Source organism: Quercus robur, chromosome 3 (assembly GCF_932294415.1).
Source record: "Quercus robur chromosome 3, dhQueRobu3.1, whole genome shotgun sequence".
NCBI lineage: Eukaryota > Viridiplantae > Streptophyta > Magnoliopsida > Fagales > Fagaceae > Quercus > Quercus robur.
The window spans coordinates 8235166-8296113 of NC_065536.1; the positions used below are offsets into that span (position 1 = coordinate 8235166).

General features: G+C 34.9%; 7 protein-coding genes and 1 non-coding gene across 10 annotated transcripts in view; 2 read left to right on the forward strand and 6 right to left on the reverse strand.

The window, feature by feature from the left end:
• The window catches only part of LOC126716929 (serine/arginine-rich splicing factor SR30-like), a 6748-nt gene extending 3675 nt beyond the window's left edge, over window positions 1-3073 (forward strand). The window contains exons 9-15 of one of the 3 annotated variants that reach the window (XR_007652339.1): window positions 2-58; window positions 139-269; window positions 370-423; window positions 1337-1431; window positions 1528-2019; window positions 2145-2213; window positions 2801-2917. Coding sequence is in view for 1 of the 3 variants with exons in the window: in XM_050417982.1 (XP_050273939.1) it covers window positions 2-58; window positions 139-269; window positions 370-423; window positions 1986-2019; window positions 2145-2213; window positions 2801-2848 (393 nt within the window). In the remaining 2 variants the exon portion in view is untranslated. Of the gene's footprint in view, window position 1; window positions 59-138; window positions 270-369; window positions 424-1336; window positions 1432-1527; window positions 2020-2144; window positions 2214-2800 lie in introns of all 3 variants that reach the window. The other 2 variants (XR_007652340.1, XM_050417982.1) reach the window with 2 other exon arrangements.
• Window positions 3074-14695: 11622 nt separating this feature from the next.
• On the reverse strand, window positions 14696-15061 carry LOC126719191 (uncharacterized). Its single transcript, XM_050421772.1, has one exon. The coding sequence runs from the start codon at window positions 15059-15061 to the stop codon at window positions 14696-14698; it is 366 nt and encodes a 121-aa protein (XP_050277729.1).
• Window positions 15062-18498: 3437 nt separating this feature from the next.
• LOC126716933 (E3 ubiquitin-protein ligase RFI2) lies at window positions 18499-29848 on the reverse strand. The gene is made up of 6 exons (XM_050417985.1): window positions 29199-29848; window positions 24425-24597; window positions 21062-21120; window positions 20396-20421; window positions 19924-20308; window positions 18499-19546 (listed from the first exon to the last, which is right to left on the reverse strand). The coding sequence occupies exons 1-6, from the start codon at window positions 29383-29385 to the stop codon at window positions 19060-19062; spliced, it is 1317 nt and encodes a 438-aa protein (XP_050273942.1). The 5' UTR covers window positions 29386-29848; the 3' UTR covers window positions 18499-19059.
• A 5002-nt stretch (window positions 29849-34850) lies between these two features.
• LOC126716934 (translationally-controlled tumor protein homolog) lies at window positions 34851-37471 on the forward strand. The gene is made up of 5 exons (XM_050417986.1): window positions 34851-35018; window positions 36357-36430; window positions 36641-36769; window positions 36857-37014; window positions 37124-37471. The coding sequence occupies exons 1-5, from the start codon at window positions 34991-34993 to the stop codon at window positions 37239-37241; spliced, it is 507 nt and encodes a 168-aa protein (XP_050273943.1). The 5' UTR covers window positions 34851-34990; the 3' UTR covers window positions 37242-37471.
• A 3867-nt stretch (window positions 37472-41338) lies between these two features.
• On the reverse strand, window positions 41339-46715 carry LOC126716936 (26S proteasome regulatory subunit 6A homolog). The gene is made up of 10 exons (XM_050417987.1): window positions 46476-46715; window positions 46049-46165; window positions 44301-44408; window positions 43697-43888; window positions 43393-43584; window positions 42634-42752; window positions 42395-42482; window positions 42034-42153; window positions 41801-41941; window positions 41339-41688 (listed from the first exon to the last, which is right to left on the reverse strand). The coding sequence occupies exons 1-10, from the start codon at window positions 46590-46592 to the stop codon at window positions 41611-41613; spliced, it is 1272 nt and encodes a 423-aa protein (XP_050273944.1). The 5' UTR covers window positions 46593-46715; the 3' UTR covers window positions 41339-41610.
• A 1430-nt stretch (window positions 46716-48145) lies between these two features.
• On the reverse strand, window positions 48146-54695 carry LOC126716937 (uncharacterized). Its single transcript, XM_050417988.1, has 13 exons — window positions 54432-54695; window positions 52657-52794; window positions 52482-52563; window positions 51798-51874; window positions 51607-51722; window positions 51409-51517; window positions 50910-51026; window positions 50700-50791; window positions 50065-50131; window positions 49900-49981; window positions 49735-49826; window positions 49372-49515; window positions 48146-48560 (listed from the first exon to the last, which is right to left on the reverse strand). The coding sequence occupies exons 1-13, from the start codon at window positions 54573-54575 to the stop codon at window positions 48414-48416; spliced, it is 1407 nt and encodes a 468-aa protein (XP_050273945.1). The 5' UTR covers window positions 54576-54695; the 3' UTR covers window positions 48146-48413.
• A 2480-nt stretch (window positions 54696-57175) lies between these two features.
• Window positions 57176-60737, reverse strand: LOC126716938 (probable U6 snRNA-associated Sm-like protein LSm4). The gene is made up of 8 exons (XM_050417989.1): window positions 60590-60737; window positions 60331-60370; window positions 60173-60214; window positions 59654-59752; window positions 59460-59537; window positions 58498-58537; window positions 57980-58147; window positions 57176-57541 (listed from the first exon to the last, which is right to left on the reverse strand). Exons 2-8 carry the CDS (start codon window positions 60331-60333, stop codon window positions 57522-57524), a joined length of 450 nt encoding a protein of 149 aa, XP_050273946.1. The 5' UTR covers window positions 60334-60370; window positions 60590-60737; the 3' UTR covers window positions 57176-57521.
• On the reverse strand, window positions 59148-59340 carry LOC126720126 (small nucleolar RNA snoR127). Its single transcript, XR_007653280.1, has one exon. It is a non-coding gene; the product is annotated as a small nucleolar RNA snoR127 (small nucleolar RNA).
• Window positions 60738-60948: the final 211 nt, after the last annotated feature.

The following is a 60948-nucleotide window of genomic DNA, read 5'->3' on the forward strand; positions in this document are numbered from 1 at the left end:
GATCAAAAAACTTGATGATTCTGAATTTCGGAATGCTTTTTCTCGGTCTTACGTACGGGTATGTCACAATGTCTTGATGTGCTGAATTCTGGGTTTCTTTATTCATTTTGCTTTTACTTATCTACTTGCTTTGTCTAGGTGAGAGAGTATGATTCGAGGCGGAGTTACTCTAGAAGTCGCAGCCGTGATTCAAGACGGAGCTACTCTAGAAGTCCTTACATGTCGAGAAGCCCTAGTCGCAGCCGTAGCTATAGTGGCAGGAGTGGGAGGTTAGCTTTTAACTTTTGTTTTGTTAAGTAAAATTGGTTTTTTAGTAAAATAGTTTTTGTGAAGTAAGATTTGAAATGAGATTTTATATGTTGTTTGCAGCATATCTCCAAAGAGAAAATATTCACGTCGATCTCCATCAGTCTCTGGTTCAAGGTCTGTTTTGTTTCTCTGTCTTCCCCATCAGGGCTTTCTTGGGGTTGCACTCCAATTTCAATTTATCTAATAAAATGATTCTTGATTTACATGCCTAAGGCTTATGCACAGGAATTCAATTTAAGTCCTTATTGCTTCTAAAAATTAATTATTTATGTGATGTTTTCTGGTTTTCGTGTGGGGTTACTTCTTAATCTCGACTCATATAGGTCTTAGTGAAACTGATTGGGGTTGGCTAGATATATTTCTTAGGCAGGCTCATCCTTTTTCCTTCAAATTTTGGTGGTAATTCCTCTGTAAACCTCGTAACTCTCTCTGGGATTTGAGTTGGATGATTTTTCAGACATCCATAGTTATTTACCAATGAATGTTCATCTAGCTGATCTAAAAGCAAAGGCTTATGTGGTAATGGATAACAATAAGCATTGGTGAATTGCTCAATCTTTGGGGAATTTGTGTTCTTCATAGAGTGGTTCTATGGTTAGCAAGCTCTTTTCTAGTTCCCTTGCACTCCCCCCCCCCCCCCCCCCCCCCTTTTTAATTTTTTTTCTCCTTGCTACTTTTTTTTATGCAGCAAGGGTCCTTCCTCCTTAAGTTTTTATTTTTCATTTAGTGAACATAGAACAAGAATATGAGCATCATACTGGCAATCTTTTTTTGGTATCACAAAATCAGAGTCAGTAATATCTTTCATGGGTCATTCAAATTTTGATGATATTTTTGACTTTCTTTTCAACGTTTTTGTAAAAGCTTTCTTCCCGAGACAATGTAACAACCTTCAGAGCTTCCATGAACTTTTTCTACACAAATTCTTTTTTATTTTTCAAAGAGGAAGTGGTTTCTTAAGAAGAGGTTTACAAAATTGGTCAGTCATCATACTTTGTTTATGAGGGTTGCCTTGTGTGTTTGCTAGATCTGGATCTTTGCGGCGACCTGGGGACTGCATGTTAGGAACTTGATGTTGATGGCATGTGGTACTCAACGCCTGCAACTCTTTTGGTTGCTGAGGTAATACCGTTTTGTTGATGAGCACCTCTGGAAAAACCTCAATGCTAAAATAATAATACTAATATATTATATGCATGGTCTGCCAATGGGTGCTAGACTGGATCATTGTTGACAAATTGGTTGCGCTTTAAAAGCTGGATTACCTGTGAACTGAGTGCTATTGGTACACTCAACAATTTTGTGGTGTAGACAATTCAAAACCTCCTCAACATTATTATAACTTGCGGTCAGGATTCTGGGGTGGATATCGTTCTCCTTCCAACTAGGGTTTCCATGATGGTGCTGTATTTGTTTTTTCTTTCTTTTATTGGTCCATTTAAGTTCTCATGTGCTGCTGGATAAAGATGATTTACTAAGAGGATTTGATCATGAGAAAATTGGGTTGAGTTCTTTTAATATTAGTTGCTGCTAAAGATTTGTGGTATATTCCATCTCTTCTATTTCATCCTTTGATTATGGTAAACCTAAATGGAACCGGGATTGAGGCTCTGGGATCAAGGTTTTGCAAAATTGTTGTTGATATTAAATTGGGTGGTTTGTGAACTTTTGTGCAGATCTCGATCAAGATCCAGATCTCCAGTTAATTCTGTAAGTAACATCTTAAGGCTTTTATCTTTAGTTTTTAAGAAGAGCAACCAAACATGAATTGATGCCATTATTCACTCCTGGTTTTTTTTTTTTTTTTTTTTTTTCACTGATTTGCCACGATGCAGCATCGTCGTCGTGAAAGTCGCAGTCCCAGCAGGAGCGTTAGAAGTATATCACGATCCCGTTCGGCTTCTGTATGATTTTTCTCCTTAGTTTTGCTATTTGCTAATATTTTTTTCTACTAAAAAAAAAAAAAAAAGTAGCTAATATTATTTTGTACTAAGGGTAAAACTTAGATACAAATTCCTTAGGTGCTGCTGTATATTAAGTTCCCCAAATTAAATTTGATCATGTTTTCATTGGCTAATATGTCACATGATTGAATTTTATTGTCCTTAGGAAAGTTAACATCAGGGGTGAAAAGCCCCTGGATTACCCAGTAATGAGTATAAACTGCTTAGCCCGTTAGGGGTGAAAAGTCCCTTGATTACCCGGTAACTGGTTCTGGCGTGTGGGGTTAGTTGCCCGGAGGAGTTTGATTAACAGTAAGGATTGTTGTACAGTATGCTCTGCGACGTGCAACTAATCTGAGTGAACATCATTGCACTGTATTGTTTATTGAAGCCATGTGTTTGAATTTAATTGAAACTTAGGAACAATACCACTAGGGAATAGCACCTAAGTTTAGACCTTGCCCTTGCATTGGTTACTTGTCTTTCATTTTCCCTTTCTGCCCTGTTTTCACTAGAGTTTTTATTGGTTTTATGACTTTGGTTCACAGGTGAGATCTGATCGAAGCCGATCTATTGACTCCAGGGATCGTGATTGAGCGCAAATTTTTAGTAGTTCTACTCTCAGCATGTTCATGTCGGGGACATTAGGACACCTAACTATATAAGTATATGTAGTTAGCTACATAACATTTGGATCTGGATATTATTGGACGGTCTTGTAGTCTTGTAGTGCATGTTATGTTTCTTAAGTGAATAATCAACACAACTAAGAACAAAAATTTTCTACCAAAATCTAATGGTACTGCTGGATCAATTTCTTATTTTGTTGCGTTGTGGTTTGATGTTACTGGTTGTTAACCCATTCATCCTGAGATTTTGTCACACGAGACATCCAAATTGAAATCCGTAATTTTAAAATTTTTTAGCTGAGATTTGCCCGACCCACCATTTGAACGTGGTTGGCCGAGTGGGTCGGGTTGGGTTCTCAGGCTCTAAGCACTCCTCATTTTAGGCTGAAATTCGAATTGCATGCACGAGTGGTCTATTTGGTGTTATTAGTGAGTCATCACCCGGCTGCTAAACCCACCAAAAAAAGCTTGATCCACAAAATGCTTTGATAAAGTTTTTGGGTGGTTCTACTATAGAGTTCTTAATGAATGGATTCTATTTTATCATGTTATTAACATTTAAATAAATATTTTGATTATTTAACTTCAGTTTATGAGCTTTATAATTAGGATTAGTTTGTAACCCTTGCATAAATACGATTCATTGAAGAGTAATGATAAATCTGTAGTTAATCATCTTCATATAAAGCAAATTTTACAAAAAAGACTTGCAAATACTATTACTATATAATCATCTATAATAACATATTGATACATGCTTGAGTGCTCTTAGTTCTTTAGTCACTGAAGTCAGAGTGCAGAGGCTACTTTTGAATAAGATGTTACAAAAAATTATTTTATGGGGCAAGCCTGATTTTGAGTAAGAATAAGAGACCTGAATCGAATAATGACTATACTAAAAAGACTATACTAAAACTTAGTGATAAAGAGCAAAAGACTATACAAAAAATAGTGATAAAGAGCAATTATTATGGAGTACATCCTATAGGTTTTCATTATACTAAAAATTAGCTCATGTTTTCACATATTGATAAAGAGCAATTATTATAGATTCAAATCTTATTGTGTCGATACCAAAAAAAAAAAAAAAAAAAAAAAGCAAATTACTTATCATGCACCACTCCATTTTAGGAAGAATTTAATTACTAGTCAATTATTGGCTTTAACGATTTTGCATTGTTTTATAAATTGAACAAAATAGAGAACGAAGAAAAATGAAAAAGTGACTGCAGTTTTTTTTTTCTCCAATGAGGTGTGACAAGTCATCAAATCGATGACAATATTCATGGCTTGAGTTGGTGCTTGCTCTTTTGTTTTATTTTGAGATATGTAAGAATAAAGTCATGATTTAAAGGTCAATTGATACAATATTCATGGCTTTAGTTGGCTCAATTAGCTCAATTCTAGCACAATGTGCGATACAATTTATTATTAATTTTCTCAAATATTTCAATAAGTTTATCAAGAATCTTGTAACTTAATTGGTTGGTATCTTAATTTCCAATAGAGACATTCATAATTTAGATCCCCCACTTATTGATGTATAAAAAAAAAAAAATTGATTAAATCTTTTGGTAAGAAATTGTAACCTTTAGTTATTTTGTAGACAAAATAGAAATCACACTATATATATGTGTGTGTGTGTGTGTGTGTTCACAAATTGAAAATTGCATGATATAGTGGTTAATATAGATAAACATGTTTCATGCCTACTAAAAAAATGCATATATCCTTTAATTATTATTTTTTACATTCTTAGTGGTGTGTTATTAAATTTTTCCCCTTTTTGTTGGACATTGCTTCAATTGTTGCATGATATAGTGTTTCAATTGTTTCTCACATTAAAAAAAAAAATTGTTTCTCATATAAATCTTAGAAAAATTATATTAAAATTTTGCTATGTTATAACAAAATAAATATATTTATTCTATTACACTCACACACACACATATTGTTGGGAAATTGCCTAAAATTCCAATTGTGACTTGGAAAGTCAATTAGGTTTCCTAGTTGAAGAAAGAAAAATTAATTTGGGTTACTTTGTTATAGAAGGAAAGGCTATTCCTTGGTGTGGAAGGAAGTCTATTCCTTGTTAAAGAGGTAATGTATTTCTATTCCAAGAGGAAATAGACTCTTTGTTAAAGAGGTAATATATTCCTAGTCCAAGAGGGAATAGCAAAAAGGTCTTATAAATAGATAATGTTACAAAGAATTTGATGGCTTTGGCCCAAGAGTCCCCCCTATGGGGAGAGGGAAAATAAAAGGAGGAACATAAAAGGAAGGAGAGAGTAAGGTATGTAGGGAATTAACCTGAATTTCCAACCTGTGAGAAACAAAAAAAAAAAATAGAGAAAGCACATGCCAAAAAAAAACAATCACATGCATAAGACAATATTTACGTGGTTCGGCAATTTGCCTACGTTCACGGAGTTGTAGGGATTTCACTATTATTAGGAAAAAGTACAAAGTGCGGTTACAATTTTTCTTTCACTCAAGAAACACGACAACAACAAACCCTAAGCACATAATTGCATTTTATACACAAAACGGGCCAAAAAAATTTTTCCCCAGGGCAACGCCCCCGGACCCCCAGGAGGCTTGTTCATAAGCGCTCTAGCTCCATGGACTAAGTCTTAGAAAATCTTCTATTAAAAAACCACGCAATATTATTTGGGTCGGGTCAGATCGTCAAACCGATTCAAATAAAACTAGGCTCCACAAAACCCAACAAATCTCCCACTTGGAGACTAGTTCAATCACCAACATCAAACCGCAATCCTCCAAAAACAATCCCTCATCCCTGCAACTCATCCTCTTGTCCTTAAGCTAGAAGACCAACTGAAACTGCACGCAGCTTCAGCTTCTCAATAGTGACACCCTTAGTCAACATGTCTGCGGGGTTTTTAGATCCACAAATCTTTTTAAGTATTACCAGCTTATCTTCAACAAGGTAATAAATAAAAGTGGTATTTTGTCTGTATATGTTTCGACTTTAAATAAAAAACCGAATTTTTGGCAAGAAAGATTGCACTCTAACTGTCACTGTGTAGAATGCGCATCTCCTGCTTCTTACCCAGTTCATCTAAGAAACCATGTAACCAAATCATCTCTTTTCTAGATTCAATTGCTACAACATACTCAGCTTCTGTAGTAGACAAAGTAACAATTTTTTGTAGATTTGAAGCCCATGATATAGCTATACCACCCAAAGTAAAAACAAACCCAGTAGTACTCTTTTTACTATCAATATCACCAGCAAAATCAGCATCTACATAACTGCCTCCTAATGCTGCTTTCTAGGCCTACTAATGAATCTGCTCACAACTCCCACTGCATGCGCAATGTCTGGCCTTGTACACACCATAGCATACATCAAGCTGCCAATAGTTGAGGCATAGAGCACCTTACTCATATGGTCCCTTTCTTCTTCTGTCTTCGGTGAGTGTTCTTTGCTTAGTTTGAAAAGACTACTCAAGAGTGTGCTAACTGGTTTAACTTCATTCATGTTGAACCTGCTGAGAACTTTTTTCACATACTTTGACTGTGAAAGCTTCAATGTACCATTAACCTTATTTCTAATGATTCTCATACCAAGGATTTGTTTTGCAGCTCCCAAATCCTTCATTGCAAACTGGTTGGACAATTATTTCTTCAAATTATTAATCTTCTCAATGCTAGACCCTGCAATAAGCATATCATCCATATACAACAGTAATATGATGTAAGAATTGTCAAAAGACTTAACATAGCAATAGTGATCAGCTTCACATATCTTGAACCCAATTCTATGCATAAAACTGTCAAATTTCTTGTACCACTGTCTAGGAGTTTGTTTTAGGCCATACAAGCTCTTTCTCAGTTTGTAGACTAGATTCTCTTGTCCTTGAACAATGAACCCTTCTGGCTGAATCATGTAAAGGTCTTCCTCCAAGTCACCATGAAGGAATGCTGTCTTCACATCTAACTGCTCAAGATGTAAGTTTTTTGCAACTACCATTCCCAGTACCAGCCTGATTGTTGACATCTTCATAACTGGAGAAAATATCTCTATGTAGTCAATGCCCTCCTTTTGCTGGAACCCTTTAACAACTAATGTGGCCTTGTAACATTTGCTATCATCATGCTCATTCTTTATTCTGTATACCCACTTGTTGTGCAAAGCCTTCTTTCTTACTGGCAATTCAGTTAGTTCTCATGTCTGATTCCCCAACAAGGAATCCATCTCTTCCTTCATGGTTAACTCCCACTTGCTTGAATTCTCATCTTGCAAGGCTTCATCATTACACTCTGGCTCACCACCATTAGTCAACAGGAGATAATTTAGAGCGGGTGAATAATGTTGTGGAGGTCTAATGTTCCTAGAAGATCTGTGGACTTCAGCTACAAGTGTACTTAAATCTACCTGTGAATTTATATTCTTCTTATCTTCTTTACCCATTTTCTAGACGGTACTTTCAGTCAATTCATCTTAGTTGACAAACTCAGATTTCTTTTGATCTATCTCTGTAACATCTGACACTACAGTTGACCTGTCCTTATACATAACATGTTCATTAAATATCACATTTCTACTTCTAATGATTTTCTTGTTTTGTTCATCCCAAAACCTATAGCCAAATTTCTTATCACCATAACCAATAAAAAAACATATTTTAGACTTTGCATCAAGTTTACTATGAGCATCAGAATCAATATGAACATAAGAAACACAACCAAAAACTTTTTAATGTGAAAACTTTACCCCTTTACCACTCCAAACTTCCTCAGGAAGTCTAAACTCCATGGGAACTGATGGTCCTCGGTTTATCAGGTAAGATGTAGTGCTAACAGCATCAGCCCAGAAAGTTTTTGGTAGTCCAGCATGCAACCTCATACTCCTAGCACGCTCATTGAGAGTTTTGTTTATGCGCTCAGCCACACCATTCTACTGTGGTGTCCTAGGAATGATCTTCTCCATCCTAATTCCCTGTGTAGCACAATACTCACTGAACCCTTTATCTGTGTACTCTCCTCCATTATCTGACCTCAAACATTTTACTTTCAACCTGTTTCTGTCTCAACCATGACCTTCCACTTCTTAAAATTTTCAAATATATCAGATTTATTTTTTTAAAAATAAACTCATACCTTTCTGCTTGAGTCATCAATAAAAGTGATGTAGTACCTTGGACTTCTAAGGGATGCAATCGGAGAAGGCCCCCACAAATTAGTGTGTACTAATTCCAATTTTTTAGCTTTCGGTGTCCTGTCAGTTTTCAAGAAGCTCACATTTTTATGCTTTCCTAAGATGCAACTTTCACACATGTCAAAATCAATAGACTTCAATTCTGGTAGTTTTCCTTTTGACAATAGCATCTTCATCCCTTTCTCACTCATGTGACAAAGTCTGCGGTGCCATAGGCTTATGTCAGTACTAGCATCAGCAACTACAATTGTGTCTCTTGGACTTGAGGTCATATATAGAGTACCGGTCTTCTTTCCACGAGCCAATACTCTGGCTCCCTTTGTAACCTTCCAAGTACCACCAACAAATAGTATTGCATGCCCTTCATCATTAAGTTGTCCAACAGAAATCAGATTCCTTCTCAAGTCAGGAATATGTCAAACCTTCTCTAGTAACCAAACAGATCCATTGGGTAACAATATCCGGATGTCTCCCATACCTACAATATCCAAGGCCGAACCATCAGCCAAATACACCTTATCAAAATCACCTGCAACATAATTCTGTATGATTTCTCGGTGTGGAGTGGTATGAAACGAAACTCTTGAGTCCAAAACCCAATCATCAAGTGGACTGTCTACTGCAAGAAGTAATGCATCCTGTACCTCTTTTGTTACAACATTAGCGAAGTCATCTTCATTCTTCTTCTTAGGACTTTTGCATTGCCTCCTAAAGTGACTTGTTTTCCCACAATTCCAGCATTGTACTTGTTGACCTGATCTAGATTTACTTCTGTTCTGATTAGAATTTCTGAATTTTGATCTGCCTCGATTTGAATTTCTGTCATTACCTCTGCCTCTTGTCTCAAGGTTTAGGGCAAAACCAAATCCTGAGGTTTCATCCGCATCTCTTTTGCGAATCTCCTCAGTTAGAATTAAATCTCATATATCATTGTACTTGAGCTTTTTCTTTCCTGTAGAATTGCTTACTACCATTCTCATTACCTTATAACTGTTTGGCAAAGAAGCCAAAACGATCAATGCATGGATCTCATCATCAAAATCAATTTCTACAGACGACAATTGATTTGTGATAGTGTTAAATTCGTTCAGATGTTGTGCTACTGATGCATTCTCTGCCATCTTCAAATTAAACAGTTTCTTCATCAGATGCACCTTGTTGTTTGCTAACGGCTTTTCATACATACCAGACAAAGCCTTCATCAGATTTGCTGTAGTCTTTTCCTTTACAACATTGTGTGCAACAGACCTAGACAGAGTTAACCTAATAACTCCCAGAACCTGTTTGTCAAGAAGCGCCCATTCCTTAGCCTTCATAGTCTCATATTTTGTCCCCAAAAAAGGTAGATGCAATTTCCTCCCATAGAGATAATCTTCAATCTACATCTTCCAATACGCGAAGTCTGTGCCATCAAACTTTTCTATTCCAGACGCCTTTCCTGCTTCCTCTACCATTGCTCCCACTCAAACCTAACCCTAGGCTCTAATACCAGTTGTAGGGAATTAACCCGAATTCCCAACCTGTGAGAAACAAAAAAAAAAAAAAAAAATAGAGAAAACACACACCAAAGAAAACCATCACACGCATAAGACAATATTTACGTGGTTCGGCAATTTGCCTACGTCCACGAAGGTGCAGGGATTTCACTATTATCAGGGAAAAGTACAAAGTGCAGCTACAATTTTTCTTTCACTCAAGAAACACGACAACAACAAACCCTAATCACACAATTGCATTTTATACACAAAACGGGCCAAAATTTTTTTTCCCGGGGGCAATGGCCCCGAACCCCCAAAAGGCTTGTCCATGAGCACTTCTGCTTGGGCCTACCGACCCAAGCTTTTGCTCCATGGACTAAGCCTCAAAAAATCTCCCATGAAAAACCACGCAACATTATTTGAATCGGGTCTGGTCATCAAACCGGTTCAAACAAAATTAAGCTCCACAAAGCCCAACAAGGTATTATTGCTTTCAAGAAGATAGCCAAGGAGGAGAGAGCAAAGGGTTGCCGCCTTCAAGAAAATAGCCAAAGAGGAGAGAGCAAAGTATTGTCGCCTTTGAGAAAGATAATTTGTGTGTGTGAGAGTAAAGAAAAATAAGAGAGATTTTTTTTCTTTAGCCGTGAGACATACACAAGAATTATTGTAATTGATTTGATAATAGTGAATTATTGCTGATAATATTATTGTTATTTTTGATTATTAATAATCCAAAATAATCCAAAATTCTTGTGTGTGATTGTTATTTTGGATTATTAATATTGCTGATAATATTATTTGGGACCTAATACATATATAGTTTGAAGGACAAAGATTTATTGGAGTGAATTCACAAATATTTAATTTTTTATGGTTTTTGTGTCAATTGTTGTCAAAGCAACTAAATATAAGTAAGAATGTTATATTCTAAATTTATTATTATCATTCCAATTAAAAATTATTTCTTATATAGAGTTTTATAAAAATAATCATATAAATTCATTTGATATAAATAATTAATGCACAACTATAGATAATTAATATATGTATTTACTCTATTGGCTAATTTAATGAACTAATACATTGATATAAATGCAAACTTTGTTGATTTATAACCCCTAAATAAAGAAAACTTCAAAGAATGCGCAACATGACACAATCTCATACTCTTTAATATGAGGTCTTTGCTTTTATATATATGTGGGGCTAGTGAATTCGCGGCCCAGTCCCACTCTACTTGGGGGCCCAAGGCTTAGGGCCCAAGCCGAGGAGAGCCATTGCCGAGGACGACCCATTGCTCGGCACCTCACGAAATGCCTGAAGAAAAGGGGAAACTAAGTTCAGGGGCAGGGTAAGGGAAAAAGCTACCAACATCATAATACCAAGCCCTGTATCTGACAAGTCCATACTTTAAACCATACCCTTTAACTTTCTCAACGACCCCAAACCATACTGGGTATGGGTTGACAGGACAGGTCCGCACCCCAGAAAAGGAAACTTACACGTGGACTCTAAAGAGGAAAACAAACATGAGAATAAAAGGGAGGGGGACAGCGTCCGAGGGGGGGATCCTGGAACCCTCACGAATGGAGGGCCTAGCTAGTCAAGCCAGACCCGCCCGTACAAGAATTTCCATAGACGCCACGATCAAACCGTTCACCTGTGCCCAAGGTCATGCCTTTCAAGCCCACTCTCTACAAATCATATTGTTGGGGCCCTTTGCATGTGAGCCCAACGTCAATCTTGGGCCTTTAAACAAATCGTGCCCTTATAATTGGCGTCGTCTGTGGGAAAGGCTTGCGCATTGGCGCAGGTGGCGGTGGAGTTGAGCCTCTGTCAAGCAAATGTCTGTGAAGGTTCCTACATTTCCAGCGACGTCTGTGAAGTTTCCTCCATTTCCAGCGACGTGCTGTTGTTGCTCCGACATAGATTTCCACTAGGGGCTACGCCTCGCAGTGCCAATGGCATGGGCAGTTCTAGGGGTTTCAAACATCAAGCTAGCTCCCCCCACCTTTTTCGAGGAGCTAACCTTCGGAAAATAAATAAATAAATGAACGACTACAAGTTTTGGGCAGAACCAAGGCCTTGCATGGTCCTCGGACTCAAGCTTATGGGGAAACCAACTACTTACAAGAAAAAAAAATACAAGTTTTGGACAGAACCAAGGCCTTGCATGGTCCTCGGACTCAAGCCTCTGGGGAAACCAACTACTTACAAGAAAAAATACAAGTTTTGGACAGAACCAAGGCCTTGCATGGTCCTCGGACTCAAGCCTCTAGGGAAACCAACTACTTACAAGAAAAAAAATACAAGTTTTGGACAGAACCAAGGCCTTGCATGGTCCTCGGACTCAAGCTTCTGGGGAAACCAACTACTTACAAGAAAAAATACAAGTTTTGGACAGAACCAAGGCCTTGCATGGTCCTCGGACTCAAGCCTCTGGGGAAACCAACTACTTACAAGAAAAAATACAAGTTTTGGACAGAACCAAGGCCTTGCATGGTCCTCGGACTCAAGCCTATGGGGAAACCAACTACTCAAAAGAAAAATCACAAGTTTTGGACAGAACCAAGGCCTTGCATGGTCCTCGGACTCAAGCCTATGGGGAAACCAAGTACTCAAAAGAAAAATCACAAGTTTTGGGCAGAACCAAGACCTTGCATGGTCCTCGGACTCAAGTCTATGGGGAAGCCAGGTACTTAAAAGAAAAACTACATTACATGGACCTTAGAATCTATCCGAGGAGAACTCTCCATTAACAATTGGGTTAATTCCTAAACTGCATGGATTCTCAAGTCTGCTCTCGGATCCTCAGTACCAAAGGGATTGATGTAATATAGAGCAGTATGTTACCAAAAACACAATCGGAGTCCCTTACTGCTCGGTTACCCCCTCGGATGAATTATTTAGAGTTTATCGTTCTCGGACGGTCTCCTTGCACTTATTACATAATATTCAGCTGTTATCTCAGTTAGTTTTCTAAGTTTAATTTACTGTGAATTATCGTTATTATGCCTGGTAATGTCGGTAAATTAGAATTAGTTGGATTATGTTTCAAGGTTTCCTGCTCTAAGTATCATTGAAGAAAAACACACATGGAGCACACCCATTCACAAAGTAGTGTTGCAAAAAAGAAAAATATTCAAAACAAGTAAATAAATTCCCCTTTTATTAAAACAAAGAAATAGTACAGCGTACAATGAAAAGCTGGAATCAGCTTATATTAAAGCTAACTACATAATCGAAAAGAAAGATACAAGAGAATAAGATAAAGCCGAGGAGGTAGTACAGAGGAGAGGTTGGCTGCTGCTTCAAGACTTTGTTCAAGGAAAACCATTCATCAACACTTTTACATGCCCATAACTCAGGCAGCAAAAGAACCCAACGTGGGGCCTGCACCATTGAAGAAAAGGTGTAGAGAGCCCAGCTTCAGGCTAGCGCAGCTGAAGAAAAGGTGTAGGGAACCCAACTTGAGGCCCACACCGTTGAAGAAAAGGTGCCGGGAACCGGAAGTTGAGGAGCCTACACAAAACTTTGCCTGCGACAAGGCAGACGGCGCTGATGGTGGAAAACTTTACTTCTGATGCACCAAGAATCTGGTGCGACCAGTACCTGCTTCGGATTTTGACTAAAAGAAGGAGAAACACCATTTCCCCCTTTGTCAAGACGGAGTATTTTCTTGAATCTGTGCCTCCCTTGCCCAGACCACGCTACCTTGAGTCTCGGAAGGACCCGGCGCCTCTGTGGCGGAGGGAGTTCCTTCACCCCAACCCGCGCCTCAAACATATTATACTAAGGGTGGATAACACCGGGTATGGAAGCTGTGATTATGGCTGAAGGATTATGGTTTGGGAGGAAACTGAAGGATTTGTGTGTAAGTGGAGCAACCTCCTATCCTATTTATTTAAAAGACAAGGAGGTGGCATTTAATTCACGCAGAGTTCCAAGGAACGCTACAGACAAAATGGTTTCGGCTCAATTCCCAACGCCACCTGCAACCATAAGATTAAAGGATTCTCGTGAAGGCGCATCTCGAACACTGGAACATCAAAGGGCACCGCGTGACTAAAGACTAAAGTAATGCCTCTTAATCCAGTGCATCTCTTATGCAAATGGAAAAGCCCAAACACCAAAAAGTACATAATCTGAGTTAGTTGTGATGTGGGCCCAGCATTATCAAAATCCTCATCCCCAACTAAAAGTCGGGCAGCAGGATTTTGAGGGGCTATTGTGGGGCTAGTGAATTCGCGGCCCAGTCCCACTCTACATGGGGGCCCAGAGCTTAGGGCCCAAGCCAAGGAGAGCCATTGCCGAGGACGACCCCTTGCTCGGCACCTCACGAAATGCCTGAAGAAAAGGGGAAACTAAGTTCAGGGGCAGGGTAAGGGAAAAAGCTACCAACATCATAATACCAAGCCCTGTATCTAACAAGTCCATACTTTAAACCATACCCTTTAACTTTCCCAACGACCCCAAACCATACTGGGTATGGGTTGACAGGGCAGGTCTGCACCCCAGAAAAGGGAAACTTACACGTGGACTCTAAAGAGGAAAATAAACATGAGTATAAAAGGGAGGGGGACAGCGTCCGAGGGGGGGATCCTGGAACCCTCACGAATGGAGGGCCTAGCTAGTCAAGCCAGACCCGCCCGTACAAGAATTTCCATAGACGCCATGATCAAACCGTTCACCTGTGCCCAAGGTCATGCCTTTCAAGCCCACTCTCTACAAATCATATTGTTGGGGCCCTTTGCATGTGAGCCCAACGTCAATCTTGGGCCTTTAAACAAATCGTGCCCTTACAATATATATATATATATATATATATTGATATTGATTAGTAAAGTTTATTGTTTTTGAATGAAGGACCTAAGTTCTAATCCCACTTACATAAAAACTAGGCAAAAATGCAAAACTGACTCTCTAACTTTTACCGTTTTTCATTTCAGTCCTCTAACTTTCAGTTTTGTCAATTCAGTCCTCTAACTTTCAATTTTTGTCAATACATGGCTCTGTTACAACTCAATTAGTGGCTGCCGTTAGAACTCCTAAAATGACACCGTTTTGTATATATATATATATATATATATATTTTTTTTTTTTTAAAAATTCGGAATTAAAGGAAAATAAGAAAAATCTAGGAAAAAAAAATCAAAAAACATAAGGTGGAACGACGACGCCGTTCCCCTCCCCTTGAAACAAAAATGGCATCGAACAATCGGTGACATCGTCGCCGTGTAATCCTCTATCGCTCATCTTCATGACAATCCCGAAGGGCTTGAACGGTAATTTGGCCAGAACCTTGCCGTCAAACAAGGAGTTGAGGAGCCCAAAAACGATGAAGAGAACAAGTGCAACCACCGCATTGGACTTGAACTTGAAGAGAGAAAGGTCGCGGCTGGATTCCTTGAGACTCGTCTCGACGCGATCGATCTTCTTGTTCTTGGATTTCTTGTTGCTGATTTTGAATTTTGCGACGGAGGAGGAGGACGAGGAATTTGGGGTTTCGGTTTTCATGGTCTCGAGTTTTTTGGCAACTTTGTCGATTGAAGAGCGGAGGGATTTGTAGGAGTTGGTGTGGTAGATTGAGGAGCCCGGAAATGTTTCTTTGTTTTGTTTTGATTCAGGGGAAAAACGTTCCCCTTAATTTTATTTTATTTATTTATTTTTTCAGATTTTTCTTATTTTCTTTTAATTATGAATTTATAAAAAAAAAAAATGCAAAACGGCGTTGTTTTAGGAGTTCTAATGGCAGCCACTAACTAAGTTGTAACGGAATCCTGTATTGACAAAAATTAAAAGTTAGAGGACTGAATTGACAAAATTGAAAGTTAAAGGACTGAAATGAAAAATGGTGAAAGTTAGAGGGTCAGTTTTGCATTTTTGCCTAAACACTAATTGGTGTTTTTGTTTGATGATAAACAATAATCAAGGTATAAATAAATAAAAAAGATCGTTACAAAATGTGAAATCATCTTACCTTTTTTGTAATCCCCAAGAAGTTATGTATAGTAGAAAGTATGAATGAGAAAAGTTAACGTAGGCTCTAAGGGCATTACTTTAAGAAACATTTTTTAGAATTTTTTATGAAAAAAGAAAAAAAAAATTGATGTTTTTAACAGCTTATTATATTCCCATGAAAATGGTATTAAATTTTTTTTGAAATAATCCTTTAATAAATAACCTAAGGGCATCCATTAACCGGACCCGATAGGAATTTATCTACCAAGAAAAATCATGCAAATATTACACATTAACTTTATAACAAGTAATTTATTGTTTAAGATGAATGAGCATATTTTATTTCAAACAAAAAAACATGTACAATGAATAGCAAAACACAGTTATGAGTTATGTGGAGCTAGCAAAAAACAGCTCAACCTCTACAACACGGCAAATTACCCAGCATTACAACTAATTCAAGAAGAATTCAGCACAGAATATGAAAAGCCCCAGTCAAGCTACACAACACACTGTTTCTGATAGAGTTGGAAAAACCTCCTCTGGCTTCCACTTACTTTTAACCTCCCTGTTTCCAATTGACAATCTTTGCATCTTGCATCCTACATTTTTTTTTCCCTTTAATTTTCTATTATAAATTAATGTGTTAGCTTTTCCATTTTTTTAATGAATCATGACATTCTCTCTCTCTCAAAAAAAAAAAAAAAAACAAAAAAAAGGTTGGTAGGACATTGGAAGTGAAGCTGCAATTGCTGAAGTTGAAGTTGTTGAACCTGAGGAAGCTCTAGTGGGATGTGTTGATGAATCGAGTCAAAAAGTGGTTGAACTTGTAGAGGATAGCAGTCATAAACAAACTACTGAAACTTCTGTAGAAGCTGCACTGATCAACCTTAGGATTCAAAGGCATATGTGGGTTTATATAGGAGAAGTTATATGGACCTATGGTGTTTATATAGTGGGTTGCTGTGGCACCCATTTGATGACATAGTAGGTAATGCAAACAGTGAATGTGATTGATACGATTATTTATTTATTTAAATCCTAATACCTAAACTCAATCCCAAACTTACCCGGCGGTCTCAAACTAGTGAGCCTATGAATACCCCAAGCCCTCATGGTAAGGAGAGGTACCACTTCGCCCAACATGAGTGGTTATGAGTTAATTATGTCTTCTCATAAAGTACTTCGTGGAAATTACAAAAAGAAATGTATTTTTTTAACATTAGACCTACTTCATTTTTCTGTCATGTTGATAAAGCATAATTTGTTAAATTATCATATTGATTTCACTTTAGTTTGGAGTATGCCTTCTTAAATTTTTTAATTTTATTTTTTAAGTACCATATCACCTGATATCATTCAAAAATCAAACTTTAACTAATGCCTGAAAGCGTGGGTCATGCAAGACACACTTGAAAGCAATTTTTTAGAAGCATGGCCTTAGGAGTGGGTATCTAATTAAGTTAATCTAGAACAATAACAAAGAAAAAAAATTATTTTGATGTAGATTTAGCTAAAGGAAAACATGGGTTATTTTGTGTTTGTGACATGCGTTGTGTTTTGATAAATTAGAAGGTGTTAGGCCTGAGTTCTTTTTTTTTTGGTAGTCAAAGTCTAGTACTCACGCCAATGGATTCGTTGGTTATTACCGTTTCATATTCTCCTAAGAAAAAACATAATATAATGAGTGATAAAAATAATGAATTAATGAAAATAATAATTTTCTCATGTATAAATAATATAAAGCTATGAAATAAGTGAAAGAAGATGTATTAGGCTATAAGGTATATGAAAGTGAGATAAAGAAATATGTTTTAGCAAGGCTAAACAAACATATTTATCTAGATTAAATGAAAATAAATTTGCCAATATCCAAGTAAATATACTCAACATTAAATTTATGATAATGATATGGCGAGCAATGTCATAAGAAGATGCGTAACAAGTTTATAAAGATCAAATAAATGAGAAAAAGATTATCCCATGTGTAGGTAATTTAAACCAAAGGCATATACAAAGAAATGTGAAGAAATATGTTGGGCTATTATAAGCAAGGCCGAACGAGTATACTTGACTATATTAACAAATATATTAAGTATGAAAACCCACAATACCCAAATCCTACCCAACCCTGTGATGGCTCTAAAAAGCAACTCAACCCGAAGGATGGATTTGGGTCGGACTATCGAGTTGTGGCCATTTTATGAGGTTTAATCATTCAACTTTTCAAATTCATTATTCGATAATTGATTACAATTTAAACATTTGTGAATGATTTTCCAACTTTATTAAAACTAAAATTTAAAATAACAAAACATCTCAAACAAACAAATTTATACATTTCCAGCAAATATATATATTCAAATTATTAATAACATAGGTGGGTTCAGGTTATTTGGATTAAAAATTTACCAATCCAAACTCAATCTACCTACCCAGACCTTCATAAAAAATTTTAGAGTCAACCAAACTCATCACTCCATGAAAAATCAATCCGAAGTGTCAAGTCAGGTAGAGCTAGGTCAGATTTGTGTCTTTGTGACTTGAATGCACACCCTTAACTCTTAGACCCATTGCTTTAAGATGTGATTGATATCACACTATTAGGTTTTGGTCATGAATAATTGAGGCAATTGTCATGAATCAAGTATGGGACACATGCCATTCTATGAATTTGTCAAAGCCAGTTTTTAAATCACAAGCACAAGTCTGACAAATCCCATGCATGGAGCCCAAAGACCAATATGATAAATCCCCTAATTCTCTGGGTATAAAATTCAATAACAAAAACCAGTAAAAATTGGCAGGGAGGGCTCCCCCTACTCTGTTGAAGAAAAAAAAAATTTTCACAGTCCTCGCACAACTTTGTGGGCAGAATCTGTGACAAAATTCCAATTCTTTTTTTGTAGACAAGCCCAAATAAGGGGTCTTAAAAATCCGGGAACAATAAGCAGGTGGTAGATGTGCCCATAACATTCTACTCTTTAGCATACTAACGTAAAAGCTCATTTTATAAGACCAACACCAATACAAAGTTGGGCCAATTAATGGATATCCCATATATTGTTTGAGCACAAACTGATTTTTATACACGTTTCCTTTGCTCATAAAAATCCACAAGTGTTTGCAAAGGAGAGAAGGGAATGTTTTTGGACATAAATAGACAGACCCACTAAACAGTAACCCTGAAAAGCAGTTGGTCCAATATACCATGGGGCTTCTCAAGAGTCTAAGATTGTGGGTCACTCAAGTTGATATGAAAATGGCAGGACTACTGCCCAAATCCTATTGTTTCCACCTAGCATGTGATCTTATTTTATATCCTCAAAAGGCAAAGAAACTAGAGGAAGCCAAAGTCCATCACACCACCATGTGGCCGGCCAAAAAGCACCTTTTGGGTGGCCACTCCACAGTTTTTTTTTTTTTTTTTTTTGAATCTGCCAAGATCTGACAAACTCCAAGCATGATATATCATTTTTCTCAAGCATACATAAATTTTGGTTTCAGCATAGTAGTGGTAGTTTGCTTCACCGGAAAAGGACAAGGAATAAAATTTATGACCGATTTTGTGCAGATGTCCTCTCGGATCCATGCCTTTGACGGAAGCTGCTGGATCTGATACTGGAATCTGACCCACTAGCAGCTTGGTGATATGACCCCCAACCTGACTCTCTGTCAACCTGGTTCAATGAGAATGACGGCAAGTGATCTCTTTGATCTCTTTCCCACGAATGGAACTGACTTGACAGAGGATTTTCTGCTTCTTGATAGTTACGACCTGATGAACCTGGTGGGACAATATAAAAGGCACCAGTTTGGTCAGATGATGAGGCCACTGGTCCCACTTGAGCCATGCCTCTATGATTGCTGGATCTTCGGCTTCCAGAAATGATGGGTGTGCGCATGGATGTTGAATTGCTTGGCTGCTGTTGCTGATAGTATGCCTGAAGAGCTTGGACTCTATCACGGGCTCGAGCATTACTGCCAGGGTAAGGAGGAATCATTGAAGAACCCACTGAACTCCCTGGTCTACCACCAGAACTGCAGAAAAGAAGTGTCTCCACTGTCAATGAAGTAATTATTTTAATTTCTTTACTGTTTTCAACCAAATATGCTATTTGACTGATGATTGCTAAGCCTAAGAATCTCAGGCAATCCATCATTGATGCCATTCATTAAGTTTCTAAACAACTTTTGACCAGAAGGAAAGAAAATATATATATTTATATATATATATATATATATATTTAATTCACTTACCATAGTAAATGAGCTGTAACAAACATGCCACATTTAATAATTTTTTTTTTTTTTTTTTGTACAAGTGACATTTGATAAGTTGACACTATGACATGTAACAGGTAATTACTGAAGAAGGTATGCTATCAACAGCATTTGCCAAATTGATTGATGCATACCTGTGACCAACAAGGAATGATGGATGCATAAAAGATCCTGATCTTGGTATATCAGAGCTGGTCCTTGCCGACCTTTGAGTGCCAGGCAGAACAGAAGGCCGATCAGGTGCAGCAATACGGCTGCTGGACGTAGGGAAGGGAGAGGAATGGTGCTCCCAACTGTGATAATGAGGATCCATGGCAGGAAAAGCATAGGAAGTGGGCATCTCACTAGGTACTGATGGGCCCCAGTGATTATTTAAGCTAGCAGCCTCTGGAACATTACCATTGGAATTTGAGGATGAGGGATGGATTGGTCCAAAGTAAGCAATATATGGGCATGGATGAGTAGATGATACAGCTGTCTGTTCGGCAAAGATAGCATGTTGCCCCAGTAGATCATGATCTACATGATGACATCATCATTCAGTCAAAATGCTCTTCTAGACATAAACGTTAAACATAACTGTGGTAAAGGGGGGCAAAATCTTACATGCACTTGACGAAAATTCCCCTTCCCTGAAACAAATGGTAAAAATTAAAAAAAAAAATGAAAAAAAGAAGAGGAGAATTAACAATAAGAAAAGAAGAAATGCCATCAAATACAAGAAAAGAAACCGAGTCAGGGAAAAAAAAACTAATTCAACAGAATCTATAAGAAAGCACACAACAAACAGCTTTTCTTGATAAATAAAAAATGTAGCAATTCTTCAGCTCAAGACTTTACATTTAAACAATTTCAAAACTTTTTTTTCTTGATAAACAATCAATAAATAAACTTTACATTTAAAAATTTTCAAAACAAAGAGGAAGAGGTGAAAACACTATCAAAACACAGGCAAAAGGGACAGTTTAGGAATATTTGCCGATAGACAAACTCCCTTTTATCATAACGTATTGATAGTGATTGCACCTCTTCCTCGTCCTTTATCCTTACACCAGATTTTTATTTTTATTTTTATTGGTACTCCACCAGATTGTGAAACTATTTCCTCATATGCTTTGCACCTTTATCTTTCTCTGAGGAGTTTTCAATTGTAAAAGCAGTCATATTCATGCGAAACAAGCAGACATTCTAATGGGAGCAGGTGGAGACAATCAAAATTTCAGCATATATATTGAAGAAATATTGAAGATCTAATTATGGGATCATGCTTACTCAAATGATGAAGGAAGACGCGTTAAGCTACCAAATGGACACCAGTGAATCCCGAACGACTGCAAAAAGCATTTAGAAAACCAAATGAAACAAAATTGGATAGCATAATAGAATGAAACAATACTTCTGGTACATCTATCTCTACATCAATTATCCCCATACAGAAGAGCTTTACTTCATTAATGACCAGTCAAAAATGTCATGGTGCTAACAATGAAATCAAGAAAAAGTCGCATGTTGAAATATATCCAAAGTTATCTAAAAGACATCAACAGCTAGCGTGCTTTAAAATATAATCCATCAAACAACATTATCTAAGATGTTGATTTTAATTTCCAATCTGGCCATGGTTGCATCATTAGCAGTCTCTTGAATACTTTCAACTAACTCCTGGAGGAATATATATATATATATATATATATATTTTTTTTTTTTGGAATAAATAACTACCTCCTGGAGGACATTGCAGATTCTAAACAGCTTTTGAACCTGCTAATGGGAAAACATTTTCTAAGTGTCCAACTTCACAGAAGAAGAATTATGCATGAATTAGCCTAAGAATTACGAATACCGTATAAAGGATGCTAAACTGACTTTCATGAATCATGAGTCCTGTTTGAAGGACAAGAGAAAGGCTCATTTACTTGACTGCTCAGTTGCATCCTCCATCAAGACTTGTAAAGGACCATGCATCAGCATTTTAAAAATTGGGACATGAAGGATTTGTCAACTCTCCTGGAAGCTTAAATCAACATCTAGTATCATCAGCATTCATAAAGCTCACCTTAAAGATTGGGATGCCAAAAATTTTTTGCATCATAGTTCTCCTTGAAATGTTCCAAAAATACTTCCACTAAGAGTGAAAATGTTCTCTCATAAAAAAATAAAAATAAAAAGGAGAAAATATTGAAGTCCACTTGTACTATGATATTCTATATCAGAGGATCTATAGAAGCTAATTTTCCAGGAGTCTATGGACTGCAATGTTGACTCATAAAGTCATACTGGTATTGCAAATGCAAGAGTAACAAGGAGTTTGGAGATCAACTACTTCTGCATTGTTCAGTGGCAAGGGATGTGGTCAAATGTGTTTACTCTCTTTGGGGTTTTTGGGTCACAACAAAAATAGTGTTCAGATTCAGTTGTATGAATGCTGGCAAGGAAAATTCCATCTCCATAGAAAATTAAGGTTTGGAAGGCTACTCCCTCATCTGTGGTGTGGATGACTTGGAGAGAGAAATCTTAGAACTTTTTATGGTATTAACAGTCTAATCATGTAATTAACCAGTTGATGTTGCAGTCCCAACGAGTGGATGACTGTTTTGGGCAGCATGCTCTCATCTTTTTTAGATTTTTAATATATTATGAGCATGAGATTTGTAATTATTTTGTAGTCAATTTTGAACCATCTCCTCTCTTGAATAAATTATTACACTTGTATAATAAATAATGATAGATAGTTGTAATTCAATTAAAAGAGCATAAAGGGTGCAGCCATGGTACACGGGCAGAAGACACAGGAACAACCACAACAAGAACAACCAAGCTGTAGGCCCAAAAGTTTTAGGTCAGCTATGAATCCTTAACAAATAGATCAAGGTTGGCTATATGTATTTCTTTTTTGCTAATCTATCCTATCTAAAAGCATACTCTCTGTTACCTCCTTAATTTACATGTAATTTTCAACCACTTATACTAATGTTATTTTAGGTCTTCCTCTACCTTTTTTCGTTTCCTTGACTTGAATCAACAAACTTTTTCGTTACTGGTACATTAATCACTCTCCTCTGCATAGGAACACCCACAAGGAAAGAGAAAATAAAGGAATACAAAATTAACATCTAAAAAATGCAAGCTAGAATTATATATTAAAAAGGAAAAAAGAAAAAGAAAAATCAAATCTTCATTGCTACCATTTCAGCGGAGATATAAAGTGTAGAATCTAAATTAAATTTAAGCACAACTGATTTTCAAATTTACAAACTACAGCTTTCTGCTAATGATTTTATTTTATTTCCCTCCTAACTTCCGATGCACCTTGGATTTAAGACTGCATTTTGCTTCATCTGTTCACCTTCTTGATAATTATATTTTGTGTTTTCCTCCTTGACCAATGAAAGAATTGTCTCTGTCTCCATTGTGGTAATTCTATCATGCTAAATTTTCATGTTTTTTTTTTATAAGTAATAAGATTATATAAATCAGAAAAAAAATAGTCACCCAAGAAACATCTTGTTCTTTCTTCAAAAATTCCTGATCTTTAAACAATTAAGTTCTTTTTGTCTTCATTTCTTCAAGGGGTTACGTTTAGAGGAGAGCAATTAACGCACCGGTAAGAAAGGACATGACAGTTAATAAAGGTAGAGGAAGACCAAAATAACATTAGTAGAAATAGTTAAAAAGGACATGACAGTTAATAAAGTAATAGAGACTATGACTTCAAATAAGATACAATAAAGGAAAATAATACATGTGGCCAACACCAACAAATCTATTGAGGATCCATAGCTGACCCCAAAAAATTTGAGACTAAGGCTTTGTGGTAACAGAGATTTAACAAGTATATCGAAGATATACTTAGTCTCAAATTTTTGGGGTCAGCTATGGATATTTAACAAGTGATTCGATCTTCGATATACTTGTTAAATGTCCCAACTAACATTAAACCATTAGTTTGAAATGTGACCCATAGAAAGCTAATACAATGACTAGCACCACTAGTTCTTTTCATGTTTCCTCATTGTGTTTGAAACAAATGAAAAGATTGAACATTTGCTACTTCATTGTGAAAAGGCTCACTTCCTCTCATGCTAAAGTTTTGACAAGGAAATTCCAGTTAGGCTTGCCCTAAGGATATTAGTTCCTTTTCTTCTAAAAACCTTCACAAACAATGTGGCACACCCTTTTTTGCACTCTTCTAATACGGCAAAACTTAGGTACAATTCCTTAGGTGCACTACATTATGTTCACCAATTAAATTTAAATAAATGGTTGTATTGATCAATGAAACACAAACAATGTTTTCTTTTTTAAGGACAATTAAATTCAATACATTCGTGTGTTCGAATTTAATTGGAGAACCTAATATACCGTACCTTATACTGCATCTAAGTAATTGTACCTAAGTTTTACCTCCTCCAAGTTCCAATATTGTTAGTTAATTTTTAAAATAAAAAATTCCACATAAAAAGGGTGCTAAAAAGAATTGAAAAGTCAATGACACACAATGGACATGCATAAGTGAACTGCAGATAGAGGCATAATCGTTTATAAGAAATGGTGACAACAAAAACATTAGTATTTAAAAAAGGATCAGAATTATATGCTGCAGGATGATGTGTAATGGAAATTTGTTCTCTTTACCATTTCTGAGTAGCTAAGATCATAAAGATCTTCATCGTGGGTGGTCCAGTCATCCATATTTAATTCCGGAAAAGTACGACAGCCATTAGCATAAAGCCATTGGCCTTTCTCAATCTTCCGACAATTAGGGCACTGCATCGCACCTTTTATATTAAATGCTGAACCGATGCAATCTGAAAAAAGAATCATCACAAAATAGTCATTAGCATAAGACAAGGGAAACATACAGGCGATACTTACCGCTTATTAGAAATTTGCAGTCAACAAAAGGCAATTATCAAACAAAACAAAACACAAGTAATACCGATATGTAATTAAAGTATCACTATATTGAGATCCTTCAAAGAAGTGTGTTTGATTAATTTATAATATAAAGGAGGGATTTGGAAATTGAAAGCAAGTGCTAGATTGAGAAGAGCATCAAGAAAGAAAATGCAAAATAAGTGTGCATCAATTAATTTATAATATAAAGAAGAGAAATTGGAAGTTGCAAGCATTTTCTAGATGGGGAAATGCACCAATAAAGAAAATACTCCATGTTCTAAATGGCCAGTTAGCATGGTTTAAGAAGAGCCATCATACGTTTTAAACCAAGCAAGGTGCACTGCACAAGATACACCACACATAAAATTTTACTTTTTAATAAATAAATATACGAAGTGTGCTGAAATTGATTCTAAGTATTCCGCACGTAATGGTGCATAGATGCAACAACACATTGCAACAACTATTGTAAGAAGAGAAGCCCGCACTATCACCATCCCAATGTAAAAATAAAAATAAAAATAAAAAAAGAAAAAGATTGACAATATAAGATTTATATACTCCCTCATATAGATAAACTGAGGCTACCCTTCCTTTTTCTTTTCTTTTTTTTTAATAAGTAACTGAGGCTACCCTTCCTGGAAGAAAACAGAGATATAGCATGCCCCTGCTCCAGAAGTTAGTAATATTCAGAGTGTTGTTGATTACATAAAATTTGAAAATCATAACCTTGTTTTGAAAACAAGGTAGCTGGCTTTGTACAATATTTTTGTAGTTTATTTAAAATTTGGAGAAAGAACTTTTTTCAAGTGCATGTAAATTCTTCAAAAGTGGAGAGCTTTGATGGATCGCCCTATAATATTAATATATATATATATATATATACTTTCTCCTTTTTTTTGGGGGGGGGGGGGGGGGGGGAGGGGGGGTTATTTTTGTCTTAGCACTTAGCATAAGAATAATATTTTTGCAAACTTCTAACACATAGAGAGCTTATTCTTCTAACCTCCAATACCAAATCATTTGCAACAAACCCACCATGTCACAACAGTCAATTTCCAATGTCAAATCATAACTACTTATAAAAAAAAAGTCAAATCATACTAATAATTACAAATCCAACAACACCCTCAAATGGTCTTAACTTAAACCACAAAATTACTTATCTTCTATCTATCTATCTTCTTTTCCTGATCCTCAAAAACCAATAATTTAATAGAAACCCAAAAGTTACCACAAAAAAAAAAATGGAAGAAAAAAAAGTTAAAATGAAAAATTCACTACGAAATGACAACCCATCTACCACGTAAAACAAGGAATCAGAACCCTCATATGGTCTTAACTTAAAGCACAAAATTACTTATCTTCTATCTATCTTCTTCTCCTGATCCTCAAAAACCAATAATTTAATAGAAACCCAAAAGTTACCACACAAAAAAAATGGAAGAAAAAAAGTTTAAAAGAAAAATCCACAACCAAATGACAACCCATCTACCACCTAAAACAAGGAATCAGAATACTCCATTTTCCTTGAGATGGAGAAGGTCCAAATCAATGAAAATTTACTTTCTCATATATCTAGGTGTACATGTTTTTTTTTTTTTTTTTTTGATAAGTTAAACACACATGCTTGATGGGTCTCTATGAAGCACGGGTGCGTTTCGGAACTCGGGTGTGGGTGCGGGACTCGACAATTTTTGAAAAAGGTGGGTGTGGGTGTGGCGATTAAAAAATTATTAAAAATATTTTTATTTATATTTTTAATATATTGCTAAATATACTTTTTCATATAAACAAATACCAAATTTAAGAACAATAGTAAATAATAATTAAAATATAATGTTCATAAATTAAATACAACCCACAAGTTTAAAATCTTTTTCTTTTTATTCTCTCCATTCACCTGCACTCCAGTGCCAACAAGTCAACAACACATCACATTTGGTCTCAACAGAATATCAACTTTACCTTTTTTTTTTTTTTTTAAATTTTATTTCCCCAAGGCTTCCGTTTCCCAAAGCTTAATCTACACCACACCTTTTAAAAAAATCTCTACACCAAGTCAGCCTTTTACTTCTACATATTTTTTCTTCTTAACCTTCGTTTCTTCCGTCACTCCAACTTACCAATTCATACCTTTCTTTTCTTTTTACCTTTCTTTAGTTTTCTTAAACCAGTTTACGCAACATCTAGACTGAGTAGAGGCACGAAAACAAGACAGGGAGAGAAAGAGAAGAAGATTTTGCACCTTTTTTTTTTTTGGAATTTCGGCCGCTTTGGCTGATACAAATTGATACGGCCCGAGTCGGCGCGAATCAGCCCGATTCAGCGTGCATCGGCCTGTGTCGGCACGAGTCAGCCCGCGTCATGAAACGAAAAAAAGAAAAGAAAAAAAGCTGGATGCGGCACCGACGCGCAGGCAGAGGCATCCCTTGCACATCGCCGCATTGGACGCAGGTACGGCGGGCATTTTGCCGCGTCCATGCATCCTAGATGGGTCTTGAACCCAAAAAACCTCACCTTCCACCGCTAGCTCAAAATGCGCTTTTTTTTTTTAAATATATTTTTTCGGGGAAAAAAAAAACTAAACTAAACTGTAGCCATAAGATCTTAACATTATTGATATAAAGTTATAAACCATTGAATATATAGAATTCAGTGTTATGGTATGTTGCTATACAGTATACACTTAAACCCAATCCATCCAACTTTACAAATTCTATAAGACCAATTTGGGACTGCAATCATTCCACAGTCCAACACAGCTCTCATGTTTTCACCAAGCAACAAAGACAAATCTCTTCTTTTTGCCTTTACCAGGCCTATTTCTCTCTCTCCTCTCCCCTCTCCCCTCTCCTTTATCTACTTCCTTTGGAACTCTTTTTTTTTTTTAATAATAAATATTTTACATCTTCTTCTTCCTCTCTCTCTCTCTCTCTCTCAATATTTTAATGTGCAACCTGGAAACCAATAACACCCGTCCCTTTCTTCTCTTGTAAGAACCAACACCCCACTTCTTCTCTCTTTATTGTGTGGCTGTAACATGTCCTGAACCCCACAACCCCCTAATTCTTCTTCTTCTTCTTCTTTTTTCCTTTTTTATTTTTTGTTTTCTTTATTTCTTGGTTCTTTTCTCCCCAAAACAGTAATCCACCCATCATCTTCTTCTTATTTTATTTTTTTCCCCAATTAAAGATCTAACCACTACATACATAACATTACCTAAACAAAAACTTCAAATTTTAAACAATGCAAAATCCATTACAAAATGATTACCCATCCACCACTTCACGGATCTAAATGTGTATATGCTTTTTTATAGGTAAGACACACACATTTTTTCAACCCACAACCTCACCTTCCACCTTACTCTTTAGAAGGGGAGGAGGTACCATTTGAGCTACAACTATTGTCATCTAAATTTGTACATGGTGTGATGTCATATAAAATCTCATTTCCACTGAATAAGAATACCACCTGATTTTGAATAACAACACTCTCTATATACCTTTAAATTCATGGAAAAATCTCCACTATAAAATGATCCCTCCTCATTACAAATGGAGAAAATCCTAATCCTTCAATAGAACTAGAATAGATCAAATTCTTAAAAATCAACTACACACTTCACCAATTAGAGATCTAATCACTACATAGTACACGGTTTTCCTCCAAACTGGTTTGGAGGAATCCTTTCCAACCCATTACATGGCAACTAATAAAACCATCCACATGGAATATTTCAACAACTCACATAGCTCATTAAATAGATCATGCGAATAATGGACAGCAAGAATGGTTTTATCAATTGCCATGTAATGAGTTGAAGAAATAAACCTTTTTCATTGAGAGGGTCCGTTTCATATTTAAAATTTATGCTCTCATAAATCTAAAGCTGCAAATGGTTTTTTCATTGGTATGTTACACACATACCCAATAAGCCGATTAGTATTCAATCCACAACCTCACCTTCCACCTTAGTCATTGGTACCTAAATCTTCACTCCAAAATTGAACCCTCTCCATAACAAATAGAGAAAATCCGAATCCCGCAATAAAAACTAGAATAGATCAAGGTTTTGAAAATCAACTACAGCTCATTGGCACCTAAATCTTCACTATAAAAAATGATCCCTCTTCATGCCAAATAGTTAAAAAAAAAAAATTCTAATCCCTCAAATGAAACTAGAATAGATCAAAATTCTCAAAATTAACCACATACTTCTCAAATTAAAGATCTAACCACTACATATATAACTCAACCAATAGCTTCCTACTAAACCCACTTACATACCCCAACTTTAGCTCAATCAAAAAACACCCTAAAAAAGCTAAACACCCCCAACTGATCTCAGCTCAAAAGGCACAAATTCAAGTTTAATTCTTTCCCAAACCCCAAATCACACCCAGATCTCACAAAAAAAACACAATCAACAAAAATTCGAAATAGAAATCGAAATCGAAATTATCGAAAAAAAAAAAAAAAACTGTATAAAAAATTCGTGACTCACCGAGATGGAATTGATGCCCACATTGAAGCTTGGCCCAAGATCTGTCGCCATTATCGGCCACGACCTCGAGGCAAATCGAGCACGAGACGAAGCCACCGAAACCTTTTTTGCTTCCATTTCCACCAACACTACTATCAGTACCGCCTTCGTCGTCGACAACCGAAACGTCGTCGTTTCCTAGTCCCATAAATTATATATAACAACTAAGAAAAAAAAAAAAAAACGCAAACAAATCCACACGCAAATCCTTTTTGTTTCAGAACCCTAAAATCAAAAACAAACAAAACGCCACCGTTTTAGAACCCAAACCACCTTTTTTGTCCGAAAGAAGAAAAAAAACGACGTCGTATGAAATCTTCGATAAATATAAGACGATAGCTGAGAATGGTTCGGGATTTGATTTGTAAAAAAAAAAAAACTCAATCTCTCTCTCTCTCTCTTCGCTTTGTGTTTTCTGTGTTTTCTTTGCTTTTTCTCTCTCGCTGTTTGTTTTTGTGTTTTCTGTGTGTAAGAGAGAGAGAGAGAGAGAGAAGTTGGACCGTTGGATTAGGAAGGAGTGGGTTGGATTATGGTTAGAGAGGTTGTAATAACCGCTGTAAATCGTGGTAAGATACTAAGATGGACGGCTAGGATTGAGTTTTGGGGAGTTTTGTACGGTTGGATTTTAGTTGACGAACTTGACGTTGTGGTTTGCCTTAAGACTAAATTTTTTTTTTTTTTTTTTTTAATTATAGAATTTGTTGGTCTGAGACTCTGAGCTAAGATTTTTTTTATTTATTTATTTTCTCGTTGGGTTTGGTATTGTTTGGTTAGAACGGGTCACGGGTGGGTCATGTTTGGTGTAGCCAACATTTATGGGTCGGGTCGGGAAGTGAGGTTTTTGGGCTTAAGTGGGTGTGCAAAATTCAAGGCCTAAATTTATATATCTTTGCCCCAATTGAAAGGAAGAAGTCAGTCCACTATCCAAAATTTTTTAGTGTTATTTCCAGGCCCTTATATTTCGAGGGTATTATTATTATTATTATTATTATTATTATTATTATTATTATTATTATTATTATTATTATTATTCGATAGTTACAATGAATTAATGAAGATTTGAACTCTAAATATTTTCTTTGGAAATACTAAAAAATACCAGTTGAGTTATAAAACTTTTAATTTATGAGTGATACATTGATTTCATATTGTGAGTTTGTGATTGATCTTCCTTAATTTTTGTTAAGTTTAAATATTTTTATTTGAGTAGTTTGCAATATATAATTTATTCTTATAATTTTATCTTCCATGGGTAGTTTTAATTATTATTATTCTTCGATAGTTTGGGGGGAAGTGGCCATTTGCATAAAGTTGAAGTTTAGTTATTTAATTGTTAAAATAAAATAAGAATCTAAGTACAACAATCTCAAAATTCAAGAGAGTAAGTGTATTTTACCTTCTTTTTTTTTTAATGTCAAAACTACTCCTATTAAAGAAATGTGACAAATTTTGCTTGTGCCCTGCACTGAACTCACCCATTCCTTTTTCTTTTCTTTTTTAATTTTTTTATAAGTTTTAGTTAGCTTAACTAATAAAGTCTCTAATAATTGAATAAAAGATTTGAGATTTAATCCTCATTTACGCCAAAAATTGATTAGTGTCTTGAATTTTTTTTTGAAACTTTCTGGTTTTTTTTTTTTTTTTTTTTTTTAATAATAAATTTTATTGAAAGGGAAAGAAGAAGATGGTCACATTCTTTGGCTTGGGTATCAATAGGCATATATAGGCTAAATTGGATGGTCAATAATGGTAGTCACAACACAGAGGTCAAAGTTGTATCACCTTTATTCTTACCCCACTGAGCTTTCAACAAGGAATATATCCACTTGAAATGGATATTCCACTTGCAGCCAGCCACAAGTACTACGATTAACATTTAACATTTTATTATGCTCAGCCTCAGCACAACTTGTTATGAATTTTCCATTTTGTAATTCACCCTCATCTACTTTTGGTTGAATTATCAATTATTGCACGCATGCATGCCCTACAGCGGCTTCGAGTCTCTCATCTTTTTGCAATAGGAATATAACTTATTATTCTAGGAAGTTATCAGGTGGTAATTCTCGAGTACAGAACATAATTTTTACAACAATTATTCTACGTGACAGACTGATTAGCTGCAAATTATTTTTACATAGACATATAACTTTTTCTCTATCATTCATAATCTATCACATAGATAGTTGTGACAAGAGTTGTGTTATTTTTAAAGTATATAAGCTGTCGGTTAGGCTTAATTAGTATCCGTTTGGATACTGATGATAAAGGTTTTGGCGTTTTTTTTTTTTTTTTTAGATCGTGCACTGTGGGTCCCGTGTAGGAAGAGGAGCGTTTTTTTTTGCTTTTCCAGTGGATCCCGTGCACTGTTTACGGGACCCACAAGTACTTTATTCATTAAAAAAATACTTTAAAACGGGATTACACAGTACTATTCACACATTTAAAAATTATTTTGCTACAGTATTTTCAGTTTTCAGCAAAATAAGTAGTATCATTTTTACATAGACATATAACTTTTTCTCTATCATTCATAGTCTATCACATAGATAGTTGTGACAAGAGTTATGTTATTTTTAAAGTATATAAGCTGTCAGTTAGGCTTAATTAGTATCCGTTTGGATACTGATGATAAAGGTTTTGGCTTTTTTTTTTTTTTGAGAACGTGCACTGTGGGTCTCGTGTAGGAAGAGAAGAGCGATTTTTTGCTTTTCTAGTGAGTCCTGTGAACAGGATTACACAGTACTATTCACACATTTAAAAATTATTTTGTTACAGTATTTTCAGTTTTCAGCAAAATAAGTGGTATCTAAAGTCCAAACACACCCTTAGTATTAAATTTTTATGTCAAACTCGAATATTGTTAGGGTGGGTGTTTAGAACTCTTTGATCACCTAATTATTCTCTCAATTGTGTATAAATAAAAAAGATTAAATGGGAATTTTTTTATTGTTAATTACCTAGTAAAAGTACATGAGGATGTATCTAGAAAAAAAAGTACATGAATGGAATTCAACACAGACTGTAGGAATACAAACCGAAAGACAAAAATATATTCTTAGTCCTTCCCACCATATCACCACCACTCTGCACTGTCAACACATCTCCACTAGTATCTACTTTCTTGGTACACTTGGTGGATTTGGTTCCCCTCGACCTGTCAGTCAACCCTGCTGAAGAGTTTTCCTGCAAATGCAATCATACAAAAGTGAAAATCTAGCATATGAAAAGGAGGATCATCAATTAGTATGCATATATGAAAATACAAATAGAGAATTAATCTGTTATACACAAGACCAAAATCTCCTCTTTGGACATTATTCATTCTTGGTAAGTTAGTATGTGGGAAATTATAAAAGCTTAAACACTATTGTTAGGTTTAAAAAAAAAAAATGGTGAAAATATATTAAGCTAACATTTAAATTCTTTCACCTTAAACTATCGATTTTTTTTTAAATGCATTAAAAAATGCATTCATCACTAGAGCAATTATAAAATTTGCATTATTCAATAATTAGTCTGTCAGAACTGATTGAAAGAGTCTCTTGATAGTAATCCATTATTCCCAATTCCAACTCAACTCAATCTTATAATTCATGATTTTTGTTCTTAATAATTCTTAGAAACTTTAATAAATTTTGTTGATACATCAATAATAGGGGTGAAAAAAATTGAATGTTGGATGTTTTTGTTTGAAACCTCAAGAGGTGCCAATAAAACTTTTGGCAAAATGAAAATGATACAATTACAATTATCTAACTGAAAAAAAAAAAGAAAAAAAAGAAAAAAGAAAAAGAAAAAGAAAGAAGGGATCTTATGCTTAAATATATGTATTGAATAATTAGTGAGATCCACACCACATAAAATATTCTAAGACTTTATTTATTTATTTATTTATTTTAATATTGTAAAACATCTTATATAATATAGTGATATACACAAACATTGATGATGCTGGAGATAATTCTTAATAGGATAACTCAAGCTTGAAGCGTCTCTTCACATGTAATAAGTTCATAAATCATAAGCGTGTGAAAAAAAAGTCTTCACCTGCATGCACCCACCCACCTTCACAAAAGGGATAACATTATCATCATTTCAATTAAAAAAAAAAAACCAATTATTTCTCATTCTAGGTGACCCCATTTGCCATCTCTGTATCTTTTACCAGGAATAGAAAGAAAACATAGCCCTCCACACGTAATAATATCTGCAGTACTGTCCACTGTATCTATAATAATCTAGATTTTCTTTTCCTGAATTGCCCAAATTTACGTAGATGATAGATTTACTGGCCGTTTTTACTGATCAGATCTCTCGGTCAAATTTAACTCGGACTCTCTAATCATTACAGAGGAATAGAATTTCAAAAGAAATCAACAAAACCAATACGGCAATATCTATTTATTTTTGACGGAACTAAAAACTAAAAAAGGAAAAACTATTTTGGTATTTTACCACCCACTCGAATTGCGGTCCCATAAATTTTGGTGAAAAAATTAAATTAAAATGTGTTTTATATACCCCCTTAAAATTTTAGCTTTAGTGTAATTCTAATACCATATAAAATACTATCACAACTACATTATGTAGTAGGGTGTGATTCATTGACTGTTACTTTCACATAAAATCATCACTTTTTTTCCATCACTCAATCACGTGAAAAGTTGTGGGCCTTATGGCAAAAGTTGTGTTTTTTGTGATCTTATAATTTTTGTTTGATTTCAAGTTACAAATAATTATATGCATTACATTTAAATTTATGTTAAATAAGAATTATATTTATTATTTATTATATGGATTAAAAGAGTTATGTCAAAATGAATCAACTTATCATGACACATAATATGGACTTATTTATTTTGAGTTAATTACGAATTAAGTACCTCATAATGTTGTGTTTACAAGCCATGTAGATGCTAAATCTTGTTACATATTTTTTATTATACATTCCGTAAACATAATTTCACAATTTCAATTGAAATTGCATTTTCAAAATATGATTTCAGTCCACATGTCAGTATATGTATTGTGAAGATGCAATAGCCTTAGTGTTACAACTGATAATCAATACCGCTAATAAAACTCGGCTGTAATAAAATTAAAAGTATTAATTTAAATAAAAGTAAAGACTAAATCAACACATTGAAAGTAAAAATACATATTTTTTTTAGAAGAAACCATTGGAGGACCCAAGTGTAGTTATTTTCTCGAACACTCATCTCAAGTTGGATTTAATTTGGTAATTTAATCTATGTGATAGGTTGTTATTAATTCTAATTTGAACTCATCATTAAAATCACTTTTTTTGTAACAATTTGTCACATAAAATCTGTTAGAAAAAATATTTTGAAGAAATAACATCAATTTTTTTTAAAAAAAATTAAAAACTAAAATAACACTAAAAATACGATTTTTATTTTTATTTTTCTTAAAAAGAAAGTAAAAAACTAAAAATACAATATTTTCTCTTCCAAATACGGAAGTCTCAAGAAGTGTTTGAGGTCTACTCCTACTCAATCTCCGTAGTTATAGAGGATACCACTGGAATTAAAAGAAAAAGTTGGACCTAATCCGGTAATTTCACCCATGTTACTCTATATAAATAGGCAAATACTCGCACCACCTCTCAGCTCCGAAACTCTCTCACGCTCTCACGATCTCAAATTCTCTGTGAATTCAAAAACCTCTCTCTCTTTTTTCTTCAATTCTCATTCAAATTTCAATTCCTCTAAGCTCAAAAAACCACAACCATGCTAGTTTATCAGGATCTTCTCACTGGTAAATCTCTCTCTCTCTCTCTCTCTCTAAAATTTGATTTAATTTTGTTTGTTTTTGTTTTTCAATTATAAATTTATAATCTTTCTGTTTCTGATGGTTCCTAGGGTTTGTTTTGGCTATATTTGTTTCAGCTAAAGTTTCTTTATTTTGTAGAAATATTCGAATTTTATGTTTTGCTTGTTTCGACGTGGAATTCTGTGTGTGTGTTAATTTTGATATCTACGATTATAATCTGTTCTGTGTTGTTGTTTATCGGAAAAAGATTGAAATTTTCTCTGTTGATTGCTTGGACGTGAAATTTGCGGTTTTTTTTTAATAAAAAATTTATTTCTTCTATTATAGTCTTTTATTTTTTTATTTTATTTTATTTTATGGTTTCTAGGATATTTTTAGTAAAACAATCTCCTGTCATATTTTTATTTTATTTTATTTGTTTCCTGGATTTTTGTTTTTGTTTTTGTTTTTTAAATATCTTCTTCAATTAGTTTATATATAAATTTGTTGAGCTAATTTAACGGAACTAACGAATTTTACGTGAAAATAAAACGGCAAATAGAAATAGATTTTTTTTTTGGGGTTAGTTTTAAGGTTTGGGAAATTCAACCAATCAGATCTACTAATAGATTTAGATTTTTTTAATCAGATTTTTATTTTTTTTTATAGTGTGTTAAAAATTTGGGGGCTAAAGTGGTTTTCTCAAGAAGCAAATTGCAATTTTGATTTCTTTTCCTTGTTAGTTGGGGCTTTATACATATGTGATGTATCAGATTAACTGGGTTGAGCTTCTAATTTTATAAAATTGAGACACAACATATTGGGTTCAAAATTATTTGGCTTGTGTTCTTCCTTTTAGAATTTACTCAGCACCGGATTTTGTAACCTATGTGCATGTTGGGAGTTTGCTTTAAATAAGGCTTTTCAGAGTCTCGGATAATAGGTGGTGTACTAGAGTTTGTTGAGTATCTATAATGGTTATTCACTGTTTGTTTCAAGCTACTTTACTAAGGAGAAGTTCCTGAAAACTACAGCAAGTATGGGCTGCTTTTTCTCAAAGTTGAGCTTTACGCTTCTTGCTTTAGAAAGATTGCAGGAGTGTGAGCTAAGTTATATGGCTTATATTTGGATTGTGGATTATATGGTTGTAGTTTCTTTTATGTGGCTGCTAACTTTCCTATGCAATTAATATTAATGTGGTTTTGGTTTCTTAAGATATTTGCGTCAATACTATTAGACTTTAATAATATTGTTGTAAACATTTGGGCCTTTGTATTGTGGGGGGAATTTATTTCTGAACTATCAAAATTTTGTGCCAATAAACTTTTGTTGATGTAATGTCAGGTGATGAGCTTCTCTCGGACTCATTCCCATACAAGGAAATTGAAAATGGGATGCTGTGGGAAGTGGAAGGAAAGGTTGGAGCTTTCTTATCTGTTGCTTCTATGATTGTTGTTGTCCATAATTGTTGGTATTGTATTAGTGTTTGTGCTTCTGAGGAGATTGAGAGCTTGAACTTCTTCTACTATTAGTTTGTGTTTTGTGCCTGTGGTTCTGAAAAAAAAAAAACAATTATATGCACTGCAATAAAATGATCTAACTTTCATATATCATTTGCTATCTGGCAGTGGGTTGTTCAAGGAGCAGTCGATGTAGACATTGGGGCTAACCCTTCTGCAGAAGGTGGAGGTGAGGATGAAGGTGTTGATGACCAAGCTGTCAAGGTTGTTGACATTGTTGACACCTTTAGGCTTCAGGTGAGAAAACTCACTTCTTTTAGTAGCTATTATCTTACCAATCTTCTCACTTAGGATTTAAAACAAGTGGTTTCATATTATTTTCAGGAACAACCTGCTTTTGACAAGAAGCAGTTTGTCACATTCATGAAGAGGTACATCAAGAATCTGACACCCAAATTGGAGGCAGACAAGCAAGAGTTGTTTAAGAAGCACATTGAGGGAGCAACCAAGTTCCTCCTCTCAAAGCTCAGTGACCTCCAATTGTATGTGCTTGCTTTTGTTCTGTATCATTGATAGCATTCATTTTTGTACTAATGGCTCTTTCGTTTTTCTGGTAAACCATATTGATTAGTTGAGTTTCTCTTGTGGCAGTTTTGTGGGGGAAAGCATGCATGATGATGGTGGTTTGGTGTTTGCCCACTACAAGGAAGGCGCAACTGATCCAACCTTTATCTACTTTGCATATGGACTGAAGGAAATCAAGTGTTAAAAATTTACATGGTGATCTTCCTTTAGTTTTAGTTCTAAGTTATTTATCAGTATTTATATTTTCCTCTTTCCTTTGGAACCTGTGGAAGATAAGGGTATAGTTCGATCTAAGAGTATTGGTTTTTGAGTTTTGTTCTATTGCTACATGTTCTTTTGGTGGTGGTGATGTTAGAGGTTTTATATACATATCTCGGTTGAGGAATAAAAATATAAAATGTGTGTTTTGTTCAAGATGCCTTTGTGCATGTGGTGTTCGATATGGTGCCTTTTGTGCCCATTGATTTATTCTATTCCTTAAGCCGTTCATTCTACCCCTCTCCTTCTCTCTTCACACACGCTCGCATGCATGTACGTACAGACGTATCATGTTTCCCATTTGTGGTTTGCTTGAGAGGGGCATGATCTGAGTCTGACTATCATATAGATTGCCCATATACACTCTCTATTAGATGGTTGTGGTGGTTTGGTCTGGGGAAGGAGGAAGACCAATAAAAGCATATCCATATAGACCAGACCACAAGACCACTATACTTCTCTTAGGTTGTCGTAGAGAAAAACACTACGGACTTGTCTTCTAGAGATTTCCCTGTAAAAAGTAAGATGAGTATGAAGTTCAGATTGTGACAATGTATGTGTTTCCTTTTTTCATGTTGCTGATAAATTTTCTCAAGCATTGCCATTAAAACAAGAAACAAACTTGTCCAGATTGATTCCTCTATCTTGCAGGCTCACAAGTGATTGTCTGTTTTGAGATATTTGGAAAAATAAGAAAATCTAATACATTTTGTACAATCACTGATCATGGTCGGGTGAAACCTAGATTAGGATGTTGATCTATCCAAAGATTAAAGATGTCTTCTTGCGGGTTGGCAGGATGAACGGGGACTTGCCCCATTTGTGACTTGAATTATGAATAATTAAGAGCAATTTTCACTTTTGCCAAGCGTTAATGTTATTTTCAATGGAGACATCTGAAATTTAAATCTCTTCTCCTCCAACTATTAAATTTAAATAAATAAATAAGCAATCCTCTCTCCTGAATCAACACATAGGGTGTAAGTCAGCAATAGTAGCGGATTGTCCACTAGGTAATATTGTCCATCAGGTAATCATTTAAAAAAAGATGGACTATTCTTCCTCCTTGATACACTGAATTTGCCCATTAACCATCTGATCAATGGAATAGTTTATTGAGATAAAAGATAGTTTCATCAAAAAAAAAAAAAAAAAAAGGAGAGATAAAAGATAGTCGGTGCATGTTATTATTCAAAAAGAATAAACTAAAAAAATGAAACGTGGAAATAATTATTGAACCTCCAACTTATATCCACACTTCCCAATGCCAGTGGTTTAAGGTAATCCATGTTCTGAATCCCATCTTGGATTTGGAGATCGCATACCTCCATTGGCGTTTCATCTTTCTGTGGAGCAAACTTTTGGGGTGAATGAATTGCCATTCCTAGTCCCGAGGTAGGTTAAGAGTAGTACTTATGGTGGTCTGGTTTGAGCGAAATAATGGGTTTGGATCATGCATTGCCATTCTTGGTCCAGAGGTAATATTGCATAAACACACATTGCAATAGGTCCGTCAGCATCAAATTGTGAACCTCTGGCTTTGTCGACCAAATCAACTTTGGTGTACTTACCTATAAGTCATAACCCCAATAAACGAATCTGATGCTATATGTATCTGAATTATACACGAGCTTTTGAGTGCGCACTTTGATAAGGTGAACACGTTTGTGGATATTCGGAAATTATCCATTTGCCCAAAGAATCAACGATAAGAACAGATAGCATAACCAAGATCTCTCTCTCTCTACTTCTTTTTCAACCCACGTATATAAAGTGCTTTCACCGACAAACTACAATAATTGTATATATATGTATAATGCATCGGATATATATAGAGGGTGCACTGATGCAACTTGCCTCTCACAGTACGTAGATCAGTAGATGTCATGGGCCATGGCTGTTTGGGACTGAAATGCTGTAAGAGGCATACTATATATGTTTAATGTATAATACACTTTCTGCCTAAACTAAGCAAGCATTTGGTTCTTCAGTTTAGGATAACATTTGGGCTAATCAATCTTCAGGATTTAGCTGACTTTTTCCCTGGCTGCTGGTCTGATAGGTGATAACCCAATCTATTAACTGGGCGGCGGCTCAATCTGACCTTCCCGGCTCATCCTTGAAAAAACGCGTTCCTTTGGAACTTGAAATATGTTGGGAGTTAAAAACTTGAAAGTGGTTGTGCCTATAGTGGAACACAGAAATTCCCACCGGTGTTTTAGAGAGAATTAGGTTGGAGATTTTTAGAGGGTGTTTGGATTAAGGTGTTTTGAGTTATATAAATATATAATTCAAAATCCAAAATTCGTGACACCCATTGAGTGAAAACTGGTTTGGCTAAGTCTTCAGTTTTTGTTTCCAAAACTTATCAAATTTTTGAGTTATGAGAATGAAAATTGAGAACTGATTAAAATCACTTCCTTTACTTTTTCTTTTCCAACCTTTATCTCAAACTCCAGTGGCTTTAATTGTTCACAATCTCACACACAAAAAAGGAACCCGATCAAAGAACCCATCCCAGTCGAGACCTAGCACCACCGACAAGCCCATCTGTCACCGGCACCGAAATTCGTCTCCCAACTCTGCCCAGGTGAACACCTTTTCTCTCTCTCCCCTATAAACCCCATTTTGCCCTGTTTTGGGTGTCTCTAAAGCATTGTTTTGAAAGAAGAAATTTCAGTCCTTAAAGGTTTTGCTATTGATCTGACATGCACCTTTGTATATTAGCTAACTGAGGTATAATAGTTCCACACTAAAAAACATTCTAGTGCAGGTGAAAACCATTGATTAAATAGTAGCTACAACATCAAATGCAATCTTTGATTTTGGGGTTCCTTCGGGGCAGAGGAAGAAGAGAAAATGAGTCACACCAGTTTCATACAACTAAAAAGGAAAGGAAGGAAACGCAGAAACTGGGACTGAGATCGAAGAACGAACCAGCCGATGGAGTTTCCTGGATATGGGTTTTGGGGAGATGGAGGCGGAAGTGTGTCGATGCTGGAGTTTGATGGGGATGCCTCGGTGGGTGTGGAAGAAAGACAAAACAATTTCTTTTTGGGTGAGATGAGAGATAATGTCACACGCGGGAGGGAGCAGTAATCGTTCTGAAGAGACCAGGTGGTGGGCTCCACAAAAAATTGATAAAGTTGAGTACTGATAATTAGAAACATGGTTTTGAGTTATGAACCAAAGATGAGTTCTCAGTTTCGGGTTTTTAATGAGTGAGTTTTGAGATATGAGAGATGGATTTGAGATATGAGTTTTGAGTTATGTTTTTTGAATTTTGAATTAGGTTTAGTCCAAACACCCTCTTAGTATCGTGGTTTAAAATAATATGAAAACTTTAGTTTAAAAAGTGTTATGAAAACATGTGTTTATAGTATCCATAAAACAAAAAATTTATTTGGTATCATGTTTCAATTAACATGTTCTAACATGTAAAAAAAATATAATTGTGTGTTTTTTTTTTTGGTAAACAAACAATTCATTACGAAACTAAACTAATTGTGTGTTTGATATGTACGTGTGAAATGTTTAAAAAAAAAGCTTACAACTGGACCTTTTGTTGGAATTGAAGAAGCAAGATTTATGTGTCATCTAATCAAGTGAGCCCCATGTTTTTCAAAATATTTATGAAAGTGTTATTGAGTAACGTCGTTTGAAATTTAAAACCTGACAAGAAAAGCTTTCTAAATTCAGTGTTTATGAACATCTTAAAGTGAGTAACGTAATTCAAATACTCCTAAAAAACTACCCTTATCAAATGTGTTGTTTTTTCTTAGAACCCATTTTCAATGTTTAAATATTAAAATATGTTACCAAACAGGCTTTGAAAAGCATAGAGGTTCAGGTTCACCCCTGAAAGAACAAAAGATGAATATCGGTTGCCCGGTTTGATGGATACCAATGGTTTTTTTTTTTTTTTGGCTTAGGAGAGATTCGATGGGTTGTCAATGTCAAGGCATGAGCCAATTGCCGTCCTAATTCTTTTGATAATATTTAAGCTATAAATTCTTAAAGGGGTTGAATCTTAAAAGGGAATAATCTTTAACCCAAACCATGAGATAAGTATTTACAGTCTTCACATCTGCAATCCGTATGTAGGAAAAATCAAAAGAAACTAAGCTTGACTAAATTAATGATTTATGGTTTAGTACGCAAGATTACACAATACAGAGGTTTTACTTCTGTGAACAAGTCGTAAACTAAGCTTGACTTCATTGAAATTGAGGGCACATAATACCATTTCAGAAGTCCAGCCTTTGCATGATCTGAACCGTGAAATTGAACAGAATCTAGGCATAATAATTCAAGCTTGATTTCTTCTTTGCCTGTACCTGAATGATACCTTCATTAAAGTCCTCATGGTTCACCTGAAATTGACAAAACCAAACACTGTGATCAGTACTTGTTCCCATGCAAAGCCCAAATTAAAAATATTTGTCAGATTTGCAATAAGTTGCAGAAATCCTGGAGAATGCACACCTCAGTAGCATCGCGGCGAAGGGCTAGCATGCCTGCTTCCACACAAACAGCTTTTAGTTGTGCTCCATTGAAATCATCAGTGGAACGGGCCAATTCTTCAAAATTTACATCTGGGTGAACATTCATCTTCCTCGAGTGGATCTAATATATCAAGGAAAAGGTTTCAATAAGAGTCCGGCACATGACAAAGATAAAAGCAGTCATTAAAGAAAGTACACCCCCAAAGGACTTACCTGCAAGATGCGAGCTCTTGCTTCTTCACTGGGATGTGGAAACTCAATTTTACGATCCAATCGACCAGAACGCATAAGAGCAGGGTCCAGGATGTCAGCACGATTAGTTGCTGCTATCACCTATGATTTTCCAAAGAATTGAAGGTGGTCACTCATGGTACAGAATAGATACAATTATCATTACATGCAGTGCCACATTCCTCTTAATTTTCATTTATGGCACCAAAATAAGTACATGACAGTCCAAGATTGACTCCCACAAAGAGGATTAAGTTCAAGCTACAATCTTCATGCCAGAAAATTAACGAACCCAAAAACTAGCCTAAAACAGAATCCAACAACTTTAAAGTGCTTCTCTAACCTTAATCCGGTCATCACTACTAAAACCATCAAGCTGATTGAGCAATTCCAACATAGTCCGCTGCACCTCCCTATCTCCACTCACTTCACTGTAGTCAATTGGAAAGGATTTAAATCAGGAAAGCTATTAATGAATTAACCTCTTCCAACCCCAAACCAAGAACACTAAAGGTTTGTCTACAATATCATGTAGATGTACATCTATAAAACTTACATATCCTGAAATAAGGTATAGCATACCTATCAAATCGCTTTGTGCCAATTGCATCAATCTCATCTATGAAAATGATGCAGGGTGACTTCTCTTTCGCAAGCTGAAAGGCATCACGAACAAGTTTTGCTCCATCTCCAATGAACATCTACACAAAACCAAGTTTGATTACTTCACATGGACCCAGTTATTAAGTACATACAAATTACAAACACCATCAAACTTACTGCTTTATAAAATCAGATATAGAATTAACGAGGATGAACATATCCACTATATAACTATCACTTGTATTACTTTCCGACAATGAGCATAAGTTTATCAATCTGTAACTTGACGAAATCAATTACGAGGGAATATGAGCATTAGAGGCAATGCCTATAGCTTATGCTCGCAGCCAAACAAATACTTTTTGGGCTTTGTTGTTTCATCAAAAACCAAGTTATATATTCAATAATGCAGTATGCACTTTCCTGTACATGCTTGGTACCTATCCTTCATTTTCTTGATTCTTATTCCTCAGTAAGACAAAGGAATTCCATAATTACAGTCAAGGATGCAATACCTCTAAGGCTAAAAATGAGATAATCTCAAGTCTGTAGTCTAAGTGTCAGGTGTCAGCATATGTAAATCAGATTTATAACACAAGTTTAAAAAAAAAAAAAAGGCTGTAAAAGGAAATAATTTACAGGAATTTCCAAGATTATTTTGTTTGATTGGTGAGCAATTTTCGGAAATTCCCAATATTATTAACCATTAGGAATCAACCATAACAAAATATGTCATACCTGGACAAGTTGTGGGCCTGCTAGCTTCAGAAAAGTGGCATTTGTTTGTGCTGCACAAGCACGTGCCATTAAAGTTTTCCCCGTCCCAGGAGGTCCATACAAGAGCACTCCCTTGGGTGGACGAATACCTAATTTCTGAAATCGCTCCTTATGTGTCATTGGCAAAACAATGGCCTCAACTAATTCTTGGATCTGTGGAAATAAAAAAACAAAACACATAATTAGAGTTTAAGGTACCAATATTGACAAATAAAAGTAACCAAGGAAGAATTCTCCTAAAGAGAACAGAGAATCAGAAACTTGCCTGTTTCTCCAGCCCTCCAATGTCGTTGTAATCTTCAGTTGGTTTTTCATCAACCTCCATGGCCTTCACTCGAGAATCATACTCAGATGGCAGTGTATCCAAGATCAAGTAACTATCTTTGTTCACTCCAACCAGATCACCAGGCTTTAGCTTATCAGGATCAACAAGCCCAACAACAGGAAGAAAGATAGTCTGCAGTCAAAAGTAAAAAAATTGATTATCACCTTTTGACAGGTGCAGCCAAGGTGATTCTAATGCATAGGCGCAACAAATAGAATAGCACCAAGGTTTGGAACATAGAAAAAGAGTCTTAGGACTTGTTAAGAGAACTATTTGTTCCAGATATTCATGCAACCTCCATGAACTGGACATATGTATTGTATGATAACCAAGTAAAAATCCCAAAGAAACCAAATTCGACAGTGTCCCTCACAGATTAAGCATGGGATAACCACATTAAATCATAAAAAAAGGGAATTTAGCACAGTATAACGGGGGGGGGGGGGGGGGGGGAAGAGAATTAATAGTTCAATTCAGATTAAACAACATTCTGAATTTTGATTGAATTTGTCAGTAAAATATAATAATATGTATGCTGTCTTACCTGGCGAGTAGATGTTTTCAACACAACACATTTTCCCTTCCTTTGCGAGTCAAGATCAATGTTTGCACCATCTTCCTCGGCCTCATCTTCTGGGTTCATTTCCAAGATCTACAAGTATACAAACTTACAATTAGAGTCCAATTTCACCATAACATCAACTATAATAACCAAGTAAAACCCCCAAAGAAACCTAATTCAACCGTGTCCCTCGCAGATTAAGCATGGGATAACCACATTAAATCACAAAACAGGCTCAAAGCACAAGCCCATAAAAATTTATCTTCTAGACAATTAAAAAAACGAAATGGTTAGATTAACCTCTACTTTCAGGAGATGTAAGTACACCCTATCACGAAAAAGAAACATTTCATAATAAGATCAATATACATTTGACGTATTACCTTCAAGGAATTGGGTGTCCAAATGGTGGTTGTGGGTACAAAAGAGATAAATGATTGCAAGGAAGAGGAGGATAACTTATTTTTTTGATAGGTAATAGAACTTTTATTGAAAAAATGAACATCGCATTCATAATGATGAACACTCTGGACATGACGGAAATACAAAAGGCTCAAGAGCTAAAGCTATCAGCTAACAAATTGTAAAAAGCAAAAATTGAAATACATTGTGTAAGACCCCAAATACGAGCCCACTGAAATAAAGTACCAAAAAGAAGTTGTTTTAAAAGATCTAAAGATCTCTCATTATCTTCAAAGATATGGTTATTTTGTTCCTGCCAAACTTAACCACAGTAGTCAACCTGGTATCATATTCCAGATAGTTGACTGCTGCTTCCCAAACCAATTCTCCCAAACAAAAAAAAGAGATTTAACTGTCTTCAGCATTACCCGATGGACTCCAAACACATGAAAAACTTCACACCATAAAGCATAAGCCAACTTACAGTGAAGTAAGAGATGATTTACAGTGAAGGATAACTTACTAAAATACTTCCTAAAGACATTGAAACACACTAATTCATTTATAGCAAGGTGAATAACAAAATCAAACATTGCTTCTGGGTTTCCTTGATTTGGCTGTTATTAAGGAAGACAGACACCACAGGCAAATTTTCATGTACAGAGAAAAGCTCCACCAATTACAGGATTTGGCTATCAATTTATTTCCAAAAAAAAAAAAAAAAAAAATTTGGAGGCATATTTGGATAAGACAAACAAGAAATATTTTCAATCTTGAGCTTGTTAGGTTAAAAAAAAAAGCCTTTTACCATTTATTTTCATGTGCATTGCACTTATATTAGGAGATTCCCCTTCCATGAAGGATGGTAAGCTTCATATTGTCCAAAGACAATTGATGCTGCCCACACTAGGTATTATCATAGTAGGAAGATGGGCCAGGCTGTGGCAATTGAGTTATCTACCACGGTCTTTCATTTTTTTTTTAATCATTGACAAGTTACACACGCACTCCATGTGTCTTGAACCCGTGACGTTTGAGCTACAACTCATTGACTCTACCTCGGTCTAACATTTAACAACCCCCCCCCCCCCCCCCAAAAAAAAAAAAAAAAATAAAAAACCCAGATCCCAAATGTGGGTGCTGAAGCATATATCCTCTATTTGACATCCCCAACACAATAAAAATTCCAAACTACACAACCCTATGGTATCAAAACTAGTATTTCCAAATGTAATCAATCAATCAAATAAATTCTTCACACACTCACACTCACACATAGCACTTAACATAAAAAAAATCCAAGTTGTCAGAAGATTAAATAAATTTACCTCAACAATGTTGCCAACCAAGTAAGGCAACTGCTTATTAAGCTTTATCTTCTCCTGATTCTCCTTTATCTTCTCCTTGTACGAATCCAAATCCAAATTCGTTCTTTGCAACTCATCCTTCAACCACACACACGCACAAATAGTTTTAAATCACGAATTCACAGAAACCCCATAGCTTTCCAATAAAAAATAATACTAATCAATTAATAACACAGTCCAGAACTATAATAAATAAAAAAATTCACAATTTTTTTAATTAAAAAAGCGAGCTTTACATTGAAATCAAAACAAATATAAAAACTGGAACTTCGTTTTTCATAAGTATAAAATAAATAAACGATTAAGCAAACAAACGGATCTAGAAGCTTAATTTAGTTTTCATGGTATTGCTGAAGAAAACCTAGCCAGAGAGAGAGAGAGAGAGAACCTTGAGGATGCGGATCTCGGTGTCGAGGAGACGAGAGGCACGAACGACGTCGTCAGTGGACATGGCGGCGAGCTGATCGTCCTCGAAGCTCGAATCTTCAGCCATCGCTGTTGCCATTGGAACTATTTTTTCTATCTTTTTCACAGAGACTCAGAGAGAGAGAGAGATGGAGAATTAAGGGTTTCACTTTCCTTTCACAGCTTTCTCTCTACTTGTTCCCAAAGAAATAGAATAAAGAGGCAGCTTGCTTCTTTCTTTTCCTTTTTTTTTTTTTTTTTTTCTTTTTCTTTAATTTTTTGGGGCTTTTTTGGGCCGTGAAGAAAAAGGTTTGGGCCTTCTGGATAGGTTCATGGTAATGGGCCGTGTGTCAAACGATTGAGTTTCAAGCCCTATATGTATATATACAAACACTTATTTATTTATTTAAATAAATAATCTAAAAATCATACATACCCAATTTTTTTAATCATTGTTAAAGTAATCGATTGTGAGTAGTGGAAAAAAGTAGTAGGTGTAAAAGTGATAACTGTGACTACCGAAATTATCTCAACAATTATGAAATTTATTATGAAAAAAGTTGTATATATAAATTTGTATGATTTGCCTACTAGAATGAAAATTCTCTATACCAATACATTATGAGGTAGCTTATCAAAAAATACATTATGATGTACCTTTTTTTTATATTTTTTTTTATGGGTTGTGTTAATAGGTACCGAAAAGTGCCTGTTAACAATAGCTTTTTTGAAATTTTTTTGACAGTTTTTTTTTTTAATAGCTTTATTTCATTTTTTCAACTTTACAAGTACCGTTTGATGTCTTTTTGACTTTTTTTTGACATTTTTTATTTAAATATTTTTTGCACTTTAAATGCTTGTTAACATTTCCCATACTATATAGTGAAAAAAGAATAAATAATCATTATTTTTTTGTATTTAAGTAAAGGACACATGTCTCAATGCATCTCCTCTCTCTATAAATAAATGAGATGCCATTCAGTTATATCATATAAATAAATAATAACTTCCTTTAAATAATAATAATAGCCTTTAAGTAGTTCTCTTGTATATTTTTGCTAAAAATGTACTAAAATATATTTGTACTTTTAAAGATAAGAAAAAGTAAGAAAAATTGAAGTTTTAAAAAATTGTACTAAAAACTAAAAAACTAAAAGTTGGCTTATAATCTTGTCCCAAACTCACATTTATTGGTGTTAAAATCTTGAGTGATGTGGAATAGTATTTAAAACCTTATTAGGTATAGCGTGGCATTAGGGTTACAAAAGTTTTGGATTTCAAAAATTAAATCTTTGAGAATTTAAAGTTTATGTTGAGTTCCTTGTAACTCAATTGATACCTTTTTGTGTTTCTAAAAAGTTCAGATTTACCCTCCCCATTACTATAACTACTAAATAAATGAATAAAAAATAATTTAAAATTTATTGTTGCTTGTTAAATTGAGAAGGTATCTTATGCATTTAGCATATGCAATAGCACACTGTAAGAGGGATAATACCTATACTAGATGTATAATATAATTATTGCGAGAGGAGTGTTGAAGATAAAATCAAAACCAGAGAAGAATCTTCTAGTTCTAGTGTTCTAATGTTGAAGATTAAAACCGTCAAAACTCAACATTATCCAAATTTGCAAATGAACACAAGAAACAAATATAACAATTCCATTTTTGCTTTTTCAATTTATTCATAATGATCTCCAAATGTTTGGACAAAAAATTAAAAAAGATAAATAACATCAAACACAATATAATGACCAATGAGTTACAATTCCTGAAGAATATATACAGGGCAACACAGTATAAAGAGGCTGATTACCTAGCCTGCAACAAACTGGCATAACAAATTACAAGGAAATCAAGGCAAGAACAAGCAGCCTAAGTTCAGCACAGTGGAGATTAGCTACCACGATACCATGGAATTTAAAGCCTCCAGTATATGCCCAGTAGATGCAAAATTCCTGATATGATACCCCAGAATAGTATCTCTGCAAAGATGACATAGAGTAGAATGCCTACTCTCTTGGAATGCCAAACCTTAACAAAAATGTGCTTCTGAATCCAATATACCTGTCACAGTTTAACAGCAAAATATTAACAACACTAATAAAGTAAAAGATTATTAAAGAAGAAATGACGAGGAGTAAGACGATGATTAAAGTTTGGTAGAGGGTTTTTGATTTTTAAAACTGTATAGGTTGATTGCTCAGATTTGCAAAACAAGGTGCAGACCTCATAGACAATTATCCAGGTTTCTATAAGCAAGACCAATAAAATACATTAGGTTGAATCCACCAATGTGAGGATTATATGCATGTGCAGGGAAGTGAGATATAAGTTGATGGCATTGAATATTAAAAAGAAAAGGAAGAAAAAAAGTCATGAATACGAGAAAGGGAAATGAAAAGTGCCTCCTCATTGGAGTTTTGGCAAGTTTTGGAACGAGCTAACATGTTCCAAAGCTTGACAAGTTGTGCATATTTGACAGGAAAAAATATATGCAGTTCTGTAAAATGAACAAAAAAAACTGCAACCCAATGAGCAAAAACTGCTAACACATTCTTTACACGCAGAATCTTCTGTGAAATCTAGAAACATGCTGCAAATTTGAGATCAGTCCAGCATAGAAAAAATTATAAAAGATTCTCTTGCTAAAGAACAGGCTATGATACTTTAAATTTTGAACAGAGAAACTATGAAACTTTAAATTTTGAACACCTCACAAATATTTGTAGATTAGAGAGAACAGAGATATTTCCCTTCCTTTGGTAGTGGAAGAAAGGGAGCTGATATCATTTTCAGTGGCTCTTTTTTGAACATAGTAAGGGGCTGTACAGGACATGTTGAGGTAAAAATGTAAAAGCATTTTAAGATGATGTACCAGTGTATTGTGGGGGTCATCGTAATACCACCCATTAATGAATCCTGCAAAGATGCCTTCAGCCGCCATAACGTAGACAAACATAGCATTCATGCCAATCCATTCCAAAGGTAAAAACAGGTACCTCAAACCCAAAATATCAACCTGGTATATAACACAGTATAGGATTATATTAAACTTGACGTATAGTCACTGAACCAGTGTACCTTACATTCCCAACAAATAGATACTCAACTGAGAGCAGCTCAACCAAGCCTTAATTCCAAGTTCCAACAACATTGGTCTAATATACTCAAAAGATCAATAATGACCCTATTGATATGGGGAAAAAAAAAATTTCATGGGGGAAAAAAATAAGCATACCATAATGTATAAAGCTGAAAAGACCAAAGCTGCTGCTCCAGATGTTACACAAACATAGCTTAATGTGTACAACTGTTTATTCAAAGGAATTGCTGCATTGGGGAAAAGCATTAGAAAGCAAGGAGATAACAGATAATTTGCATATATTGAACATTCAGTTCATACCATGAGTGAAATGAAGGATAATTCCTGAAATGAGGAGAGCAAAACCCATCGTAACCCAATGCTTCAGTCTAGCTGGATGACCCTGTAATAATTGACAAAATTAAGTGAAGAGAGATCATATTACATATAAGTTAGGCACAAATCACAAAAATTCATAGACCCCACCTTAAAATGTACAAGAACATGTCCGAAATGCACTCCAATGATGGTGGAGAGAATAGCAGATATTGAGCTGCAATTAGATAAACATCCATAAATAGAAAAGGTTCAAAATAATTTCTCAAGATTTACAAATACTGCATTGATAGTGGGGCACATTCATCATAAGATTCCCATCATAGCCACAGGATTGGAGCATTCATGAGGTTCATGCTTAAAAATAAGAACCTGCAGGTGTAAAAATAACAATAAATTGCTCCAATCAAACGACTGAGAGGGAGAGCCTGCCCCTTAGAGTCAGGGCAGCCTTCTTAAAAATAGGTCGCTGTCTTCTCCAACTTATTTTATATTGAAGTAGTTCTTAGTATTGCCATTCACATGCTATACTTCTGGAATAACTGAAAATCAATTAGACAGACCAAAGTGATATAGTTTAGCTGTGCTAATGGAGTGAATGTGCCTGAAAATTCCTTATGTGATATCCATAGATTTTTAATAATCCCAAAGGGAAAGCCTTATGATTTCCATTGTTTAGTTCAACAAGAGCTAGAACTGGTTAAACACTGATTAGATCTAGACAAGAGGCATTTGGTTTACTAGTTCATTTTAAATGACACGAAGGAGTTATGATGTTAACAGACCTCAAAATTCCTTCAGGTTCAAAAGGGGCATAGCACCATGAAGGAGCACCATTTCGGAAAGGCCCCTCATATGGGGAATTCTCAGTGCAAGCCTGAATCACTTCAAAATTAGAATGATTAAAATTTTAAAATGACACTGTCTATAAGCTAGTGAACTCAAATTCATAAAATGATATGAGGTAAAAAAAAAAAAAAAAAACAGATACACACCTTAGCTCTCTTCCATGCTGGATGTGGATACATGTGATTTAGTCCTAGCACTTTTCTGTCAACATATCCTACTGCGTTACAAGGAGGGTCCAGTTTTCCTCTCATGCCACAGGCAACCTTAAATGAACAGAATATACATGTCAATAGAAACCCTGGTAGCTATTCCATTTCATAAAGTTGAATCATTAATTGAACAAGTGTGTCACTGAAAACTGATGCTAATTGTGACAAGACCTTATGCCTTTTCCAAATTTAGTGATGCTGAGTTACACAGATTTAGGAATTCAAATTTTCAATTTCTCCATATCCAAATGCTCTCAAGTTAATTATTTCATGCCAAAGACTATTATCAGCCAGTAGCTGAACAAAAAACTATTAGGTCTATCATGACATCTCCAACCATGCACCAAAGATAATAGCAATATATCTACATAGAAGTTCTTAATTTTTTTTTTTTTTTTGGAAAAAAGAAAAGGGAGAAAAGGAACCTAGGACTTACTGTTAACTGGACAGTACCATTGTTACTCTGGACAGTGAAGTGCCAATCAGGAACATATGTCCCATAAATTGCAGACAAGTAAATAACAAGAACAGATGCTCCCATCAGCCTGAAAATTTATAAGAGACAAAGTGTTTTTTACAAGCATAGTAAAGTTTCATCACTTGTATAAAATCAAGCACAGTTTCACAAAATTACCAATGCCAGAAGTACGACTTGAATACAGAGAACCAGTTGGACGCAAGATCCTTGGCTTGTGCACCTCTTGAAAAGATTTCCACCAGTGCAACCACCAAATATGCAAGAGCAATTCTCTAGAAAGAATGAAAAAATTACTGCATGGATCCATTCCCCATACAACTAAGGTTTGTAGCTAACATCAATATTACCTGCAGAATGCCGCACCACCTTATCTTTTTCATGTCAACACCATATGTTAGTTTGTCAGGAGCATGAGAATAACCTCCTTCATAACATAATGAAGCCAAGTTAACATCAAAGAAGGTCCGGAGCCTAATTTTTGTTCTTTCTTAATTTCTTTTCCCAGGAATGCACTACAGATAATGTGTCAAGTTTTCAGCATAAATGAAGATATTTTGATAAAAGTATTGCTCATTTTATCTTAAGTACTATCTTTTCCTGTGTCTATTAAAAATTACATTGTGGGTTGCTAGATGAATGAGGGTTGGTGTACACATGCACACTTAGCAAGCGATGACATCAGCTCTGGGAGTGCTAAGTGTATGTCCAATGAATCATGCAATGACTAGGTTAAAGATCTGATATTTGAGAGCATAACATATTTTGTGCAGCTTGGTTTACTTTTCTGGAAAAACTCTCTCAGAAAATGGTGATGCTTGTATATTATAAGTGTTTACTTTGATGAATAAGTTTTAACTAATTGAAATTGGAAAGGAACAGTAAAAAGTTGCAGATAAACCTTTCCTTCAAATCAGTCATCATTATTTATTATATACTCTCTCCAAATTCGACAGTAATGCTATATAAAAAAAAAAAAAGGGGAGGGTAAGCTGAGTAGATATAAAAATGAGACCAAAAAAAAAAGAACTGACCTTGCAGTAGGAGACCCCAAAAGAGAAGCTTCAAAGTCCTAAGAAGCACCTTTTTTAAGGCCAAAAGCCGGTTTGGTATTCTCTGGACAAAAGAAGATACAAGAATGAATGCAAACCAATAACCATTTCATGTAACCTTCTTCTTAAGTTGGATGGAAACAGTATATAAACCAACCTTGAGAGAAAGTGCAATGGCCATTCCAACAATGAACAAAAAGAATGGCATCACAAAATCAGCAAGATTGCAACCATTCCATGGTGCGTGCCCAATCATAGGCCATTCTCCTCCAGCATCATCGACCAAAATCATCAACTACAATGCACATGACATGCAAGCTTAAAAAAATAGAAATTACAATTCAATGTGTACTGTTTGAACCAATCCTTTATTAGACTTCATGAAAAGTCCAAAAAATATACAATATGTTATTGATTAAATCATTAAAATAAGATTTTACATTTAACAATTAAAACTCAATAAGTACAAAATCTATTATTGAAAAATTGTGCCTGTTAGCATTTGGTAAACTACAGTTCTGCTTTGAAACTTATAAATCAATTGTAACCAACTTGATAAAGAGCTTTAGGGTCTGTTTGGATACCTTATTTTGCTAAAAACTGGAAATTGAAAACTTATTGTTGAAAACATTGTACCAAAGTAATTTAAAAAAGGCAAAACACTGTTGTTGAAAACTTATTGCGTTTTTCACTTCATGGCTGGTCCATGACCAGTGCCTCTCCCAAACACAAAACGTGCAAACATCCTCTCCCAAACGCACGCTTAGAGGTGGGAAATTACCAAAGAGGACATAATAAAAGTACTCTGTATTTCAAAACTATATGGCATATTACTTTTAATACACACATACTTATATATCACTCATATACTTCACTCCTATGCCCACTTAATTGCTTATATTCTTTCTAAAAAAAAAAAAAAAAAAAATTGCTTATATTAAGCTAGTCCCTTGTATAGTTTTGACTATCAATATACTTAGAACAACTTCTCAATACAGTTACGGGTACAACATGGCAAAACAAGCAATTTTTGGAAAATTATAACGTGACATGGTAGGTATGAGTATGACATGTATGCGGCACCCCAAATGAGGTGTCTATGCTTGCTATGAATTGAATTATTCCAATAAATAATTGATGTCTTTTTTCTTTTTATATCGTTTCCAATCTTTTCAAAAGTAGAACTTCAATTTCTTTTATTACTTTTATTGTTTTCCAAAAACTAAATAATGAATCAAGATCCTTATATTAGTTTTATAAGGATCACCTTACATAAAATAAATTAGTTTACTTTATTTTTATTTTTATTTTTTTTATGTATGGATAAAGTACTATATTTTAAGATCACTTTTTTCACTTTTCATCAATAAACCCACCACCAAAAGACGCAATAAAAGAAAAACAATAAATCAAGACACACAAAATCTTTCATCGTAATTTATGCTTAATATAAATAGTGTTAGTGAAGAACTCATGCAAAAGCAAGGTTGCACGGCCATCACAAATTATTGCCATAACAATTTGTAGGGGGACAAGAAATAAAATCTCTCTCTAGCATTGCTTATAGAGAGAATGAGTAACACATTAAATGTAGTAACACAATTTTTATATTTTTAAAAATCATTATTTTAGAATGAAATTAAAAAAAAAAAAAAAATGCAATACCCAATATCATTGATGATTTTATTTTATTTTTTAAAATTTTGAACTAGAAAAAGGAGTATAATATGTCTTTTCATTAATAAAAAGTAACAACTAGGTGCTAAAATATTAAATATTCAGACAAAAAAAAAAAAAAAAAATTACATGCAGCGAAAATTTATGAGGCAGACAATTAAATTTCAACATAAAAAATGAAGAAGAAAGAAGTATAATAATAAGTAATTAAGGCCTTAAGTTAATGGTATATATATGAACGAAGAATATATGTACCGCAACAGTGAGGCCTCGAAAGACGTCGAGGGAAGCGACACGCTTTGGTTTCTGGGGCTTTTGCTCCGATATATCGGATTCCGATACAGTAACTGGGAGCTGCTTCTGGTGGTGTGTCGTAGTATCGGCTTTGATTTCTGCCATTTTCAGTGTGTGTGTGTGTGTTTTTTTTTTTGAGTTCTGAACTCAACTGTGAATAATGTTTAGCTCTCTCTAACGATAACTCTTAACTCCAACTCTAACTCTAACTCTGTCTTTTTGTTGAAATTGAAGTGTTTTATTGCTTCTAAGTTGAGTTGTACACTATGCCATAATAATCCCAACATATATGGTCATTGGTCAAACAAACCAGCAAAGTGTGACCAAAGATTCATATGATATGATATGTTCCGCGTATCTTTCTTTCTTAATTATTGTTATTGTCTTATTCTAAATATATATATACTAATGCTTTCAAAAATATATATATATATATATATACTAATTATTTTCTTAATTATTGTGCAATATTTTGGAATAATAATCATACATACGTGGAAGATAATGACAATAGGTAGCGTTTGGATTGGCTTTTTTGGCCAATCACGTTTGCGTTTTCATCCTTTTTTTTTTTTTTTTTTTTTACCAACGCCTATTTCAATATTCATGAAACATGAATAGTGCAAATAGGTAAATGAACAGTATTTTAGGGTGGTGGGTTTCAGTTAGTTTAACTGATAAAGTATCTGATGGTTGTATAAGAGATCTAAGGTTCAATCCCCGTCTACAACAAAAACTGATTGGTATTTTAGTGTGAATAGTAATACGAAATTTTTTTTTTTTTTTTAATTTTTAGTTTTCAGTTAAATAAGCGGTATTCAAACACATTAATTTCTTTCTTAATTGTTAGAGGGAAAAGTCTGTCAAAAACACGAGTTTCACAGAACTTTTCACACCATTCATGTATTTTTGTGTAAGATGCAAAGAAGTTGGTGATTTTACAGTATTTGTAATAGGACTGTTAGTTGGATTAATAGCTTAATAAGATAGAAATAAAGTTAGGATCACGAAATCTTCTAATTTGTCTGCCACCTCACGATTGGATCTACCTACCGCAATCCATAATTTTAAATTTGTTTTAATGGTTCACATCTGATGTGGTAAATAAATTAAGAGTATTGTGAATTTTTGTTGTGACCATAGAAATGTTGATAGAATAGATTCTATAGATGACTAATCGGTCTAGTTTAGGGGCATGCATTCGCCTACTATTTTTTCTTCGTATTTGACCTTATTTTGAAAAAACATGTATAAAAACATTATTTAACAGAAGGTTATATACACTCTAATTTGTTCCATAAATGCATTCATCAACAAAAGTCATTACTTATTTGGTTCTTCAATTAGTTGACAATTCAATTTGATTCCTTGATTATTAATTGTGCCAATATTGTCATAGTGTAACTTTCAAAATCCAGTTAATTTAATTATTCTTTTTTATTATTTTAAAATTAATGCAATTATTTGACAATAGTGTTGGTGAAAATAGTTGTAAAGTGTGTTTTCAATATGTACTCTATTTGCAAGATAATTATTTCAAAATTCTAATTGAGAGAAAAGAAAAGGTTTAGCTTCAAATTGGTTTGATGTTACCTTCTTTCAACTCATTATTTAGCAATAGAAGAGATAATTTATGTATAGTTTTAGTCACATGAATTTTTTAATGAGTAATGTAACCTGTTTAAATAGTACATATAAATAGTTTTATAAATTACCATATAATAGGTTAAAGGAGATTCCTTAAAACCGGATTGGAGCTAAACTTTTTTATAAAGTAAAAGAATGGATTCGACTTGATTTTGAAAGTTAAGGAATGAAATTGACACAATAAATTGGTTAAGTGTTTGAAATTGAACTCTACGTAATAATTGAAAGACTAAATTAAGAATTTAGTCCTAACATTTTTGAATTATCATAATATTTGTGAGTAGTGAAAAAAACTAGAAAATCCATATAAAAATGTTTGTCTACCGCTCATAATCTATCACTTCAGTAAGTTATATCAATAAACATATAAAAAGAATTATGAAAATAACCGTTGATTTCTTCAAATTAAGCGTACAAGTTTCATCTTCATATTTTGATTAAAGAATTTCTAAATCTGTACAAGAGTTGCTCAGACTCCTAATTTGAAATTATATATACTCGTTTTCTTGATTTTGGAAAGATTTTGCATTGGTAACATTGATTTTATATTACTTCAGTCTACAGTTGAATCTGACTAGCCCCTTTTAAATGACTATTTCCAGTTTCACGGTTGGACACCCAGTTCGGTCCTATTATTAGAACCATAGCTACTTCCATTGACTACAACCATAGCTACTTCTTAACTAGTGAGTCAGTGACAAGGGAAAGGAATTAAAACATCACACTTGCTATTGACCTTTAACCTTAAGGAATCTCAATGAGGCTAAGTGTATAGTACTTGCTATGAGTCACTCACTGCTATTTACACTTTCAATTGGACATTGAAACCCAAGTAACAAGTATTAAAACCTTGTGAATTTTGATATTGAGATAGGTCAAATCTCAACACTACAAATGCAGTATCGCTTTAAGCCATAATTTGATTTGCAAGACCTAAGAGATTTTGCTTCTCACAATTCATTAGGCTAGGAGATGTAATTCCTTTTAATATAGCAAGGTTTATGCATTAAACCATTAGCCACACATTGACATCCATCAGATCAGTCATGCAATATAGATTGTTTCTCAAACCACATTCATCATCAACAATAATTCATTCACATGTACAATGTTGAGAAAGTATGATAAGTTAATAAGGGTGTCCACACTGAAAGGAACTTCAAGAAAGATTGTATTGTTTGCTTCTACGAATGACCTTTTGCATCAAAAGAGCAATTAAGTAAAAAGCTATACTAAAATCTGTTACATGGATGCAGTCTTCAGCATGCACCCCCAATCACTTGTGCAGCAAGGGAAAGATCTTCTCTCTGGCTTTGTTACTTAAGACATATCTTGCCTTTAAAGAAGGAAACAAGGTGCCTTCCAGGGCAGCATCTACCCCATCTCAACACCTTCAGATTTTTGTCAGCCACGTCCACGTCCACCTGCCCCACAAAGAGAATCCATTAGTCATCCTATAAAGATTGCTAATCCTCCCTCAAATTCACATTAAAAATGTGTGCACGTGCACAATGCAGAGAAAAGAGACTTATTTAGTGGCAATCATCTTGTTACAAAATGAGATGACAATGCCCCCCCCACCCCCCAGTAAATCATATTGCAACAAGGTTCTATTATTGAATCTTTGACAGGATAATGAGGATATTCAATTATATGAGCATGTGTGGGTATACCAGCTATGACTGGTATCCAACATGTGTTTTTGTTGGAACTACCATGGTGATGATGCTTAGACTTAAATTCTTATAATTGATTATTGAAGCAAATAAAGTGTGCTTTAAGAAAATTCATGAAACAATCTATGGATTTGTTATGGCATAAATTATAGACAGTCAGGAACAAAGCTCTTTGGTATTTGATACCTCTGCTGCCACCAGTCCTGCCTGCGGAAGTTCCTCTACCCCGACCTCCACCCATGCCTCTGCCACCTGCATCATCTCCACCACGCCCAATGCCTTTCACTTGCCTTGCACCACCACCTTCCTCTCTACCCCTTCCCCTTCCACGCCCCACACCAGGTGGCTTTCTATCTGAACAAGTCACCAGTTACAAAGTCAGTCATACAAATAATTGCATACAAATCAAAGTAGTTCTTCCAAAACAGAAATGACACTAGTGCGGAAAGTAGGCTCTGGTCAATTTCTTTGTAACCTAACCAATTTAAACTGAAATCTAGAATATCAGAACCAACTCTACTACAGAACTTGAAATAACAGAGATGGTGCTCAATGCTGTAATTAAGCATAGGCAATCAATATGATTGATTATTATATAGGTCAAAAGGTTCAGTAATTAATGTCACAGAAATAGATCCTTATTTGATATTACTCCATCTTTTTTCTCCTTTTGTGTGTGTGTATGTGTAGCCACCAAACTATACCTGCACGGGTCTTGGACTCCTCCTGAACTTTATCAATCACCTAACAAGACAGCAAACATTGAAAGAGGAGTCAATTAAGTCCTTTGGACTATGAAACTAATATAACTTATCAAAAATTTGGACTATGAAACTAATATAATTCATCAAAACAAATTTAGAACAAAAGAAAGAAAGAAATAAATTAACAGCACACAGTCTAAATTATTTGCTTACTACACAGCAGAAAGCAAACACAAAATACACCCAGTCTGTCAGAAACATTCCCCCAACAATGCAACAAATATTCCCCAGTAAATGATTACAGACTAAAGAAAGATGAATTTCCAAAAGCTGATGGAACAAAAGATCCAGTAGATTGACTGGAAGTAACTCTGGGATTAAGTAAATGCTAAAAACTGGCAGGAATCAATGTGGCAAAAGGGAAAATAACAGAAAAATACAAAAGTACTAGATGATCTATGCAAACAGCTTTAACAAGACTATGTTGTGCACAAGGTTCCATTTTCAGAAAATATTGGATTATTTCCCACCAAGTAAACCTAGTCACACTAAACACTCCAACCCCACCCCCCCCCCCCCCCTGCGCTTCTTCCCCCCAGCAAAAAAAACAGTTAAATGAAAAAGGAAATAACAAAATAAAAAGGGAAGACTCTGGTCAGTGAACATCCAATCTCCATTTTTAACATCACACGGATGCGCTTCTACAAAAGGCATGTGACCCAAAGCTTGATCAAGGAATGCAAGAGAACCAGAATGAAACTCAATAACAACCAAGACAAGCTTTGATGACAGCACCTTATGGAGCACATCGATGTCTGATTTGGCTAAGCTGCATCATTCCAGAGAGAGACAGAGAAAGGAATGCTCACAGTGTTTTAATATAAAAAGAAGCATACAAAAGACGCAGGGGAACAAAAAAACCATTACAGATTAAGGATAAAAGTTGAATGTATAAAAAATACCTCATCTGGAACCCGAAGATACTTAATAGTATTCCCCCGAATGTAACAGTCAGGCATTCTCCAAAATCTATCTCCATCCTACATCATCATTTCAACCCTTAAGTGCAATTGCAAGCCACAAAAGATTATAAAACCTGATTTACAGGAAAAAAAATTAAATATGACAATTATATGAATGGTTCAAGAATAATTACCTTTGAGGTACATATGACTTCTCGAAGATGGATATTCATCCATGTATCACAATTCACCAAATGTCCATTGTAAGTCTCACCACTTTTCAGCTCGACTAACTAGCACCCAAAAAAAAGAGTAATTAGGATAAAATTTATCTTTTACATGAATTTAGATTTGGTTAACACCTTACAAATCCCTTTGGATCCTTAAGAAAAGGACAACAAAGAAAAATAAAGACATATCTATTAGCATTCAGAAAGTACCTTTATGCTGTTCTGAACAACAATCTATGCAATATTTTGGTTTCAAAACCTAGAAAATTACTTAAACAATGCTAAGTTATCAAATTTCATGTATAATCCTTTATTTTTTGCCCTTTATTTTAAAACTTATAGTATCCCAACTATTCCCAAGTAACCAAAATTAAATTTAAAAAAAAAAAAAAAAAGGTTCTGCCCTCTTCTTACATTTACTCAGCAACCAAACAGCCGTACAACGTGAAACACAAATAAAATCCATAGAGAGAAATTTCTTACCATAGGATGCCCTTGAGCAGTCTTGAGCAATGAAAGAGGGAGCTGATACAAAACCCACCAGCCAAATCAACCAAAAAACAAAAAAGGGTCTCAACATCATGGAAAAAGGAACCAAAATACAAAGCCTTAACCCTAAATCAGCACAGTGAATTACATACCATTTTCTAAGAAAGGGCAAACCCAGCAATGTAAAATGACCTGCAAACCAAAAGAAAAGGAAAGGAAAGCATAAAACCTCAGTAAAAGTACTCTCTTTGATTGCAAAAATAAATGGAAGCAAATTTTTTTAGTGTTATACTATTCACTATTTGGGGAAAAACTAAAAACCAAAAAAATCGCACCATTCTACATGGATAATATTGCCAAACAATGCTAAGTAATAAAAAGAGATTGATGGAATAGTTAAAGAAAACAAACCTTGTATGTCTGTGTGGTGAAACTTTGTCGGAACTTTGAACTCTGAGGGCACAGCTTGATCGTTGAGTTTCTTGTTGGGGACAGTGGCGGAGTTTAGGCTTGAGAGAGGTTTAAAGGGTTCACCAAGAATAACATGTTTTTGCACATATGCACTCCAGCTTTTTGGTATTTGTAGATTAAGACTTTTTTTTTTTTTTTTTTAAGGTACTTCAGTTTTGGTATTATTATTAGTTTATTACTCTTTTTTTTTTTTTGGACAAAATAGATAGTGTACGGCATCGAGACCCCAAAGCCCATACCGGCATTAAGCCCAAGCCCATACAGGTCCTGGGCCCAGGCCCTTACCAATTTTGGATGCA

Coding starts and splice junctions, on each gene's coding strand:
- LOC126719191 (XM_050421772.1), bottom strand. CDS start 15,061: ATGAAAACCGAAACCCCAAATTCCTCGTCCTCCTCCTCCGTCGCAAAA.
- LOC126716938 (XM_050417989.1), bottom strand. Junction 58,538..59,459: donor ATCTTCGGGTTCCAGATGAG/GTATTTTTTATA, acceptor CTGTCTTGTTAG/GTGATTGATAAAGTTCAGGA. Junction 58,148..58,497: donor GGAGTCCAAGACCCGTGCAG/GTATAGTTTGGT, acceptor TGACTTGTTCAG/ATAGAAAGCCACCTGGTGTG.
- LOC126716934 (XM_050417986.1), top strand. CDS start 34,991: ATGCTAGTTTATCAGGATCTTCTCACTG. Junction 36,431..36,640: donor TGTGGGAAGTGGAAGGAAAG/GTTGGAGCTTTC, acceptor GCTATCTGGCAG/TGGGTTGTTCAAGGAGCAGT. Junction 36,770..36,856: donor TTGACACCTTTAGGCTTCAG/GTGAGAAAACTC, acceptor TATTATTTTCAG/GAACAACCTGCTTTTGACAA.
- LOC126716937 (XM_050417988.1), bottom strand. CDS start 54,575: ATGGCAGAAATCAAAGCCGATACTACGACACACCACCAGAAGCAGCTC. Junction 52,564..52,656: donor CCATTGCACTTTCTCTCAAG/GTTGGTTTATAT, acceptor TCTTTTGTCCAG/AGAATACCAAACCGGCTTTT. Junction 51,723..51,797: donor GGTGGTGCGGCATTCTGCAG/GTAATATTGATG, acceptor CATTCTTTCTAG/AGAATTGCTCTTGCATATTT.
- LOC126716933 (XM_050417985.1), bottom strand. CDS start 29,385: ATGGGACTAGGAAACGACGACGTTTCGGTTGTCGACGACGAAGGCGGT. Junction 24,598..29,198: donor TGGGCATCAATTCCATCTCG/GTGAGTCACGAA, acceptor TTCTTTTTTCAG/ATTGCATCGGTTCAGCATTT. Junction 20,422..21,061: donor CGTCTTCCTTCATCATTTGA/GTAAGCATGATC, acceptor CATTTGTTTCAG/GGAAGGGGAATTTTCGTCAA.
- LOC126716936 (XM_050417987.1), bottom strand. CDS start 46,592: ATGGCAACAGCGATGGCTGAAGATTCGAGCTTCGAGGACGATCAGCTC. Junction 42,483..42,633: donor GGCACAAAGCGATTTGATAG/GTATGCTATACC, acceptor AATTGACTACAG/TGAAGTGAGTGGAGATAGGG. Junction 41,689..41,800: donor TTCGCCGCGATGCTACTGAG/GTGTGCATTCTC, acceptor TGTCAATTTCAG/GTGAACCATGAGGACTTTAA.